The 66,033-nt window shown below is 46.4% G+C and overlaps 2 protein-coding genes and 1 pseudogene across 3 annotated transcripts; 1 reads left to right on the forward strand and 2 right to left on the reverse strand.

Moving 5' to 3' along the window:
* Positions 1-13,060: 13,060 nt before the first annotated feature.
* Positions 13,061-34,337, reverse strand: HIF1AN (hypoxia inducible factor 1 subunit alpha inhibitor). The gene is given in 10 exon segments (XM_082223638.1): positions 13,061-15,267; positions 17,500-17,610; positions 19,370-19,433; positions 20,793-20,899; positions 22,939-23,084; positions 24,149-24,297; positions 28,656-28,906; positions 33,828-34,171; positions 34,174-34,258; positions 34,260-34,337. Coding segments are annotated over 10 exon segments (1,365 nt in total). The 5' UTR covers positions 34,323-34,337; the 3' UTR covers positions 13,061-15,222.
* Positions 34,338-38,451: 4,114 nt separating this feature from the next.
* LOC309532954 (small ribosomal subunit protein uS7 pseudogene) lies at positions 38,452-41,953 on the reverse strand (annotated as a pseudogene). The gene is made up of 2 exons: positions 41,882-41,953; positions 38,452-39,156 (listed from the first exon to the last, which is right to left on the reverse strand). The product of its transcript is annotated as a small ribosomal subunit protein uS7 pseudogene (transcript).
* A 1,401-nt stretch (positions 41,954-43,354) lies between these two features.
* Positions 43,355-53,777, forward strand: NDUFB8 (NADH:ubiquinone oxidoreductase subunit B8). Its single transcript, XM_082223663.1, has 5 exons — positions 43,355-43,516; positions 48,134-48,260; positions 50,588-50,687; positions 52,209-52,364; positions 53,607-53,777. The coding sequence occupies exons 1-5, from the start codon at positions 43,420-43,422 to the stop codon at positions 53,694-53,696; spliced, it is 570 nt and encodes a 189-aa protein (XP_082079789.1). The 5' UTR covers positions 43,355-43,419; the 3' UTR covers positions 53,697-53,777.
* The last annotated feature ends 12,256 nt before the right edge of the window (positions 53,778-66,033 follow it).

Raw genomic sequence — 66,033 nt, forward strand, 5'->3', positions numbered from 1 at the left:
GTTTATTGCGCAACAGGTTCAAGGCGAGATTGAACAGCGAGAAAGGGGTGGCATGAACTTTTGAGATTTCCCTCCATGTCCCAGAATACAGTGCATGAAACGTCACGAATACATTATGGGAAGGTTGGGTTTCACAAGTTACATCATGAATATACTTTACACGTCATGAATACATTATGAAAAGGTGGGATTACATTAATTAGCATTTTCGGATGAGGGAGGGGGGATATGCGGAGCGGGAAATATACATAGATACACATTTATTGAGTACCGGTGGTGGCAAGACAATGGGCCAGGAATATACATCGTCTGTCACCTAGTATTGCCCGAAGGAAGGATTTGCAAAACTATCTGACAGGATTAAGAAGTTCCTGCATACGTGACCTGCCGCTTTGGGGATTATGGAAGTAGGGACAGCATCATGGAGTCCAAGGGGAACTGAGTCGAATGGCACCGAGAACGAGCAGATCAGAACCACGGCTGATTTTATATCAATTTTTGAAGATTTCAGTGATTTCTAAGCCACTCTGTACTAGAGAGCAAAAGCAGAAACAGAGTGGATACATTGTAACAGGATTTTGACAGTATTACTTGAGAGATTATGGAGGACAGGGGAGGGGTGATGGAGTCCTAGAGAAATTGAGCAAATATATTGTAGTGAAGAAGACATTGCCCCCCCCCGTTCCGTATCAAACATTATCAAATCTTTATTAACTTTCTGTACTGAATTTCCTCTTAATCTCCCTGTCATCCTTGCGAGTTGTAAATATTCTAACATTTTTGCTTGCCAGCCGGTTTGTGTGAGGATGTTATCACTTTTCCAATTCTTTGCTATTTAAATACTAGCCGCTGTGGTTGCGTACATGAAAAGAGGTCCACGATTTCTCGTGATTTCCATGGACATAATTCCTAATAGGAAGGCTTCAGGTTTCGGGGGCAAAAGAGCATTTAAATATCTTTTTAATTTCATTATATATGCTGTCCCAAGATGTAAAACAGTACAATGAGAAGAATCAGAAGTTAGTGTCCAAGGTGTGTTGGTGCTGTTATGTGGGTAGTGTGTATTGTCTGTATTATAAGTACCGTATTTTTCACTCCATAAGACACACTTTTTCCCTCCTAAAAAGTAAGGGGAAATGTGTGTGCGTCTTATGGAGCGAAAGCAGGTGGGAGGCTCTGTTCAGCGCTCCCTTTAAAGAGCCGCGCCTAGCGTGTGTGCGGCTCTTGGGGGCTTTCCCGTGAGGTGGGAGAAGCGACTGACAGGCTGCCCTCTGTCCCTTTCCACACCTCCCAGAAAAGCCAGCAAGAGCTGCTGCCAGGCTCTGCTCAACGCTCCCTTGTAAGGGCTCCCTTTCGTCGCTCCTCCCGCTTAGCTGCGAAGCCAGCAGAACAAGAGGCGCTGTGCAGGTATCGCTCTTGCTCTGCTGGCTTCAGCGAGAGCTGCGCTGTTTGCTCTGCTGGCTTCTCAGTGAAGCGGGAGGAGTGACGGAAGGGTTTAAAGCAAGAAAAGTAAGAGCCACTTACATGCTCTGCGCAGAATTTTTTTTTCTTGCTTTTCCCCTCTAAAAACTATGGTCTTATGGTCAGGTGCATCTTATGGAGCAAAAAATATGGTATATTGCCTAAGTTAAAATTATGAGTTATGTGTAAACTGATGTTGATTGATGTTTAATAAAGATTAAAATGTTAAACAAAACAAAAAACATAGGGCCAAACTATACAAAATGCTGAATGTGCTCTGAAAGTACATTTTTCTCAGTACCATTGCTGTAAGGTAAAGGGACCCCTGACCATTAGGTCCAGTTGTGACTGACTCTGGGGTTGCGGTGCTCATCTCGCTTTATTGGCCGAGGGAGCTGGCTTTTGTCTGCAGACAACTTCTGGGTCATGTGGCCAGCATGACTAAGCCGCTTCTGGCGAACCAGACCAGCGCACGGAAACGCCGTTTACCTTCCTGCCAGAGTGGTACCTATTTATCAACTTGCACTTTGAGGTGCTTTCGAACTGCTAGGTTGACAGGAGCTGGGACCAAGCAACGGGAGCTCACCCCATCACAGGGATTCGAACCGCCGATCTTCTGATCGGCAAGTCCTAGGCTCTGTGGTTTAACCCACATTGCCACCCACATGCATTTCCCCAAATTCATTAGACACTACATTGTGTGTAGAGGTTTAACCCTTTTCTTCCCAGCTGCAATCACTGCGACCCCCACTACTGCTCTTGGCTATGAACCTAAGTTGGGGGTACCTTCCATTGGCGCCATAGTTGCCAATAGTTGCAAGCTATTTAAGGAAGCTATAAGGTAGTGAAGCCTAATGTTTGCTGTAAAGAACACGTCTAAAAGTTGAGGTTTTATTAATAATGGAAATACTATGAATTCTAAGTAATTCAGAGTATTTTATCCACCATTTAAAACGCAAGCACTAAAAATACAGCGATTCAAAGGGTGCTCAAAGCAGGCTTAGTGCTTTCTCACTAAATTTCAAGAATTGTCTTTCTGCTACAACTGTGTGTAACAAGGACCATTTATCAGCTGCTTCCTTCAGTTATCAGATGCAGGAACAGGGGGATTCGCCCAAAATCGTTTCCCTCCCCATCCAACTAACAGAATTCTTACCATCTACCGAATAACACTTATTTTAAAAAAATATTCATGTGGACACCACACAGAGTCTATCTGTTTCCCAAACATCTCTCTCACTAGCAATGTGTCTGAAGAACTCCCAAGAGGAAATTTCCACTTTTTTAAAAAATAGCTATACAAAATGTCTATATTTCTCTCACACACGCCTCCCCCCACCCACTTTCTTCACTGTTCTCCTTCAGCTGAGTGCGTTTAAATACAAAAGCATGGGCACTGCCAGTTATTGCACTCATCTCAACTCTGTACTATCCAAGTAGCAAATACCGTATTTTTCGCTCCATGAGACGCACCTGACCATAAGGCGCACCTAGTATTTAGAGGGGGAATGCAAGGAAAAAAATATTATTTAAAGGGAGTGCTGAGCAGAGCCTGTTTGCATCCCAGGCTCTGCTCAGCGCTCCCTTTCACAAGCAGCGTGGAGCGTGTGTGCGGCGCTTGCAGGCTTTTCCCCAAGGAGGAAGAAGGGATGCTCCCTGTGCCCTGAGGAGGCTTCACGCGAAGCTAGAACAGCTAGAGGGAGCGCTGCGCAGTGCTCCCTCTAGCTGTTCTGGCTTTGGGATACCCCCGTGAAGCCTCCACAGGGCCGCAGGATGAAGGCTCCCCGTGCCCCGCCGAGGCTTCCCGTGGCTATCCCAGAAGCTAGAACAGCAAGAAGGAGCGCTGTGCAGCACTCCCTCTAGCTGTTCTGGCTTCTGGGATAGCCGTGCAGCCTGCATTCACTCCATAATACACAAACACATTTCCCCTTACTTTTTAGGAGGGGGAAAGTGCGTCTTATAGAGCGAAAAATACGGTGTGTTCTTCAACCTCACATATTGTGCCTACAACTTAGCTGTCATCCTGTTTCCAAGGTTACCAGGTTCAAAGCTTGCTGCTCTTTTAAGTGTCCCTCTAAGCACCTTGACTTGTTCCCCCCTGGAATAAAATTGCTTTGGAAGGGCTAAGCACAAAGCTTAAAAACTGAGGGCAGGAAAGTTTTTGTTTGTATTTGCTGGACTTGATTTATGTTGCTTAATGTGATGTTCTCCCTGGGTACGACATGCAAATGCCTCTTATTTCCTCACCGTGATGAAATCTGTAAGTTAAATAAAAACATCCGAGAGCACGCACTGAATTTGATCCTCTTACGATCCGGGTTACGATCCCTTAAGACACCACCCCTGTCAGTCAACCCATATTACAGCTATTAACCTGTCTTAACAACAGCAAGGATGTCAACACCAGGGACATGTGCAGGAACAAAATTTTGTCATTCATGCTGCACCTGTGGCAAATCCTAGCCACACCCTTTCCTTTCCCTTCTCTGTTATGTAGAGAAAAACTCCTCCAGGTTTAATTTGACCAATAAGAGGGATTTCCAGTTAGGTTTTGGTGAGCTCTTACTGGGTCCCTGCTCAGGCTGTTTACAAGGCACTTGTGCTGATCCCAGTGGCATAGCCTGTTGGGGGCACAGTGGTAGTTGCCCTGGGGCACAAAATTGTTAGGGGCACAAAATTTCAGCACCCGGTACTGCCTCAATACAGCCTCCATCACTGGACTCCATTGAAAGCAGCTTCTCTGTGCAAACCAGGAAGTGACCACTCCAGACAACGGAACGACTTTTCTTTTCTTATCTCTGTGCCTGCGATCTCCTAGGAGACACATATGCTGTTAGGTAGTTGAATGGGCAAGTGTACTGCATCTGTTTCGCTCCCTCCCATCCGCTCCTTGTTGCCCCGGGTACTAGCAACCCACACTATGCCACTGGCGCTGCAGACACAATTTCCGGCGCCGTGGATTTAGCGCAGCGCAAGAGCAGGCAGCTCGGTTCGGGGGTGGCTCATGGGCTGGTCAAACGACCTCCGTGGGCCACTTCTGGCTCATGGACCTTAGGTTGCTGACCCCTGTCCTAGAGGCTGCATTGGCACACATTTCCCTTACTCCCCCAATTCAAGGAAACTTCAGGATGATCCAGGTTCCAGGGACCTACAAACTCAGGGAGCTCCAGCTCTCCACTCCCAGGGACCCTCAACAATCTGGTGCTAAGAGCTCAGCCCTCTTTCCATCAGGCCCAGGAGAAATAAAGTTGGTGCTTCTCTCTTCTAATTCATCTTGTCTCTTCCTCCCCCCCCCTCCTTCAGACTTTCTGAATTTAGCCGCTCTACTGCTAGCTCCTTTCCTTCTACCAGTCATAGCTGTCAACTTACAGATTTGAAAATAAGGGACCAGCAGCCAAAATAAGGGATTTTCCAAGCACAGGTATGCTCAGCTTCTGAGCCCCTCCAAGCCAAAGGCAGAAAGCCCAGCCAGCAGCCAAATGAAGCCTCAAGCAGTGGTTCCCACAGCGCAGCAATCCGGCAAAGGGGATGCAGCAAGGAAAACCACCATCACCTCTCCGCTGGGAAGCGCTGACCAAAGGCGAGTCCCCAGGCAACACGTCTGATTTGATCAGCACAAGACATGCAAGCGCCACCCCCCCGGTCGTTCTTAGACTCCTTATTGGGTGAGCAACGCAGCCAAGCAACACAGTTGGAGCCTCCCTCCTCCCTGGCCGGTAGGGAGGGAGGGAGAGGGGCTGCTTCCTTTGAAACCCGGGAAATTTAAGGGACATCATCAATAAGGGACAGCAGTGGGACATGGCGCTGGGATAAGGGACTTTCCCACCAAATAAGGGACGGTTGACAGCTATGCTACCAGTGGGGCTCTGTTTGTGTGGCCTGGCACCTTTGGCCATCCCATTTTCTCCAGGTTTGGCAGGTGGTTCTTGTACCCAAACTGTCCCAGCCGTAGCCTAGTTGGTGGCCTGATCTGAAAGTTGTTTGCTTAACCAATAATCTTTTCTTCTTCTGTAAACAAGCTGTCCTACTCGTCAGATGTTCTGTGGCCTAATAAAAGAGCACATTCTCTGCAATAAAGCCCTATGTTACTTGATTCTTAGTGCTGAGGAAACGGATCAGAGCTAATTCCCTCACACTAGTGTCAACAGTAATCTGGTGCATTGTGACACTGAAAGAAAAATCTTGTTCCAAGTACAGGTGCAATGCAAGAAGGACACGTGAAGTCAAGAAGGCAAGTTCAAATGTCACCCTGGGAACTATGTCTGTGCGAGAAGAATATGTTTTTGTTAGGCAAAGGGAAAGATAGGGCTGGAAGCTACAACTGGATTCCTTCCATCCTCATGTGCGCCTGGAAGTTATCCCTGGCAAAAGGCCTGCTACTATGAAGCCCTTCTTAGGCTTCAAGGTTTTGAGAAACTCTTATCTGCGGGTGTGGATGAATTTTCCCTTAACCTGCTGAGCTGTACCATTTTTTGTCTGGGCAGGCCCGGCCCAATATATTTTGGCACCTGAGGCAAACCACAAAACAAAGCTCTCCCTGCCAGGGAAGAAGTGAGGGGAGTGAAGGTGTGCATTGGAAACTAGGGTTGGTGGGTAAAGATCTACATGCAACACATTCCTTACAAGGCTGGATCTTCTGCCCCTATAGATCCTGCCACCTGAGGAAGTTGCCTCACTTTGCCTCATGGATGGCCCGGCCGTGGGTGAACTATTTTTGAACAGCAGAGTTAGTGTGAAATGGGTTGAGCGATGGTTATCAGGGTAGTGATAAAGTGGGATATCAAATCCAAACTACTCTTCTTCTTCTTCTTCTTCTTCTTCTTCTTCTTCTTCTTCTTCTTCTTCTTCATCTGCCATCAGCACCTGCCAACAGTGGGTGCTTTTCCATGCATGGGCAATGCATGTCCTCCAATATTTCTCCGATGAAAACAGGGACAAATTATTTTCTTGGAACACAGTGGGTCCAAGTGGATGTCAAAGAAGCTCTCCTCCCAATGGCAAATGCAAAATGTGACAACTTTGCCTTGATTGGTGGAATTGGCACTGCTACAGGTGCCAGGATGCAGATGGCACTGTGGTCTAAACCACTGAGCCTCTTGGGCTTGCCGATCGGAAGGTCAGCAGTTCAAATCCCCGCAACGGAGTGAGCTCCCGTTGATCTGTCCCAGCTCCTGCCAAACTAGCAATTGGAAAGCACACCAGTGCAAGTAAATAAATACGTACTGCTGTGGCGGGAAGGTAAATGGCATTTCCGTGCACTCTGGTTTCCGTCACAGTGTCCTGTTGCACCAGAAGCGGTTTAGTCATGCTGGCCACATGACCTGGAAAAGCTGTCTGTGGACAAACGATGGCTCCCTTGGCCTGAAAGCGAGATGAGCGCCACAACCCCATAGTCTCCTTTGACTGGACTTAACTGTCCAGGGGTCCTTTACCTTTACCTACTACAGGTGCCACACAATTTCCATTCTGCATTTATTTATTCAATTGTTTAGTGTGGCAGCACCTGCACTTGGGAACTCCTTGCTTATTGAGATCAAGCAGGCGTCTTCACTGCACTCTTCTTGGTAAATATTCTTGTTTAGGCAAGTCTAGCCAGATGCTTAGAAAGTTGATGAGATTTTAATGTTTTTGTATTTTAACCTTTGCATGTTTTAAAGTACAATTGTGAATTTTCCTTGACTTTTATCTTTCGTAAGCTGCTTTGAGGGTTGTTGTTTGGGGGTTTTTTACAATCAAGCGATATATAGATTTTTATGAAATAAATGACAAAATAAGAAAGGAAGGGGACAAACTCTGGCTGCTTGGATATCTGAACCAGCCATTCATGTAGCAAGGTTTGAGTACAATTCTTTGTGTTTTCCATAACTGAGATTTCAGATACCAAGTGTTCCGACAGCGAGATCTGCATGTAGTTTGACTTGTGTGGATAACATTGTTGTATCGTTAAATAACCACAGCAAAACGAACACATTGCTTGCTTTTTAACAATTGAAATCTTTGAGTCTGTCCAAGCGTGAGCATCTGAACATGATTGCTATGGATCTTGAATTTCTGAAATACCATGATTTTTACACTGAACTGCAAACCTAAGATCAGCTGATGAAAGACCTCCAGAGATGCAACTGGTTTACAACTCAAAGCTAGAGTTTTTTGCATAGCTGCCAAGCGTCCCTTATTTGGAGGGACAGTCCCTTATTCCAGCCACATGTCCCGCTGCTGTCCCTTATTGATGGATGTCCCTTAAATGATGTCCCTTAAATTTCAAAGAAAGCAGCTCCTCTCCCTCCCTCCCTGCCGGCCAGGGAGGAGGGAGGCTCCAACTGTGTTGCTTGGCTGGGGGAGGGAGGGGAGAGGCTGTGTGTGTGTGGCTAGTTAATGCAAGCTGAGGGGGTTTTTGAATGCTGGACACCATTCTGTTGCACGTGCTGCTGCAAACTTTGCAGTACAAAGCCAGGCCGGGGAGCCATCTTAAGTTGAGGCTGCATAGGCCTTGTGGTGCATGTGATTCAGATTCTATTCAGTTGCACCTCTGGTTACAAGGTTGGTTGGACAGTGTTCTCGAAGCTACCAGCATGAGTTTGACCAGACTGCAGGAGGACAGGAAGACTGGAGTGCCTGGAGGCTGCAGGTCCCTTATTTTGGCTGCTGATCCCTTATTTTCAAGGCTGCTGGTCCCTTATTTTTAAATCTTGTAAGTTGACAGCTATGGTTTTTTGTATGGGGAAACATTTTCTAGTGTACAACTGCAATCAAAGGGAAAGCTTCACCTGTTGACATTCTGTCTGCCAAGCATCTTATTACTTGTGTGTGGCCGATTTATTTTGGGGCCCTCCATGCCACCTGCAAGAGAGGAAACAAATTTGCCTATGACACAGAGGGCATTCAATTGTTATGCAACTTCTTATCGCCTTTTGCAGGTTGAGCACAGGGCCCAATCCACATAGAATGTACTGGGCCCAGAAAATCCCTGATGCAAAGAGTGACAGGGTTGCAAAATGGTTTTTGCTGCTTGCACATTTTTAATGAAACACCTATCCAAGTTTTATTGGCCTGGAAGTAGTTTGGCAACCCTATGGGGAGAGCCAGTGTGGTGTAGTGGTTAAGAGCGGTAGTCTCGTAATCTGGGGAACCGGGTTCGCGTCTCCGCTCCTCCACATGCAGCTGCTGGGTGACCTTGGGCCAGTCACACTTCTCTGAAGTCTCTCAGCCCCACGCACCTCACAGGGTGTTTGTTGTGGGGGAGGAAGGGAAAGGAGAATGTTAGCCGCTTTGAGACTCCTGAAGGGGAGTGAAAGGCGGGATATCAAATCCAAACTCTTCTTATTATTATTTCGGTTTGCTTTCCCCTCAAAAAACACACCATCCTGCATGGCAGATTACTTGAGAAACTGAATTTCTCAGGAGCAGTTTATGATCTGGAGCAGTCAGCAGTCCGGGGCAGGAAGGGGGCTTTTCACTGGGTTAACATGAGCCAAAACAGTCCTTAAGATTTTAGCCCTTTGCTTTTAGGATGGAGAAGAGCAAGACATTTCCCTTGGACTTTTCAGATGCTGACAAATAACTCCTGGACATCATGTCTCCTTGCAGAATTCTTCTGAACAGGCCATCATACATTGGAGAACGAGTTTCTGCGCCCCCATCTATGGGTACAAATGTCTGCCCCCGTGGAACACAAGCGAGGTTGTTCCCTATTGTCTGTGGGATATTATTTCCCCTTCTCCTAACCAAGTTTCTGATTAATGATCATTCATTCCTAATTGTCAAATTTCTTTTCTTTCATCCTCTGTCTAATCAGCAGTGACAGAAGCCATTACGCAAATGAGAGCAGACGACTTCCCACAACTGTTGGCATCAGTAAAAGCCTTGTAATTTAAAGCTCTGATTTGTAGGAGAAAGCTGTGCTTCCCCAAGGCATTCAGGCATCTGTTCCTGTTATTCTGCAAGAGCCTCCACTGTCTCTCCCTTCCCCTGCCAATTAATCCTCTGCTTGCAACAAATATTTGACTTTGCGAGGCAGTAATTAGAGCTTACGTTTCATTGTCGTGGCGAGATGAGAGCTCCTCCGCCTCTCGCACAAGGGCTGTCCACTAAGCTGGAGCAATAAACTACACAGAGGAGACCTAACAGCTTCTCAGCAGTTAACTCTAAACTAAACGCCAAAGACTAGGTGGACGAGGCACTGGAAAAGACCAAAGCTTTTGGGTAGCGGGTGTGAATCCTTCACCCCTTCCAAGATGCGCCCACTCCTACAGACTTGGACCTTGCTTCTAAGATGGAAGCGGTGCAATTGTTGATTCTTGCATGATCCCTTCCTAAGCGCCCCACCACCACCCGCCCAAGACATAACCTTTAAAATGTGCTTAATAAAACAGGGCTTGGTATAGACCAGGGGTCAGCAAACATTTTCAGTAGGGGGGCGGTCCACTGTCCCTCAGACCTTGTAGGGGGCCGGACTATTTTTTTTTTTGGGGGGGGAGAGAACAAATTCCTATGCCCCACAAATAACCCAGAGATGCATTTTAAATAAAAGAACACATTCTACTCATGTAAAAACACACTGATTCCCAGACCGTGCACGGGCCTGATTTAGAAGGCGATTGGGCTGGATCCGGTCCCCGGGACTTAGTTTGCCTACCCATGGTATATAGACGCAACGTGTGGTGCTGTGGTGTAAACCACTGAGCCTCGGGCTTGCCGATTGGAAGGTCGGTGGTTTGAATCCCTGCGATGGGGTGAGCTCCCGTTGCTCGGTCCCAGCTCCTGCCAACCCAGCAGTTCGAAAGCACGTCAAAGTGCAAGTAGATAAATAGGTACTGCACCGGTGGGAAGGTAAACAGTGTTTCCGTGCGCTGCTCTGGTTTCGCCAGAAGAGGCTGTCATGCTGGCCACATGAACCGGAAAAACTGTCTGCGGACAAACGCCGGCTCCCTTGGCCAGTAAAGCAAGATGAGCGCCGCAACCCCAGAGTTGTTCACGACTGGACTTAACTGTCAGGGGTCCTTTACCTTTTTATGTGCACATCGGGTTATTTAGCTACACGTCAGCCTGGGGAAACATGTAGTCTCTCCAGCATTTACTGGCTTGAACTGGTGTGGCAGCAGGGAATGTTCAGTCGCTCAGGGGATCAGAGTTTGCAGCCGAGCTACAAAGCCAGCGAGGGGAGAGCGAGTTGTCAGCTGAGTTGCGATTGAAAATCTCACACAGGGGCGAGGCTGAAGGGAAGAGTGCAAGGGACTGAGAAACAGGAAACAGAAGGGTAGGTGGAAGAGAAGTGGCAGAGATGAGGAGGAGGCTAGATGCAACTTCACAGTGCTTAAGTTCCCATGGGAGGAAGAGAGGAGGATTAGAAAGGTTGGCCAAGGAACAGGGTGGCAAAACGCTGGAATCCTGCCAGCTGTGGCTTCTGTTGTGAAACAACACTGAGACCTGGCAATCATGAGAGGGGTCAACAAAGGCCAAAAAACCAGATTAGGATACGTATATTGATTTGAACATGGGACGCGGGTGGCGCTGTGGGTTAAACCGCAGAGCCTAGGACTTTCCGATCAGAAGGTCTGTGGTTCGAATCCCCGCGATGGAGTGAGCTCCCGTTGCTTGGTCCCTGCTCCTGCCAACTTAGCAGTTCGAAAGCATGTCAAAGTACAAGTAGATAAATAGGTACTGCTCCAGCGGGATGGTAAACGGTGTTTCTGTACGCTGCTCTGGTTCGCCAGAAACGGCTTAGTCATGCCAGCCACATGACCCGGAAGCTGTATGCCAGCTCCTGTGGCCAATAAAGCGAGATGAGCGCCGCAACCCCAGAGTCGGTCATGACTGGTCCTAATGGTCAGGGGTCTCTTTACCTTTATTGATTTGAACTAAAGCAGCCCATTCTTTGGCTGCAAGCTACTAATTCACATAGCCTCTTGCATGCCCCCCCCCCAAAGGCACCCTCTTGAATTGTAGCCCAATCAACCCTTTTATCATTTATTTCATTTTAAAGTTTTGCAAGTTATAATACTTGCTGGGCGGTCAGCCTTCTTACTGGCAGAGATGGATGTCAGGGAACTGACATCGGAGCTAAAGGCGGAGGGAAGGCTCTCAAATGATGCTGGAGAAGGGCCCAGCAGGGAGAGAGGCAGCTCCGCAGATGGGGAAGCAAATCAGCGCAACACCAGGCATATAGAGGGGCTGATGGGGGAATCGGCGAGAGGGCTCCAGGACTCTTCACCGGACACCAGCGGGGAGAGCACGGGTCCTCCGCTACCCACGCCCACCCTGCGCAGAAGACTTCCGCGCAGAGAGAGTAGGAGGAGACTGGGTGTCAAACAATTTTTATGTTGGAAAAGATTTAAGAAACGCCCACTGACGGATTCTGCTAGCGACTGAGGCAGCCACGAAGTGAAGGGCTGCCCAGACTGAAAGGTTTAGCAAGGCAACAAAGCCTGGAGAGGCGGCAACTTACGCACGAGCAACCCATACACATTACAGTGATGAACAGAATCTTCTGGGATGTCAGGGAAGGAAAGTCGGGCCTCTGTGCGACAAGCTCCCTCCCAACCACAACCAAATAAAGGCCCTTGTATTGCAGAGGTGGGCCAACAAGGGAGATATGAAGGAAGCCCCAAGGCAAACATACCCACCATGTGGCAAGACCTGCTGTAAAAGGGATACTGCTCCCTTCCTGTAAACTGTTGCTCTAGAGCCGATGCGCTATTGAGTTGGGCTGATAACTGTGACGTTAACATATATGCGAGTGCTGGAGGGGAAATAGTTAAATAGGTTGAACAGACAGGACCCTGGGGGTGGGTCTATAAAACCAGTTTGGGAGGAGTTCTGGGTGGAGTTCGTTGGGAGTTGTGGGTGGGTAGTTGGTTGGATTTCGTGGGTTGGCTGGTTGGGAAAGGCAGTTGGTAATAGAGAGATAGTTAGGGCCATGGGTTCTTGAGGGTGGGGAGGTAGAAGAGATAGAGGAAAATAAGACTACAAAAGTAATGAGCAACAACGTTTGGAATGCTGTAAAAGTTTTGTTTGTCTGACATAAAATACACTCTTCTTTATTAGCTGAAAAGCTGACTGAGACTGAAGTGATTTTACCAGGGAGGACCTGGTTGGTGGCAGATTAGTGGTGTACGGGTCAATAGTCCGTGAGACGACCGGGGCCCCCGTACGAACGCCACAATAAGCAGCAAAGATTTCTCAATGTCTAGATTGGGGTTTCCCAAACTTGGGTCTCCTGCTGTTTTTGGACTGCAACTCCCATCATCCCTGACCACTGGTCCTGCTGGCTGGGGATTCTGGGAGTTGCAGTCCCAAAACAGCTGGAGACCCAAGTTTGAGAAACCCTGGTCTAGAGACATTGCCAAGACAGGGGTGGGTGGGTTTGTACGTACACTCCAGGAGGCCACAGGCAATGAACCTCCTTTGGAAGGGCTGTGTAGGTGAAAATTGTAGTTCCAGAGATCTACAAACACAAGGTTCTAGCAACAGCATCAAGGGTCTGAGCACTACACAGCGAGCCCATGCCACAGCCCTCAAAGGGATATCCATTCCCACAGTCCTGATCGAGTTCTCTGATAGAGAGGGCCGTTTGTTGGGCAGAACAAAGGAAACACCATACTTCTCTTTTTGGACAGTTTTATTTTAAGAACTACGCTTCAGGATGCATTACGCCTTTCCCACATGTCCTCACACATCATCACAGAAAACACACACACACACAGCTTTCCCCAATACCACAGCAGGGCATCAAAAGCATAGGATTAAAAAAACACAAAAAAACACAAGAGAAGACAGTAACTTAATCAGTCCATCAGTGCATTGTAAACGGAGTTCTTGCACCGGTCAGGCGCAATGATTTTTTTTTCTTCTTTATTAAAAAAACCAACCGTTAAAAAACTTTCAAAAGTTACCTTTGGCAAAAAGAAATGAGAGATCCGAAGGTTGTGTTTAAGTCCCATCCTCTTCATTCCAAGCGAGGCGTGTGGCCCCTTTCCGCATGGGCTCTATGCAACAGCAAAATTCCACAAATTGCTCCAGTCTCTGTTGGCACCCTGGCCAATACTGCTGCACATCCAGGGCACTTTCCGTGAAACACAAGAATTGCTTTTGCCCTCAGGCAAAGGCAGAATGCATTTATTAGTACTACCATTTGTCAAGTCCAATCTTGCTCTTCAGAAGCCATTCCATCCCCTTTCCCGATCTATTATCTATGGCAAGAACTCTGGCATTCCACTGATTCTATGTGGCTGGCAGAGCTAAATCAAACAGTAGGTTTGGCTTATGACAAAGCTCCATTGCTCCCTCATTAAAGAGTCTGACCTGCCCAATGGAATCCGAACCACTACCCAGCTTTCTCCAGAATGTCTTCAGCTACTGCATTCTGAATTCACAGTAAAAGATTAGGAGTGTGATCCGTACAATAAAAGGATAAGAGTGTGATCTGTCCCAGAAAAGGTGAAGTCATGCTCAGGTGTTGTCCCACAGCAAGCTGGTCATGACCTCTCTCCTGCTGGGACAAGCAAAGCTTTTGCAGCGAGGTCTTCTCAAAACTCTCCATTTCACGGAAAAGCACCTCTGTGGCAAAGGAACAAAGCTGGGATCTCAACTCAGCACTCTCATCTTGGTGAAACACAGCCAGAAACACCCACATTTCCTGCCAGGCAGGGAAAAGTGGAACAGAATGGAAAATAGAGGCCTCACCCTACATAGAAGTCTGTCGAAAAAGTCACTGCAATAAAGTGTTACTGTAACTTTGCTGTTCCCCTTCTCCACCTATTTATCCATTATAATCCAGTATGCAGAAGGCCGAGGATGGAGTGAAATTAACATTTCCATGTATGGAAAGAGAAACACAACACAAAGGTGTTTTTTTACTGACAAAGGGCACTGGTGCTCATTGTGGAAAAGCCGTCCGGAGTGTAGCAAAGGAAATCTGTGTGTATGGGGATTTCAGCCCGGACTCCCAACAGAATTAAGAGGTCAGGCCCCCCAAAACGCTGTTTTCGATGTTAATTTGGCACAGCGGACTTGGAAGACTTTATTGTCTCCATCCCTACCTGCTCCCTCTGTGTACTTGTAACCATAATTTTGCTTTACATTAGAAAATTGTGCCATCAGAGAGAAGGCGACCTTTGACAAACACGGAAGCTAAACCTCAGAGAAAGGGTGGCGGGGAGATTTCTAATGCCAAGGTGCAGAGGGAAGATCTAAATGGCTTGTCTAGTTGCTTCTCACACACAGGCAACTATGCAGATGCCAGCATGCAATTGCTTTCACTTCCCAGGCAAAATAAACAGACAGTGGAGTCTTACATGGCCAAAGGTTCTCTCCCGCTTCGGGAGACTCTCAAGACTTTGAGACTTACTGCGTCCACCCCTCATTCAACATCATACAATTCAGCTGATGGGATGAACCAAAAGACTGGCAGGGCCAGTCTAAACTCTGCTCCCTCCCAAAAAAAAGTATTTTGCAATGTGACAGGTGACAGGCAAGTACCAGGCGCCAATCTCTGTATACTGGCAGGTCGCAGACACACGAGTCTTTGGCAGCTAGGTTCCTACTTTGTAAAGCATGGGATCTTCTGGAAGGTTAAGTGAAGTTGAAAGAGAGGTGGACGGGAGTGTTTGATGGTACCAGTCGCTCCCTACGTTGGTGCAAAACAGGGCAGAGCTGTGCCGGGAGCACCTCAGTCTTTCAATTTCTGCGTGTGATACTAGCGCCTAGTATCTTCCACTTGTCTGTGAAGCAGCTCACAACATCCACCACTGCAGAGGTCGCGGATTAGTCATACCGCCCCTTAATCATCATATTCAACAAGGGGCCCACCTGTTGAGACAACAACAAAGGAGTAAAACCACAAAAACTGTTGGCTATAGACATATGCCGAATGGAGTGATGTTTGCACAGCCAAAAATCTTCCCAAGATGAAAAACTGTAAACACAGCTGGAAAGAGCAGAACACCGTTGAAGTCAACACTAGAGGTTAATTCTGTGTCCAGGGCAGCTGTCTACCAGCTCCACCTGGTATGCAGGCTGAGACCCTACCTGCCTGCGGACTGTTTTGCCAGAGTGGTGCATGCTCTAGTTATCTCCCGCTTAGACTACTGCAATGCGCTCTATGTGGGGCTACCTTTGAAGGTGACCCGGAAACTGCAATTAATACAGAATGTGGCAGCTAGACTGGTGACTGGGAGTGGCCGCCGGGACCACATAACACCAGTCCTGAGAGATCTGCATTGGCTCCCAGTACGTTTCCGAGCACAATTCAAAGTGTTGGTGCTGACCTTTAAAGCCCTAAACGGCCTCGGTCCTGTATACCTGAAGGAGCGTCTCCACCCCCATCATTCAGCCTGGACACTGAGATCCAGCACCGAGGGCCTTCTGGCGGTTCCCTCATTGCGGGAAGTGAGATTACAGGGAACCAGACAGAGGGCCTTCTTGGTAGTGGCGCCTGCCCTGTGGAACGCCCTCCCTTCAGATGTGAAGGAAATAAGCAGCTATCTTCTCTTTAAAAGACATCTGAAGGCAGCCCTGTTTAGGGAAGTTTTTAATATTTAATGCTGTACTGTTTTTAACACCTGATTGGAAGCCGCCCAGAGAGGCTGGGTAAACTCAGCCAGATGGGTGGGGTATAAATAATAAATTATTTATTATTATTATTATTATTATTATTATTATTATTATTATTATTACGGTGCATCTTCCAACCCATTCTCTCTTTTTTAAAAAAAATAATTTTTATTAAGTTTTACAATTTTATAATCACCACAATCAACACTGTCTCAAAAGTAAACAGGAATAGAAATCCCCAGGCGCTGCCCCCCCGACTTCCCTCAACTTCCCATTATGGTTCTTTTATCTTTTTACTTCCCCTTCCTGTTTTATTCTACCTTAATATTGCAATCTTTAACTTAAATGTTGTTATATTCTTCACTTTTTTATACCATACTTATTTTCGCATTTCCACTTACACTTTGTTATTCTCCAATTTTTACATCTTAACGACTATATTTATTTTGTTAATTGTAAATGTTTACTCAAACCCTGCTAGTGAGTCCACTTCTTTACAATGTTTCTGTACATACAACATAAATGGTTCCCAGTCTTTTTAAAAGTCTCTATTGCCCTTGTCTATCTTCCAATCCATTCTCAGTAAAGGATAATAGGCTTGGAACTCAAGATTAATGTTTGGAGCCCTCACCCCAGTAGAACAAGCAGCCTTAAAATCACTGTCAATTGTCACTTGTTTGCAACACCAGTGTGCAATTGTTTACAGAGGTTTTCCTTAACAGTAACATCTATTGAACTCCGAGAACCTTTGAAACCCTGGGCGAATCAGCCTGCTTTTGAAATCCGCCACATTTCCTGATGCATATAGAAGATCTTATCGTATCTTAAGTTTTGAGAGATGTCAATTTGCCAACGACATAGTGCTGAACCTCAAAAGTTAAACCGGGATGTCACTTGGCTTTGGGCAAATAGTACCAGAGATACCTCAAATTTGTATGACTCTATTAAAATCCACATTTTGTAGTGGATTTGCTTGTATTCCTTTTCATTTTAATACCACCCTAGCATCTTCGTAGATGATGTCCGGAGGTATTTTATAATAAATACCATATTTTTTGCTCTATAAGACTCACTTTTCCCCTCCTAAAAAGTAAGGGGAAATGTGTGTGCGTCTTATGGAGCGAATGCTGGCTGCGCAGCTATCCCAGAAGCCAGAACAGCAAGAGGGATTGCTGCTTTCGCTGCGCAGCGATCCCTCTTGCTGTTCTGGCTTCTGAGATCAGAATATTTTTTTTCTTGTTTTCCTCCTCCAAAAACTAGGTGCGTCTTATGGTCTGGTGCATATTATAGAGCGAAAAATACGGTACATAAATATATGGCATAATTTATCGCCCTTCTTTTCTCCCAGGGTTAACCCTTCCTGCATATCTAAGGAACTGCAAACGACGGACAGAATTAGGCTGTTTTGGTGCTCTTAGGGCCCAATTAGAACTCGTGGGTTTCTGTGCAACTTAGCCCCCTAAAACAGTTTCCAGGTTTGTCCTGTACCTCTTGTGGGTTTCCAAGCGCTTCGCCCAGCATTTTCTCTATGTTCCTCATTATTGCCACCTTCTGATGAGCCTTTAGGGGATATTCAATCCTTTTGGGAGTTGGGGCACCCTGGGAAGAACACAAACACATATTTACATTACAGGCAGGTAGCCGTGTTGGGTCTGCCGTAGTCGACACACACACAAACACACACAAAATTCCTTCCAGTAGCACCTTAGAGACCAACTAAGTTAGTTATTGGTATGAGCTTTCGTGTGCATTCAGCGTATCTGAAGAAGTGTGCATGCACACGAAAGCTCATACCAATAACTAACTTAGTTGGTCTCTAAGGTGCTACTTGGGATGCGGGTGGCGCTGTGGGTTAAACCACAGAGCCTAGGACTTGCCCATCAGAAGGCCGGTGGTTCGAATCCCCGCGACGGGGTGAGCTCCCGTTGCTCAGTCCCTGCTCCTGCCAACCTAGCAGTTCGAAAGCACGTCAAAGTGCAAGTAGATAAATAGGCACTGCTCCGGCGGGAAGGTAAACGCCGTTTCCGTGTGCTGCTCTGGTTCGCCATAAGCGGCTTAGTCATGCTGGCCACATGACCCGGAAGCTGTACGCCAGCTCCCTCGGCCAGTAAAGCAAGATGAGCGCCGCAACCCCAGAGTCGGTCACGACTGGACCTAATGGTCAGGGGTCCCTTTACCTTTAGGTGCTACTGGAAGGATTTTTTTAAAATTTTGTGTCGACATATTTACATGTGCTCATACTCTCAAAGAGGATTCCTACACACACACACTTAGGAAGCTTCCAAATCAAAAGAAACCCAGCCAGATGGGCGGGGTATATATAATAAATTATATTATTTATTATTATTATTATTATTATTATTATTATTATTATTATTATTATTATTATTATTATTATATAGACAAAGAGACTAGCATCAAACTTGCAGCGTTCACCCCGGTTTCTGGTTTGGGAGGTAGCAGAAAAACCAAAAGGAAACAGCAGGATCATAAGTTTGTAGCACTTCATGTTACTTGAAAAAACTAACACACAAGCACAATAAAACAGTGGCCAATAAAACAGTGGGGGACAGGAGGATGGTTGGTATTCTATTAGCAGCCAAATGGTACACAGTCATACTAGAGGTCATTGCACAAATGCTGGTCTAGGAAAGGGCTCCCTAAAAGAACCATCACCATTAAACAGTTAGGCATTATTTCAACCCAAGGAACTACATACTTCACAGAGGGAATATCTATGGACCGCCTCTCCCAATGTGAACCAGCTCTGACCCTGTAATCATCATTGGAGACCCAAGGTAGCTCCAGAGGGTGACAACATGAGAAGGGGGTCTTTTCTGCAGCGGCTCCCTTTTGTGGAATGGGCTCCCCAGGAGTCCTCATTACATATCTTTAGGTGTCAGGTGAAAAAGTTTCTCTTTAACTAGACCTTTGGCTGATTAGCATTCTATGTCCTTTTAAATGTGTTTGCCGGGGGGGGGGGGAGGTATTGGTTTGTTTTGCTTTTGTTCTGTTATGTACTTTGTGTTCTCGTTTTGTATTTTTATGTTGTGATCCGCCCTGTGATCCTTGGATGAAGGGTGGTATGCAAATTTACTGAACACCGATGCAGCCATACAAATTCTTTAAGAGATGGAATTAAGAGCACAGGCCAGGTTTGGAAGAGTTAATGTAACTCTAGGGAACCTTAAGCAGCCCTTAGAGGTGTGTAGGATGAAGAGGACAGATTTTATAATGTAGCAACATCAATACTGCATTACACCACACAACAAATATTTCAAGTAGCAGCTCTATGTTTCTGTTCTGTCCATGCACAAAGTTCTCTTCTGCCAGCAACAAAAGCTAGAGGCATGTTTACCTTGTACCAAAAGTTTACAGTGATGGTAATTCCTCCGTTCAGCAGAGACTCGATGTGATGCCACCTGAATAGAATAACAGAAAGGCCAGGGAAATTGTATATGTTTCCAATTCTAGCCACAGAGAATTTAAGAATTAACAACATCAGTACTACAGCATCAATGCAGACAGCTCAGCTTAAGCCTTCATTATTCTTTTATCCCCCCTGCTTCCATCCTATTTGTACTTCATGCCAGGGAAACATGCTGTGACTATCTGTGACCTCTTCCTGTTTGTATCTGTCCTTATTTTAAGTTGCTCAATAGATCACACTCCCATGAATGGGTGCTCTCTTGCATGTGCATACTTTATCTCAGAATACAAACAAAGCATGTTTCCCACCTTCAGTACCAACCTGACAAAGGTAGTCAAAATAAAAAATTCCTTCCAGTAGCACTTTAAAGACCAACTAAGTTAGTTCTTGGTATGAGCTTTCGTGTGCATGCACACTTCTTCAGATACACTGAAACAGAAGTTGCCAGACCCTTCTATATAGTGAGAAGGTGGGTCTGGCAACTTCTGTTTCAGAAGTTATATAGAAGGGTCTGGCAACTTCTGTTTCAGTGTATCTGAAGAAGTGTGCATGCACACGAAAGCTCATATCAAGAACTAACTTAGTTGGTCTTTAAGGTGCTACTGGAAGGAATTTTTTATTTTGACTATGGCAGACCAACACGGCTACCTATCTGTAACTGACAAAGGTAGGTTCACTTTCATTCTAAGTTGAAAGGGCTACGGGAACTGAAGGCAGGCACTTTCTCCCCCTTTCCCCTATACTTTTACTTCCTGTGGGATGTGCGCCATTTCCCATTTAAGTCCCATAGAGATTGGTACATGGACAGATCCACACCCGACTTGGGTCAGACTTACTCTACCCTTACAGTAAAGGAGAACTCACCCCATGAGATTAGCCTCAGCTACTTGGGTTTTTTTTTTAAGAAACCCAATGGAGATGGACTAAAATATTACACAGTTGTGTATGAAATTTTCAGTGGATGGAACAGTTCGATCCTGTGTCGAACTGCCATGGTGAGAGTGCAAAGGGATAAGCCTCACCTTGCCTAAACCCACCCACCCAAATCCAAGCTACTAGCAAATGTCAAGGATGTTTTTATTTTTCCTCTCTCTTCTGGCATGAGAACACCTTAAAACACAAAAGCCTATTTATCCTCCGTATCTTGAGGATAAAGGAAGCGCTCTCTCCCTTTTGAATATACAGAGAAGGTAAAAAGTGTAGGCCTTACAATACATCTGAGTCAAAAGAGAAAGAGCCATGGGCCTCTTGTGAGCCCAAGGTTCCTGTACCTTAATCTGGGGCCCTGGTTTCTGCTGCAGTTGTCCCATTCCTACCCCACCCTGTCCCATCCTCCATCTATGCTCCTTACCAATACATGGGGATATAAAGCACATCGCCTGGGCCCACCACTGTCTCATAGCCAACTACGTTCTGGAAATTGGGAAAGCGCTCATAGTCAGGATTGTCGAAGTCAACCTAGCAAAACAGGAGAAAAGAACATGTCACTGCAGAGGCTGAAGTCACAAAGGTGATCTAGAGAGTTCCCCAGAGTATGGTCCTTCCCATGCCCCAATTCCCCTCAGGTAAACCTGCACGAGCTCAGGTAGAGGCAACAACCTGTTGCATACTAGTCACAAAAGTTAACCTGGAAAGTCAAGTGCTAGACTAAATTCTAGATTTACAGTGGTGCCTCGCAAGACGAAATTAATCCGTTCCGCGAGTCTCTTCGTCTTGTGTTTTTTTCGTCTTGCGAAGCACGGCTATTAGCGGCTTAGCGGCTATTAACGGCTTAGCGGCTTTAAGAAAAAGGAAACAAACTCGCAAGAACTCGCAAGACGTTTCGTCTTGCGAAGCAAGCCCATAGGGAAATTCGTCTTGCGGAACGACTCAAAAAACGGAAAACTCTTTCGTCTAGCGAGTTTTTCGTCTTGCGAGGCATTCGTCTTGCGGGGCACCACTGTAACCCAATTTGTTTTCTTCAAAGGAAAAAAATGGTTAACACAGTATTAAGTAAGACAGTAACAGACTGTTTGTCTCCTAAGTGCACATCAGTAAATGGTAGAAAAGAGGTCTGTGTTGCATGTCTGTACTATAGGTAGACAGTAAGCAAAAGAAACGGGGAATGGGTTCAGGCTGAATTCCAGTTATGAGCTAGAATCTTGCTTTTACATTTTTTTAAAAAAAAGATAGGCTACCTAGAAATTTGGTAGGTTGTTTAGATACCTTGGTGGAAGGCGAATTCCATCCCATTAATTTGTTGTCCCTGTACAAGACTACACATATGGCTGTAAAAACTGGTTACTCATGCCAATGTGGAGTGCACACGTTCAGAGGACAATGCACTACTCACATTGCATCCAACAGTATAGTGTTTTCTTAGTATAGTAGAAGAAGAGTTTGGATTTGATATCCCGCTTTATGACTACCCGAAGGAGTCTCAAAGCGGCTAATATTCTCCTTTCCCTTCCTCCCCCACAACAAACACTCTGTGAGGTGAGTGAGGCTGAGAGACTTCAGAGAAGTGTGACTGGCCCAAGGTCACCCAGCAGCTGCATGTGGAGGAGCAGGGAATCGAACCCGGTTCACCAGATTACGAGTCCACTGCTCTTAACCACTACACCACACTGGCTCTCAGTGTATAGTGTATAGTATGGATGCTGCATACTGGAGAGCCAGTGTGATATAGGGATTAGTGTGTTGGGAGTCAAAGCTCCGATCAGCCACAAAGTTCTGTGTATGACCTTGGGCCAGCCACTCTCTCGCTCAGAAAACCTGCCTCAGAGAGTTGTTGAGAGAGTAAAATGGGGAAGAACCATCTTGAGTTCCTCAGAGAAGAGGCAGGATGCAAACGCAATAATGTGGGACGTTGCTGCGTTTAATCTGGAGCACAGCCACACTTTTCCCCATGGCACTGAATCACATGCAATCGTTTGAAAAGAAAGCAGGGTGTGTTTGTGTGCAGAAACCCCACATATAAGCACCTGCTTGCACACTGGGGTTTCTTTGCAGCACAGTTGTTGCTTTTCATGTCTCTTTCCTTCAACATCAAGGGGTTAGGCTAAATTATCAGACTAAACACCAGCAAGTAAGGCCCTGAACGGGACAAAGAGACGTTGACCACAAATAACAGGAGGAAAATACAGATCACGTTTTGCTTGTGACCTCTTTCAGGCTGGTCATTGTTAGACAGGACATAGAAGCCTGTGTGAATCTTCCATCTGATCAGAACAAAGGATAGTATTCAACTCAGTTTTACTCAGACCCACTGAAATTAAAGAATGTGAATAAGTTAGGTCCATTCATTTCCATCAGTCGACTCTGTGTAAAAATATTTGATTGATTATTTGATTGTTGTTTGATTATTTGATTGTTGTTAGCTGCCCTGAGCCCGGCTTTGGCTGGGGAGGGTGGGATATAAATAAAATTTTTATTATTATTATTATGAATGCCACCCAAATATTTAATATCACATACTCCTACAAAGTAGGGGCCATTTGGCACAGACGTCGCCTTACCTGGCTCTGCCGATCACATGGGTGGTGCACAGGATAAGGATAGAGGCACTCAAACTGGTCAGGGGAAAACAGGATGCAACGCTTGTATCCCTTAATCTGAGCAAAGAAGTTCTGCTGCTCGTCATAGTGTGCTGGAGTCACATTCCCTTCATTAAAAAGAAACAGAGACACTGTAAACCTGACAGCCCTCTAAACACAAGTATTAATAATGAGGGTGTGCCTACATTACAAGTAAACCGTTAGAAAATAAAGTTTTAAGAGCATGTTGGGCAAATTTAACAATACTCTCAGGACCCACTGAAGGCAACAGCTCTCATCATTGCGTAAGGAAAGCCACTGACAAACCAATTCAAAACCAGTTTAACGGCTGTGGTTTAGAGGTTTTCTGAATAATAGTTATCCATACAGAGAGCTATCCAAAGCAAGGGAGGTAGTGTAATGGTTTCACTGTAGGCTGTCTTGTGTGAGATTGCCCTGAAAGGCAGGATAGAATCATTACCTTACAATGGGTGATTTGCATCGGTCATGCACCAAAATAAATCAAGTTCTACGTAGGGGGGGGGATCTAAACAGTGTATTCAGTTATACAGAGGACACTTATGAATGTATGTCATCGGTTTATAGCACTTGCATCATCTGGGTCCTCGCAACAAGACAGTAGTACATGTTACAGGACAAGGAAGAATTAGTTATGTGAAGAAAGTCCTTCTCACTAGAGCAGTCAGATAACTGCCATGCGGCCTATTTGTGCAGCCAGAGGGAATGGATGCATGTGAAAGAAGAACCAAATAAGAAAAGTGTGGTTCATCTTTTCAGATGTAACCTGTGAACAAGAGGCCCTGTTCTCAAAGATTATGTATGTCTCGGGTAGCCAAAGTTAAGCCCTCGAGACGTTTGGACTGCAACTCCCATCATCCCTGCTCGCTGGCCATGTTGCCTGGAGTCCAACAAGATCGGGGAGGCATGATGTTGGCTATTATGGCATCTATGGACCCCATCCCTGACACCGCTTCTTTGAATCAGGCCTCTGAATCACCTACATCAGATTTTTCATATATGAGATAACAGGGGCTAGATGTTGGATGTTTGTGCGCAAAAGGAATCCCTAAGAAGTTGTCTATCCTAAAAAATACCAAAAACAATAAAAGCAAAATGCAATGAGTTGTCCAAAGACCTTTAGGCACATTTAAGTCTAAGAAAGATCTGCTACCTTCCATGCCGATCAGTAACAAGTTGGATGTCAGCTGACCCCAGCCTCGCTTTGCCTGCTGCCTGTTAATCCAATTCCAATTGAAGCCCAGGAAATCCACCACGATTTTCCTCCCAACTGTGTCGTTCAGAGTCTGCTGCAGATAAAGCCTGCACATGGCAGAAAACAAGGGGAAAAGGAGGATTTTACATGTACGTCTGCAAAAAGGAAGATCTTGCTTGCCATCTTTCATTCATTTTTAGCCAATGCCTCAAAAATACATTCACTTACAGTGGTGCCTCGCAAGACGAAATTAATTCGTTCCGCAAGTTTTTTCTTCTTGCGAGTTTTTCGTCTTGCGAAGCACGGTTTTCCATAGGAATGCATTGAAAATCAATTAATGCGTTCCTATGGAAACCGCTTGCCAGGCTGGCGGTGCGGAGAAGGGCTTTTCTCCCCACCGCAAGCCTTCAGGACAGGTACGGGAACAGAGGGGAAGGGGTGCAGCGCTTCTCCTCTGTTCCTGGGGCTTGCGGTGGGAGGAGGGTTTTTCCTCCCCACCGCCAACATTCAGAACAGCATTCTGAATGTTGGCGGCGGGAAGGAAAACCCTCCTCCCACCGCAAGTCTTCAGGACAGCCATCCGAAGGCTGGCGCGGGGAGAAGCTCTCTCCGCCCCACCGCCAGCCTTCGGAAGGCTCCTCCGAAGGCTGGCGCGGGGAGAAGGGCTTTTCTCCCCACCGCCAGCCTTCGGAGGAGCCTTCCGAAGGCTGGCGCGGGGAGAAGGTCTTTCCGCCCCACCGCCAGCCTTCGGAGGAGGTCCGAGGACAGTGGGGAAGACGCGCTGCGCTTCCCCGCTGTCCTGGAGATTTCCCTATGGGCTTTCGTCTTGCGAAGGAAGCCCATAGGGAAATTCGTTTTGCGAAGCGCCTCCAAAACGGAAAACCCTTTCGTCTAGCGGGTTTTCCGTCTTGCGAGGCATTCGTCTTGCGGGGTACCACTGTATATAGAAACCTGATAAGCAAAGGCTAACTTCACCCAGAGGACTGCAGATTTAAGGAAAGGATTCACTTGAGCACCACCAAGTCAACAGAAATTGGGCAGGTATACACATGCAGGATGACCCACCTGTTCCCTGATGCACAAAACATATGGTTTCAGGCACTCTCATTCTCAGAGATCAGTCTAGAAGCTGTCTTATCTTTGTATCCTTTCAGACAGGATGCAAAACCTATCTTCCAAAAGACCTACAGCAGTGGATTAGGGACTGTGACCTAGTGTTAATACCGCTGTTGATTATACTGATTGTGATAATAGCTTCCTAGCCTGCCTTTTAGGGTGTATGTCCTCCAGATGGGTTGCAACAAAGTAAGATACACCATTAAAATAGCAGTAAAAATAGCTAGCATTAAAATAGCAGTAGCAGAGTAAACAGTTCTCATATATAACCAACCATAAAACAACCCATAAAAAACCCTTGTTTATGATGCTCTTATTTTCAAAACTGCATCTTTTTATTATTTTTATTCTATTATTTTTATAGGAAGCTGCTTTGAGCATTGGGGAGGATGGACAAAAATGCTAAACCATTTTTCAAAAAGAAAAAAACCACACACATCCAGTTGTACAACTGGCGAATGAGCGACTCCTTGATTCTGCTCACTGCAATCAACAAAGGAAGCAAAGGGTCTCTTCTCCCGAGCTGTGCAGCACTTTCTTCGTTGTAGCCTTTTTCTTGGCTTTAATTACACAGCCACTTTCCAATGAATTTAATAGGAAGGGGAGCACCAGAACCAGCCCCCCACTAAGTCCAGAATCCTATTTCTTTTCCCCATCACCTCGAGTGCTGCCCGAAGGAACACACTTATTGGATGCCTTCAGCAGCAATACTAGCACAATAACTACTAGATATGATCCTGTTGCTTCAGGAAGATGCTTGTGCATGGTAAAAGGGGGATGAACAGGAAAGTGGAGGAATTCCCTACAAGGTAGGAAGTACAGGATTTGACCGTGTGAAGAGAGAAATATATTCTGTTTTGGATCAATCTGCACTGTGACAGAATTTCTGTATGATGTAGAATGTCTCACCGTTTCCTTCAGTTTAAAACCCTGCAAGCAGCTAGCCAGGGATATCTCAGACTAGCCTCTTAGAACAGAGGTAGAGAACCGCAGGCCTGGGGGCCAAATGAAGCCCTCTCTATCTGGCCCTCTTCCTGCCCTCAGGACTCAAGGGGCTGCCCTTGAGACTGACCCAGAAACTCCAGCGGGTGCAGAATGCCGCAGCGAGACTCCTTACGGGGTCCTCACTGCGAGATCACATTCACCCAGTGCTATACCAGCTGCTCTGGCTCCTGGTGTAGTACAGGATCAGGTTTAAGGTGCTGGTTTTAACCTTTAAAGCCCTATACGGCCTAGGACCCTCGTACCTACGGGACCGCCTCTCCTGGTATGTCCCACAAGGAACTTACGGTCTTCAAACAAAAACATCTTGAAGGTCCCAGGCCACAGAGAGGTTAGGCTTGCCTCAACTAGAGCCAGGGCTTTTTCGGCTGTGGCTCCGATCTGGTGGAACGCTCTGTCACAAGAGACTAGGGCCCTGCGGGACTTGACATCTTTCCGCAGGGCCTGCAAGACAGAGCTGTTCCACCAAGCCTTTGGTCAGGGCACAGCCTGACTCCCTCCTTTGGCAATCTTCACAGAACTCTAGCCCAATGGTTGCCATCAATTTGATTTGAATTAATTTTATAATGAAATGATTTTAGAATGTTGTACTATTTTACTGTTGTTAGCTCCCCTGAGCCCGGCTTCGGCTGGGGAGGGCGGGATATAAATAAAATTTATTTTTATTTTTATTATTATTATTATTATTATTATTATTATTATTATTATTATTATTATTTTCCTATGTCACACCCTTCACCAGTCCTGCTTCACAACTTGAGATACAACTTACACCAGTTGCTCCATCCACTCTGGCCCCACCCGCCACTGAAATGTGTCCCCTAAATGAGAATGCAGCCTTTAGACTGAAAAAGGTTCCCACTCGTCCTTGGAACCTTCCTCCTGGGCATAGTGGACCAATCGGTTCCCTTCCTCCTGGGCATAGTGGACCAATCGGTGCAAAAGAAGGATAGAACTTTCTTTATGTATGCTACAGCAGCAGCAAGAATCCTCATCGCAAAGCATTGGAAGACGCAAGACCTACCCACCTTGGAAGACTGGCAGATGCAACTGATAGACTACATGGAGATGGCGGAAATGACTGGCAGAATCCGAGACCAGGGAGAAGAGTCAGTGGAAGAAGATTGGGGGAAATTTAAAATGTATTTGCAGAAACATTGTAAAATTTTTGAATGCTGATGACATTGAAATGAATTGCTGGGGCTCTAGCAACAAGGTAAAATGTAAGATTAGACCAACAATCGACAAATTAAGGGAATATGAATTTGCTGAATTAATTTTTTAAAGGGATACAAGAACGGGAGATGTGAGGAAGTCAAGAAAATATGTGATTTTAAGATATAAAATTAAGAAAGAGGGATTTTTTGTGTCTTTCCTATATGTGCTTTTTCTTTTTTATCCTTAGCTTGTAACGTATGTATTTTTGTATTTTGTGTGTTTAATGTTGGTATTTTTGTATGTATTTTATGTGTTTTTGTTTTTGGATTTTCCTTTCCCACATTTTCTCATTGTTAAAATCTAATAAAAATTTTAAAAGGTAAAGGTAAAGGTACCCCTGCCCAAACGGGCCAGTCTTGACAGACTCTGGGGTTTGTGCGCCCATCTCACATCTATAGGCCGGGGGCGAGCGCTGTCCGGAGACACTTCCGGGTCACGTGGCCAGCGTGACAAAGCTGCATCTGGCGAGCCAGCGCAGCACACGGAACGCCGTTTACCTTCCCGCTGGTAAGCGGTACCTATTTATCTACTTGCACCCGGGGGTGCTTTCGAACTGCTAGGTTGGCAGGCGCTGGGACCGAGCAGCGGGAGCGCACCCCTCCGCGGGGATTTGAACCGCCGACCTTTCGATCGGCAAGCCCTAGGCGCTGAGGCTTTTACCCACAGCGCCACCCGCGTCCAATAAAATTTTATATATATATATATATATATATATAAAATTTTATATGCAGGTTTTGGTGTCTTCGGGTGTCTTCCCGTGTAAGAGTCGGGGTGTCCGTGCGACGTTTCGACGAGGTCTCACTCGTCATCTTCAGGCTGGTGCTTTCGGCTTCTTGTTACTAGAACAGAGTAACAAGAAGCCGAAAGCACCAGCCTGAAGATGACGAGTGAGACCTCGTCGAAACGTCGCACAGACACCCCGACTCTTACACGGGAAGACACCCGAAGACACCAAAACCTGCATTCCTGTACCCGTGAAAATCTACGAAAGCAAATATATATATATATATATATATATATATATATATAATTTTATATATATATAAAAAAGGTTCCCACTCCTGCCTTAGAAGAACTCAGTCCATGTCTCACGACAGAACCAAACCGCCAAGCCACCAACCGATTTTACCTTTCTCCACTGTCCTGCTGTTCTATTTCTTGGAGCTGCTCAACGAAGTCGCTGAATTTCATCTCTTCCCTGCTTGACTTCGGCTTGAAGTTCTTAACATTTGCCATTTTCTTCTCATCGTAATACAGGAACTTGTGTGTGCTTGCTCTATATACCGAAAAGTCCCCACTCCCAATGTTCTCCTGAAGATAGTCCAGATCCCATTTTAGAGCAGGGAACACCAGATTTGTATCTGTCAACACCACTGGCTCCTAGGAAAGACAAGAAAAAAGCACAAGGCATAGCAATGCAAAATCCCAAGGTAAGGTAAGAGGTATCAGCCACAAATATTCAGGTTGATTTTGCAACTAGGAATAAGCAATGGAAGGAAATAGAGAACCACACACACAAAGTAGCTGCAACTATTCATTGTCGTCACTCATAAAGCACAGCCTTACACACTGATGACAGCCCAATATAGCGGAACACCAGAAGTCAAAAAGCAGAATGGTGATGGGTTTACCTTTCTGCTTAATGCTCAAGCCATGAAACAAAATGCTTAACTCTTCCATAAGGATACTTAAATAGTGTTCAAAACTGAGATATACAGGCATACCTTGGGTTGAATATGCTTCATGTTGAGCGCGTTCGAGCGGCACTCCGCGGAAACCCGGAAGAAACGGAGCGTGTTACTTCTGGGTTTCGCTGCTCGCGCATGCACAGACGCTCAAAATGACGTGACATGCATGTGCAGAAGCGGCGAAAAGCGACGTGTGAGTGTGCAGACGTGCCGTCGCTAGTTCCGTTTGATTCTGGATGCAAACGGGGCTCCGGAACGGATCTCGTTCGCATCTCAAGGTACCACTGTATAAGCTAGGCACCAAATGGCAGCTTAAACCTAAGTTATGGTCACAACACAATGCTTATTTGCCAGGGGGTTGGACTAAATGACCCTCAGTGTCCCTTCCAATGCTACAATTCTACAATCTCAACTACATTGCTTGACTGTAGCTTGCCCTTACAATTCATTTCCCCAGTATGCAAGAGGGAGAACACACAGTGGAAATGGAAATGGTATTAACTATGGTCTAAGGCAGAGTTTTTTTCACTGGCTCAATGGAGATGCTGGCTGCCAACCTGGTGCCCAGAAATCTCCATATAGTCGCATCTGGGCCCGAACCAGAAACAAAATATGCCTGGCGCCCAGGAAATTTCTAACACTGTACTCAAATATTAGAAGCAAACACAGATTTGCCTCCAAATACCTCTATTGAGAGGTCTTTGAAGAACTTAAAGAGTTGTTTGAAAGGGTATAAGGCAACAAAGTATGAAAGGCATTCATAAGAGGCCAGCTGGGTAAAATCGAGCAAAGGCCCATCTCATCCATCATTCTATTCTCACCGTGGCTAACCAAGGACCTAAAGCAGGCTTCCTCAACCTCGGCCTTCCACATGTTTTGAGACTACAATTCTCATCATCCCTGACCACTGGTCCTACTAGCTAGGGATCATGCGAGTTGTAGGCCAAAAACATCTGGAGGGCCGATGTTGAGGAAGCCTGGCCTAAAGGGACACCTATACAGTGGTGCCCCGCAAGACGAATGCCTCGCAAGACGGAAAACTCGCTAGACGAAAGAGTTTTCCATTTTGGAGGTGCTTCGCAAAACGAATTTCCTATGGGCTTGCTTCGCAAGACGACAATGTCTTGCGAGTTCCTGCTGGTCCCCCCTTTTTTCTAAGCCGCTAAGCCGCTTATCAGCTGATCCGATCAGCAGATAAGCCGCTAAAAGCCGCTAATAGCGCTAATCCGTCAATGGGCTTCCTTCGCAAGACGAAAAAACCGCTAGACGAAGAGAATCACAGAACGGATTCTTTTCGTCTTGCGAGGCACCACTGTAATGGCACTCTCCCTTGTGAACCCCAGCAGCTGATGCTCAGAAGCACACTGCTAATTATTAGTAGCCTTATTCTCCAAGAATGTGTCTAATCCCCTCTTAAAGTCACCCAAGTTGGTGGCTATCACTCCAATGATGAGAATACATCAGCCTTGGAAATAAATAATTGGGGAGCAGAAGGCGGGCAGCAGAAGGACCTACTTTTTCTGCCTATCCTAAAGCTGCTCACCTTCCATTCCGCAATCAAACCACTATGGTGCCGCTTCTAGTCTTGCAGACACCCAAAACCTTGCCTTCAGCCCAATGCCCCAGTTTACCACAGCAGCGCCACTTGCTATTTCAAAGCCCTTTTTTAGTTGTAAATGCACAGGAACTGTAATGCTGAAACAGGAACAACATCAGCAGGTTTTTCATATAGCAACTGCAGAATAAAGTATAATGAGTAAAAAGGGGATCCAGGTGACTAAGAAACATTTTGCAACAAAAATAATATAAAAACCACCCTCTTCTTTCCTCAGCCTATGTGCCACAAATCACTAACCTGTGCGTGCGTGGGCCAGCTTGCCTTTATTTGAAGGTTGCTTGTCAAAAGTGAATATTCCTACCATGGGGATGTTTAAAAGAGGTGGGAAAACTTCCCTCTATGCCCCCCTTTCCCCCCTATTTTTTCAAGGTTGAAGCCTCCTGATCCAGCAACCCTACTCCATCATCTGAACCTTCCCAGGATCTGAGATCTTTGAGGAAGGCCCTCTTCTTGGTCCCGCCACCCTCATAGATACAGAGAGGGCCTTCTCTGTGGTGGCTGCTCCCAGGCAACTTTGGAACACCCTCTCTGGCTCCCTCCTTCCTATCCTTCTGCCAGCAGGTGAAGACCTTCTGGAAACTGACCGCTTTTAATTAAAGGGCTGGAGCCATGCTGTTTTGATTATAATTCTGTGTGTGGCTTTAAACATATGTGTAATTAGTTTTAATTCTATCAATGTTTAATGGTTTTTATAATGAAAGCTTCTTTCTCTGTTTTTAGCTGATTTGTTTTTAGCTGTAAGATGCCTTGAGTCTCTGTTTGGGGAAAAGGCAAGCTGTATATTTAAGAATGTACAGTGGTGCCCCACAAGACGAATGCCTCGCAAGACAAAAAACCCGCTAGACGAAAGGGTTTTCCGTTTTTTGATGCGCTTCGCAAGACGAATTTCCCTATGGGCTTGCTTTGCAAGACGAAAACGTCTTGTGAATTTTTTCGCTCCCCCCCCTTTTTCTAAGCCGCTAATAGCCTTTTAGCCGCTAAGCCTTTAATAGCCGCTAAACCGCTAATCCACTAATAGGGTTGCTTTGCAAGACGAAAAAACCGCTAGATGAAGAGACTCGCGGAACGGATTATTTTCGTCTTGCGAGGCACCACTGTATATGTATAATAATACTGGAGGCACACTAACGAAGGCTGGTGGCAAAGCGGGGGGAAGCAGACAGGTGGGCATGGGTGGGTTGCTCTCAGCAGAGGGGACCCCCCCCACACTTCCTCCAGGAAGGAAACTCAGACCTCCATCCCTCTCAATGTAAGCTGCCTTAAGTCACTGTCAGGGGAAAAGGCAGGGTATAGAGTATTACAGAACTGTAGAGTTGGAAGGGACCCCAAGGATCATCTAATATAACCCCTGCAATTCATGTGTGTGTGTATGGTAGGAATAGACAAGAATGTATAAATGCAGGTTTTGGTGTCTTCGGGTGTCTTCCCGTGTAAGAGTCGGGGTGTCTGTGCGACGTTTCGACGAGGTCTCACTCGTCATCTTCAGGCTGGTGCTTTCGGCTTCTTGTTACTGGAACAGAGCAGAGTCTGGTGTTTGAGTTCCTATAAATACTGTTGAGGGGTGTGGTGTATAGCCTCCAACGTTCTGGGCAACGTTGGAGGCTATACACCACACCCCTCAACAGTATTTATAGGAACTCAAACACCAGACTCTGCTCTGTTCCAGTAACAAGAAGCCGAAAGCACCAGCCTGAAGATGACGAGTGAGACCTCGTCGAAACGTCGCACAGACACCCCGACTCTTACACGGGAAGACACCCGAAGACACCAAAACCTGCATTCCTGTACCCGTGAAAATCTACGAAAGCGAATGTATAAATGCATATACATACATGTGTATGTGTAATAATAATAATACTGGAGGCACCCTAACGTAGGCTGGTGGCAAAGCGGGGGGAAGCAGTTGGGTGGGCCTGGGTGGGTTGCTCTCAGCAGAGGGGACGCCCCATTTCCTCCAGGAAGGAAAACTCAGGCCTCCATCCCTCTCACTGTAAGTTGCCTTAAGTTACTGTCAGGGGAAAAGCCAGGGTATAGAGTTAACACAGAATTGTAGAGTTGGAAGGGACCCTGAGGATCATCTAGTTAGTATAACCCCTGCAATGCATATACAGTGGTGCCTCGCAAGACGAAAATAATCCGTTCTGTGATTCTCTTCGTCTAGCGGTTTTTTCGTCTTGCGAAGCAAACCCATTGACGGATTAGCGGATTAGCGCTATTAGCGGCTTATCTGCTGATCGGATCAGCTGATAAGCGGCTTAGCGGCTTAGAAAGGGGGGGGGGGAAAACCAGCAGGAACTCGCAAGACATTGTCGTCTTGCGAAGCAAGCCCATAGGAAATTTGTTTTGCGAAGCACCTCCAGAACGGAAAACCCTTTCGTCTAGTGGGTTTTCCGTCTTGTGAGGCATTCGTCTTGCGGGGCACCACTGTATATAAAAATATATGTGTGTGTGTGTGTGTGTGTGTGTGTGTATACACCCCCCACCCCCTTGGGGGTATGGATATACAGATAGGAATGAATGTATAAATGCATATACATATTTGTGTGTGTGTAATAATAATAATAGTGCTGGAGGCACCCTAACCAAGGCTGGTGGCAGATCGTAGGAGAGGAGGCCAGGGCGTCTGCAAAACCCCCACACCCTACCCCTCCCAACCACCACAACCCCGGGTCTGAGCACAGGGGACCCCTCCCCCCTGTCCGCCGTGTGTGTATATATATATATATCCCCGACCCCACACATTTGAGGGTATGGATAGACAGACAGGGATGTATAAATGCATATACGTATTATTGTGTGTGTAATAGTAGTAGTAGTAGTAGTAGTGCTGGAGGAAAATTGTAGAAGAGGGGGCCAGGGCGTTTGCAAAACCCCCACACCCTACCCCTCCCAACCTCCCCCCCCCCCGGTCTGAGCACAGGGTACCCCTCCCCCCTTCCGCCGAGGGGGTGTTGGTGCGTGTTTTTCGTGCTTGGTAAGGAGCCCGCCCCCTCACCTCGTTCTCGATGAGCTCCTCGGCCCGGGGGTCCCCGTGGCGGAGCCTGGGGATGGGCCGCGTGGCGAAGCCGTAGCGCCGGAACTGGGCTTCGCTCCAGCCTCGGTGGGGGCGGCCCCCGACCTCCCGCTCCTCCTCCTCCTCTTCCTCGCCGCCGCCGCCTTCGGGGCCCCTGGGAGGAAGAGGGGGCGGAGAAGGGCCCCCGTTCTCCTCAGCAGCCGGGGAGGGGGAGGAGCAGGACGCGGAGGCCTCCGCCATCGCCCACCTCGCGACGCTGGGCGGCCCGGGGACTCTCGGCGGCGGCAGCGGCGCCTCGCTCGCTCCCTCAGGCGGAAACGGCGGCGAGGAACATCCGGGTACGCCAGGACGTGCCTGTTGTTGTTGTTGTTGCCGGCGTCGTCGTCCGCGGGGAGAGGGGAAGACTTCCGGTCCGGCCCGAACGCAGCGGCGACCCCTGGCGGGCGGTCGAGGAAACGCGCCCGAAGCCATCAGCATCTCAGCTTAGAGCACCTTTGGTAAGCAGCAGGGCCGGCGCAGGCATTTTGGTGCCTGAGGCAAGAGGGGGGCGCATGCACGCATCCTGCCAGGGCGGACGGTGAATATCTGCCCCGGGAGCACGAGGGCAGGGAGGCAGCTAAAGATCTGGCTTTTCGATCTGGCTTGATTTGCATCCCAAATCGGATAACAACAAGTAATGAAATGGAACGTCACAAATGCAGTGCAAATCAAGTAAAATAATTAAGGTGGGGTATAAGAGACGCGGGTGGCGCTGTGGGTTAAACCAGAGAGCCTAGGACTTGCTGATCAGAAGGTTGGCGGTTCGAATCCCCGCGACAGGGTGAGCTCCCGTTGCTCGGTCCCTGCTCCTGCCAACCTAGCAGTTTGAAAGCACATCAAAGTGCAAGTAGATAAATAGGTACCGCTCCAGCAGGAAGGTAAACGGCGTTTCCGTGCGCTGCTCTGGTTCGCCAGAAGCGGCTTAGTCATGCTGGCCACATGACCCAGAAGCTGTACGCCGGCTCCCTTGGCCAGTAAAGTGAGATGAGCGTCGCAACCCCAGAGTCGGCCACAAATGGACCTAATAATGGTCAGGGGTCCCTTTACCTTTATAATCTGCTCTTGGCATGTATAGGAAATTATTTGCAACTAAAATGGCTGTCTATTCTATTTTTCTTTCTTTTCTTTATTTCATAAAAAAAGATACACCACTTGGTCGTTGTTTTTTTAAAGAAAACCTTTAAAAAGAGAATAAAACCATAACGTTAACTAGCAATCCTACGCTGTACACTCGTGAGTTTTAGTCAGTTAAGTTCTACTCAAAATAAACACGTTGACATTAACTAACCTAAGTTAGCCAGGTCTGTTAACTTCAGCGGGTCTGCTCAGAGTAGGACTGGTATTGTGTAAACGTGTGTTGATAATGAGATTTTCTGTGGCATTCCCCTCTCAAAAACTTTCTGGCTGCTTTCAGGCTTGTGGAGGTGGCTGGGAATCACTCTGTATTTGGATGGTTAGGGAATGTGATATACAGTGGTACCTCGGTTTAAGAACGATTTGGTTTACAAATTCTGCAAAACCAGAAATAGTGTCTTGGTTTGAGAACTTTACCTTGGTCTAAGAACAGTGGACGGTTGGAGGCTTCATTAGGGAAAGAGCGCCTCGGTTTAAGAATGGATTCGGTTTAGGAATGGACTTCCAGAACGGTTTAAGTTCTGAGGTACCACTGTAGAGGGTGTTCGAAAAGTAACACCTACTGTGATACATTGTCCATAAGTGTAAGGGTTCATATTGGGAGAGACCTTCCAGAAGCTATTGTGATCTTCAGCTGCAAAGAGCTGTATAGGTCAAAAGGAGCACTTTTAACTGGGCTTGGAAGCATACGGGCAACTGGTGTTGCTGCAACAGCATTGGAGCTGTATGCTATTGTTACATAAGTTGGGATCCTCCCCCTCTGTCTGCCCTCCAGATGTTTTGGGACAACAACTCCCATCATCCCTGACCACTGGTCCTGTTAGCTGGGGATGATGGGAGTTGTAGTCCCAAAACTTCTGGAGGGCCGAGTTTGCCTAGGCCTGGTCTATGGGGTTCCAGGCACTCATGCAGGGTCTGTGTTTCTTCGGAGAATTGAGATGTGGCAGGGACTGTCGTGAGTTTAATAAATAAAAAGACCTTCAGTCTGCATGGAGGGAGTCCAGATCTTACAGCATGGTCATTGTGGGGCTTGTACAAAGTGTAGCCATGGAATGTAAGGCATCTCTCCCAGCCAGCCTTCAGCCAACCTGTCCAAGATACATCCCAGTCTTCCTTCCTTCCTTCCTTCCTTCCTTCCTTCCTTCCTCCTTCTTTTCCCCAGAACACCTTGCTAAAAATTCTCTTTTCCTTTTTTATAATAATTTTTATTAATTTTGACATATAAATTATAATACGTACCACAAAACTTAACAACTTATGCAATCTTTTTTGCACCTCTGATGATCCACCATTCTTATCACTTCTTATGCATTTCTTTTGCATAGTCAATGATGCAGAAGTAGATGTCTTTTTGGAATTCTCTAGCTTTCTCCATAATCCAGTGCATGTTTGCAATTTGGTCTCTGGTTCCTCTGCCTCTAACATATGCTCCACAGTATTCCACTCTTAAGGTTACCAGAGGACACTTTACTGCAGCCAAGGTGTAACTCCATCCACTAGTCTTAAGGTCATCGTTGAGACACCAGCCTAAGCTTAATTCTTCCTGGGGTCTGCCCACTCAGAACCACCTAAGCTGCTTTTCTCTCACACCTTATTTAGTTTGGCCAAAGGTGAGTCTCTCCACAGCAGGAAGATTGCCAGGTTGGTGCAGCAGCTACATCTTCTCCTCCCACTGGGTTTCAAAGTAGATGGTGCAATACTTTGAAACATTCCCTGAGGCAGTTCCATGGAGCCTGCTTCCAGGTCAGCGGACATGAGATTGCAGCTTTGAAAAAGTGGAGAAACTTGCACCTGAGTGGGGATTCATCGGAGATTATGGTGTTACGGAAATTACGGGGGTGGGGGGACATCTTTAAAGTTAAATATTATAAATATTATGCCTGAATGTATCCTTTCAAGATAAAATCATCTCCTTTGCCAGTTCACTCCATTCCAAAGCTATTTTCCCCTTGAAAAAGGACTCCAGGAAGTTCCCAGAGGTGACAATTGCTGGGCTCATTGTTAGCCAAAGGAAGCCAAATCTCATCACCTGACTCTCCTCAGGCTCCAGACATGCAAAGGAACTTCTATTGTACTTTTGGGTGGTGGGTACTTAAGACATATTTGTCTATGCTAATCTTATACCTGAGTCTTGCCCTGCCATGTCCGCTTATGCTAATCTTGTACCAAGGACTTGTCTGGACATGTTTGCCAAGGTTAACCCCTCCCCTTTTGTGACATGTCAGTGATGTAGCAATGATGCTGTACGAACTTTATTCTGGGATATGGTGGGAAAATTTTAAAAGTCTTTGTCACCCCATCCTCAGGGTTCAAATTTGCTCTTTGAACCTATTGCGCAATAAACTTTGGTCTACAGCTATTTGCTCCGGTGGGCTGGACTCCTTCCTTTATTCCGCAAGGACCCGCGGGCTCTGCCTGATGAGCTGGGTGACTGAGCAGCCTCACACCTAGATTTTTCCATAACAATGGTCTGCAAATGGCTGGCATAGTCCACCACAGCTCACAGTCTGGCTTGGCTGGAGAGTGAGTCTTTCTCTCTGAAGAGGGAACTTCCTCTCCCAAAAAGGTTCCATGCAATATCTGGAGAGACATTTCTTCTGCACGAAGCTTTGCTAAGCCTGTCAACTTGAGGCAGCAAAGTATACTGAAAGCCCTTCTTGCAGTGGGTTGGTCCACATTTCAACAAACATTGGCTGCACCTCATGGTTCGTGAAGAGAGCTCTTAGCCACAAGTCCCAGTTTAGACGACACCTTGAGTTAAACCAGGGGTCAGCAACCTAAGGCCCATGGGCCCGAAGCGGCCCCTGAGCGAACCACTCGGCAAGTCCCCATGCGCTGCGCTAAACCGGCGCAGCACGGCATAGGGACTCTCTTCCACTGCTCCAGAAATCGCTTCTGCGCATGCCCAGATGACGGAAATCGCGTCTGTGCATGTTCGCAGCGCTGGAAATTGCTTCTGCGCATGCCCAGATGCCGAAAATTGCGCCTGCGCAGAAGTGATTTCCGTCTGGACATGCGCAGAAGCAGTTTCCGGCACCGCGGACATGCGCAGACATGATTTCCTGCATCGCGCTTCACCGGTCTGGCCCACGGAGGATCTCGGTGGGAGTGATCTGGCCCATGCCAACCCCTGAGTTTTGTTTTGTTTTGTTTTTAAATGAGAATTTATTTGCTTTGGATATCCAGCAGCAGCAGCTCTTAACGGTTGGAGTTGGCCACAACTCGTCCTTCTTCTTGATGGCATAATAATAATAATAATAATAATAATAATAATAATAATAATAATAATTTTTATTTATACCCCGCCTTCCCCAGCCAAGACCGGGCTCAGGGCAGCTAACAACCAATAATAATAATAAGTTGATTAAAATACAATTTAAAAGAATTAAGATACAACATTAAAACAATTAGGGAGCAATCTCTTCTTAGGAGGAGAAAGGAAAAAGAAAGGGGGGGAGGGAATCAAACTGATTCTGAGCCAAAGGCCAGGTGGAACAACTCTGTCTTACAGGCCCTGCAGAAAGAGATCAGATCCCGCAGGGCCCTGGTCTCAAGAGACAGAGCATTCCACCAGGCCGGAGCCAGTGTTGAGAAGGCCCTGGCTCTGGTTGAAGCTAATCTAACTTCCTTAGGGCCTGGGACCTCTTGAGAGTTGGAGGAACTCTTAGCTGCATTGATCAGCTCATCTGCTAGGCACTCAGCTATGGTCTTTATGTTGCGGAAGGAAGCTTCACGAGCCCCAGTGCAGAGCCACCAGATAGCCTGATTGACACGACGCAAAGGTGTCACATCAACAGCTTGTCTCCTCACTGTGCCAGCTCCACCAATACGGGTAGAGTCTTCACGAGGGAGAGTCTTCACTGTTGATGATGGCATTCACCAGGACTGGAAGGGGGTTCTTTCCTGTGAGCAGATGGGTGATCTCAAAGGCATGCTTGACGATGCACCCAGTCATGAGCTTCTTGCCATTGTTGCGTCCATGCATCATCATTGAGTTAGTGAGGCGCTCAACGATAGGACACTGGGCTTTCTGGAAGCGCTTGGCAGCATAGCGCCCAGCGTATTTCTCCTTCACTGCAATGTAATCCTGCAAGGAGATGTCACTGATCTGCACATCATCTGTACTCCATTTCCCAAACTGAAGGAATGGGTTTCTGTGCAGTTAGTTTAAAACTGACTCAAGCCCCCCCCCCCCTTTTCTTGTTTCTCCAAGAGAGCACTCTAAAATTCATAAAACTTGAGCTGTTGAGCAAATGCATAACAAGGACACAGCTGCATAAACAAACTCTCTCCTTTATCAGTCACGGCAAGGGATGACCCTGACTGTACCAGTAGAACAGAGAAGACACGTCTGTGCCTTATCTTACGTTCTGACCACAAAAGACGCACAGACCCAAGTCCGGGAACAGCGCCAGAGCGTGTTCTCGGAGATGACGATCTCTTCCTCCAAGATAAGAGTAGGAAGAGAAAGATCCTTTTATGGTCAGAAGTACAGGAAGGAATACCAGAGCAAGAACATATGTGATGTCAACCTGCGTACATAGGCTGACGTGGTTGGATTCCTGGGGAAGGAGGGAGAGGGTGCCTGGAGGATATATATACTGCATGTAATCTCTGATTTCTTTGGACTTGCTGTGGACTCACCACGCAAGTGCCTTCTGCTATCAGTGTCATTTGACTTCCTTCCTCCTGTCCCGGAGCAATGCAGACCCAATCGGTAAACTCTAATAAGGCTACAAAACAGCTTGATATCAGGGGTCTCAGCCACAGCAGGGGCTGTCTCCCAGTCAGTCATTATGGAGGAGCTTCACTCTCCTCCCCGCATCCCGCTCGCTCGCAGAGGCAGAAAAGGGCTACGCGCGGGGTTACCCAGAGTCTTATGCCGACCCCTTGGCAGGGCAGTAAGAAGGATCTGGGGGGGAGCAAGGTGGCTGTGAAGTCCACTCTGGGAGCTCCCTCCGTCACACAGCCTTGTCAAGCCAGGTCAAGGTATCTTATGAGAACATGAAGCTCAACATTTGCGTTGCGTATTTTATGTGCTTGCCCTTCCTGCGGCAAGGGACAGGCCTCCCTTTCTGGCTTGTGCCATCTCTTTATTTCTGCCCACCCCTTGCTAAAATATATTTCATTTACTCAGCCATGGTTAGAATAATATTGACTTTAAAAGTTGAAATGGCCATTGATGTAATCTTTCTCTCCATGTGGCAAATTCTAATAAAAGTTAATGAGAATTTACGGGGCAGAGTTTTATGGGATGGAGGGATCAATTCCAAATAAGATCAATTTTGCATCTCACCTCATTATGCAAATTGCCTTTTTTGGAATGGTATCAATATTATTAAAGTTAATATCCAAATCTAATTGTCTTGTCCTGGCAGAGCTGGGAAAATATAAACAGCTGAAACAGCATGCTTACTTTCAGATATATATATAATATTAGCATGACTGATGCATTATCTTGCATAAGATCAATATTAACATTAATGAAGCCTACATTTTACTTCATTACATAAACTCTGGCGTACTAGTTCTCATTTTTTCTCCCGTTATTCACATCAGACATAATGGGGAATGTCTCTGTAACGATCTCTATTATAAACCTCTGCAGATCAAAACCCATTCCAGATTATTTATCATTAAACCCATTTGCTCTAATGACAACATTAGTTATAAACATACTAATTTAATGAAGACAGTGATAAACCAGGTATACCTACATCTAACTGCTGTTTATTCTCAACACGAATGTGTTGCTTGCTTGCTCTTTCTGTTTCTTCTGCCTTTTTTCTTATTTACAGAACCCTCCCCTGTGCAAGCAGACCTGGAAGACATGCTGCTGCTGGGAACTTTACATTGGCATATTACAGTATCAGGAGGAATATTATGGCTTAACTTTGCATCAGTGTAACCCCACTACCAGAGCAACCTCAACCGTGTGTAGTGATAGTTGGAATCAGAGATGCGTCATGGGAGGAGTACAACCTAGTCAGCAAAACAGTGTAATTTTACCCCGGGCAGAAGAGGTGGTGTATTTGTTAACTGTTATGTACTAAAGTTCTCACCCTAGGCCAGCAGGGGATACTGTAGATAGTTTTCACTCAGGTCCACATATGCAAATAAGGGATTGAAAGTGACGTTCAGTGATTGGATAATTACAGAAAATGGTTACTGTTGCATTGTAGTGGAGCTCTATATAAGCAGGCTGGCTGAACCCTTCAGTTCAGTTCTGATCTGGCCTGTGAATAAACAAGAGCTGTCTGAAGAATCACTGTGTCGTCTGATATGTTCACCCACAACTTAACATTAACACTCATGTTGAACTCAGCAGACCACCATGAAATACTTCCCCCATCTCCTTCCACCCTGCCTGCGCAACCCCCATGGATTCTGACTATGTAGCCAGTTACTGCATATCATCATCATCATCATCATCAAGGGGACGCGGGTGGCACTGTGGGTTAAACCACAGAGCCTAGGGCTTGCCGATAAGAAGGTTGGTGGTTTGAATCCCCACGACGGGGTGAGCTCCCGTTGTTCGGTCCCTGCTCCTGCCAACCTAGCAGTTCGAAAGCACGTCAAAGTGCAAGTAGATAAATAGGTACCACTCTGGAGGGAAGGTAAACGGTGTTTCCGTGTGCTGCTCTGGTTCACCAGAAGCGGCTTAGTCATGCTGGGCACATGACTTGGAAAAACTGTTTGTGGACAAACGCCAGGTCCCTCAGGCTATAGAGCAAGATGAGCGCTGCAACCCCAGAGTCGTCCACGACTGGACCTAACTGTCAGGGGTCCCTTAACCTATTATCATCATCATTATTATTTCAATTTGTATACCCACCCTTTATCAAAAGGGGCCATGAGCTTACCGGGGAGTAAGCCGCGTGGAATTCAATAGGACTTACTATCGAGTAGACAAGCTCAGGCTCCGCAGGAGCCATGCTATAAAATAAACAGCAACGAAACAGCCATGAGGTTTGTTTAAACAAGAAAATAACAGGTTTGGAATTGGAATAACAGGTTTGGAATTGCCCAAGAAAGATGTTAAATTATTTTTGTATGCCACAATTGCTGCTCGTATTTTGTTAGCTAAAAAGTGGAAAACCCAAGAATTACCAACGATGGAAGAATGGCAGAAGAAGATGATGGGTTTTTTGGAGCTAGCTAACCTAACCGGAAGAGTCCATGACCAGGAGGAGGAGGAGTATCAGGAAGATTGGATTAAATTGGATTGGAGAAGAGTCGGTGGAAGAAGATTGGAGGAAATTTAAAACTTATTTACAGAAACATTGTAAAATTTTTGAATGTTGATGACGTTGAAATGAATTGAAGGGGTTCTAGCAACAAGGTAATATGTAAGATGGGATTGATAATAGATAAACTAAATTGGATATGAATTTGCTGAACTAACTTTAAAAAAGGGATACAAAAAAGGGAGGCGTGAGGAAGTCAGGAAATTAAGTTAACTAAAGGTGAGTTAAAAAAGAGGGAGTTTTGCTTTTTCTTTATGTGTTTTTCTTTTTTCTGTGCTTAATGTTTGTATTTTTGTATTTTGACTTTGTATTTTTCTGTTTTTGTATTCTTTCTGAATTTTCTTATTGATAAAACTTAATAAAATATTAATTAGAAAAAATAAATAAATTTAACGATTACTTAGTTAAATATGTTAAATTAACTGAAAACAGCTTGCAGATACTCAATTGGCTTAGGATTTTATTTAAGTTAAGTGATGAATTAATATGTTTAATTTCATAATGTGAAGATCTAGGGATGTTAATGTTTAAGTTAAATTTTATAAGGACTGTGATTTGGAAAACCGTTAAAAGGATATGCAATGAAATTCAAGTGAGTTAACAATGTTAATAAGTGTAATTTTTAATAAGGCTATGATTTATGTTTGTTTGTTTTATGTGTTTGTTTATAATGTTGTGAAAACCAGTAAATTTTTTTTTGAAAAATAAATAAATAAAACGCGACAATTAAACGTTTCACTTTCAGCTGAGGGAGAGCACGAAGACCCCGTCGCCCTGTCTCTTGCTTGGGGGGGAAAGAGGCCACAGAAGCAACCAGCCCTTAGCCGCGCGTGCGCTGTAAATCGACCCACTGTTCCCCGTGAGGGAAGAGGCCGCTTCCGCCCGGCGGGAGGCGGCGACGGTGCGTGCTTGCGCGCGTGCGCACGCACGGGGAGGAATAGCGTCCAAAGGAAGCGCGGGGCTTAGGTCCTGCGACGCAAAGGCTGGGGGGTGATGGGAGCTGTAGTCCAAACGACATCCGGGGAACCAAGGCCGGCATTTAATGCGTCTATAATGTGCGTGCCGGAGCGCGCCGCGCGCCTCCCCCCCCACCTTAGCTCCGCCCCTTTCCGCCGTCAAAGGTCAGAGTTCCCTTCGGCGCTTGAAGGGCCGCCATGGCGTTCGGCGGCGCCGCTGCTGTCCGGCTGCGGCCTCTCCAGCTGCTGCGGCCGCTGGCGTGGAAAGCGGCGGCTCCGAGCGGCGCCCGTGCCGGTCCGTGAGTTGCTGCTGCCGCCGCCGTCTCCGCCGCTTCCCATGGGGTGGTGCAGAGAGGGGAGGTGGGGAGGTCACCTTCCCCTCAGGCAGGCGGGTTGTGGGGGTCAACATCCCTTGGGGGGGGTCACTGCCCCACAGGTGGGGGTCACCTTTCCCTCAGGTGCGGGGGCCACTTTCTCAAGTGGAGGGGTCACCTTCCTTCAAAGTTCAATGACTGTCAGATGGGGGGGGGTCGCTTCTCCACAGGTAAGGGGGGTTACTACCCCAGGTGGGGAGATTACATTCCCCTGAAGTAGGGGGAGTCACCTTCCCCTCAGGTTTGGGGGCCACTTTCTCAAATGGAGGGGTCACCTTCCTTCAAGGTTCAGTGACTATCAGATTGGGGGGGGCTCAGCATCCCTTCAGATGGGGGGGTCGCTTCTCCACAGGTGAGGGGGGTCACTACCCCAGGTGGGGAGATTACATTCCCCTGATGTAGGGGGAGTCACCTTCCCCTCAGGTTTGGGGGCCACTTTCTCAAATGGACGGGTCACCTTCCTTCAAGGTTCAGTGGCTATCAGATTGGGGGGGGTCGCTTCTTCACAGGTGAGGGGGGTCACTACCTCAGGTGGGGGGGTCACTACCTCAGGTGGGGGGATTACATTCCCCTAAAGTAGGGGGAGTCTCCTTCCCCTCAGGTTTGGGGGCCACTTTCTCAAATGGAGGGGTCACCTTCCTTCAAGGTTCAATGACTATCAGATGGGGGGGGTCACCTCAGGTGAGGAGTCACATTCCCCTCAGGTGGGGGTTACCATGCTCTAAGGTGGGCAGGTCAGTGACTACCAGGTGGGGGGTCAGCATCCCCTCAAACAGGGGGTTCACTTCTCCACAGGTGGGGGGGTCACATTCCCCTGAAGTAGGGGGAGTCACCTTCCCTTCAGGTGGAGGTCACCATGCTCTAAGGTGGGAGGTCAACATCCCCTCACTTCTCCACAGGTGGGGGCCATCTCAAGTTGGGGGGGTCACTTTTCCCTCAGGTGTGGAGGTCCCCTTCCTCTTCACTTGGGGGTCCATTGAGCTGGGAGGAAGTTGAGGCCGCGCTGGACCTACGGGTGCCACCGAACACCTGTTTTCTGTGTTTGCAAGAACTTGGTTGCTTAGTGAGGTAGCGCCTACCACTTGGAACTCCCTGCCTATTGATCCCAAGTAGACATCTTCACTGCGCTCTTTTGGCACCTGCTTAAAAAGACATTCCTGTTTAGGGGAAGCCTACCTAGGTGATTAGAGGATTGAGATCGTTTCTAACCTGTTTCAGTGTTTTAAATTTTTGTACACTTCAAAGGTTCTCGGTTTTAGCGTCTCTCTTTCCAGTATACTGCTTTGAGGGTTGTTGTTGTTTTACCATCAAGTGGTATATGAAATAGAAGAAATGGTAAGAGCAGCCTGCTGGATCAGGCCATTGGTCCTTCTTGTCCAGCATCCTGTTCTCTCTCTTTTTTAATACATTTTTATTAATTTTAACATACAAATTATAAAACGTACCACACAAATGATTACGAATACACTTTTTTTTTGGACTTCCATCAGCACCTCCAATGATCTTCCGTCTTAACTTCTTTTTATGCATTACTTAATTTTATATTGTCTTTACCTCTCTTAACTTATCATCTCCCCTTTTCCATTTTTACAATATTTCCAACAATACTCCTCACAGAACTTCTTGAAAACCTACAAATGGTAGGGTGCGTGTTATAGAGCGAAAAATACGGTACATCCCAGTCTTCCTTCCTTCCTTCCTTCCTTCCTTCCTTCCTTCCTTCCTTCCTTCCTCCTTCTTTTCCCCAGAACACCTTGCTAAAAATTCTCTTTTCCTTTTTTTTATAATAATTGTTATTAATTTTGACATATAAATTATAATACGTACCACAAAACTTCACAACTTATGCAATCTTTTTTGGACTTTCATCAGCACCTCTGATGATCCACCGTTCTTATCACTTCTTATGCGTTTCTTAAATTCATATTGCCTTTAATTATTTAACTAACCATCCTCCCCTTTATCCATTTTTGCAATAGTTCCAATAATTCACCTCACAAAACTTCTTGCAAACCTACAAACGTTGTCTGATCATCACAAATACTTTTCATATAGTTCGTAAATTTACTCCAGTCTTCGGTAAATTTCTGGTTCCGCCAATTTCGGATCCTTCCTGTTAATTTGTCTAATTCTGCATAGTCCATCAACTTCATCCTCCATTCTTCAATTGTTGGCAATTCTTCTTTGTCCAGCATCCTGTTCTCCCAGGGGCTGACCAGGTACCTGTGGGGAACCAGCAAGCAGGAACTGAGCACCAGAGCAAAATCCCACACTCATGGTTTCCAGCAACTGGAATTTGGAAACATTCACTGCCTCCATGTGCTGGGGGCAAAGCCATTAATAGCCCTCTCCTCCTCCATTAATTTGTGGTTGATGTCCACCTCTTGCCTCCTGTGGGAGCGAGTTCCGCAGTTTGACTATATGCTGCATGAAGAAGAGCTTCCTTTTACCTGTCACTCCATAGCTCAGTTGATATGGGACAGCTGCATGGTGCTGATGACACCAAGATTGCAGGTTCGATCCCCATATGGGATAACTGCATATTCCTGCCATTACAGGGGGTTGAACTTGATACAGTGGTACCTCGCAAGACGAATGCCTCTCAAGACGAAAAACTCGCAAGACGAAAGAGTTTTTCGTTTTTTGAGTTGCTTCGCGAGACGAATTTCCCTATGGGCTTGCTTCGCAAGACGGAAACGTCTTGCAAGTTTGTTTCCCTTTTCTTAAAACCGTTACAGTAATACAGGGTGCATTGCTTGAAGAGGTGCAGTTGCGACTTGACTTCGGGGAGCAACTCATAGCATGCAGTGTGGTAGCCTTTTTTGAGGTTTTTGAAGATTTTTTTGAAAAAATTGAAACCGTGCTTCACAAGACGAAAAAACTCGCAGAACGAATTAATTTCGTCTTGCGAGGCACCACTGTAATCCTCAGGATCCCTTCCAACTCTACAATTCTATGAATCTTCCAACGGTGGCTGCAGCCCTTTTGCATGCTGGCTTTGGGAGACAGCTCCATGAACACACTGTGCCTTTATCACTGAGTAAAAGAGAGTGGGATAGGGCTGTGGCTTGGTTTTTCATTGTTTTCTAGATTTCTTTTTGTGCTGTGAATTTAGTGGGGCTTCATTCCTGAATGCCTGTGACCAGAGGGTCCCGGGTCCCAGGTTAGAATTCCCTGTTCAGTGGCACCGAGGATGATGGTGGCTTTAAAAAGAGAGAGAGAAAAAAAACCAAAGCCAGCTCCTGCCAGCACAATATCTGGGCTATTCACGTCTTCTCAATTTTCTCTGTGGCTTCTGTCATCTTCATCACCATCGTCACTTTTAATTTGCATACTGCCGTTCTGTGTTGCTATACACAAGGCAGCTTACAAGCTGAAGAGGCAACAAAATATGCAAGGAAGGTCACACACCTTACAACGATCCAATACAAATAAGTCATAATTTAAAAATGACTTAAAATAAACATGTAAAATAAAGAATATTCAGTAATCCATCAGCCTGTAATACACAATAAAATTAAACTCTCAAAATATCAGCCAATAATGATTAAAGAGAAATTTACTCTCAACAGTTACAATAAAGCATTACTAAATTATAATCAATAAAAATAACAAGTCATAAAATACCATGATACATTAAACTATGTAAAAAAGATTGACTTGAACAACAAGGTCACATAACTTTTGAAATTATTAAAGGAATCCCCCCCGACTCCCTTCCTTCCTTCCTTCCTTCCTTCCTTCCTTCCTTCCTTCCTTCCTTCCTTCCTCTCTTCCTCTCTCTCTCTCTCTCTCTCTCTCTCTCTCTCTCTCTCTCTCACACACACACACACACACACACAGCCTTCACAGTCACTTCTGCTATTCTTAAAGCTGTGGCCTGGGAGAGGCTTTTCTAGGGTTCCTTCATGCCAAACCTCCACATCCCCACCCTTCTTGATTAGACTCTTCTGGTCATTCCACCCCTCGCCCCCTAGCTGCCACTGCGCTTTATGCAGAATGTTGTGCTCTTTCTGCATAAAGGGCAGGGATTTGTGCTTCTGGATCTCTTTGCTTTAGCTCTCATTTTGAATGGCAGGTGGTGACTGAGGATGGAACCGCCTGTGATTCTAGACTACATGCAGGGCTGCTGGAAACACACCCATGTTGGGGTTGTTTCTGCAGATTTTCCCGTGTTATGTGAGCTCGCTGTGTGTTCCCCTACACTTGCTCCACATCATTGATTGTCACAGAGGTCAGAAAAAATGCAGGGAAGTGACACTACTAGATCTGGCAAACGTATTAGATTGTGAAGGGGGAGAACATTGACATTTTCAGTGGCAACCCCACCAGTTTTGCCGTGAGGTGAGTGTGCTGCCGAACACAGCTGTACGCTTATTTCCTTAACTGCGAATTCAAAGCTTCCTTCAATGCAGGCCTAAATGAATTCAGCTTTTTGTTCTACAGCACTGTAATGTTCCTGCTCTGAACAATCTATTCTTTGTAAGCTGCTATTTCCCCCCTGTAGCCTTGGGCTTAACTTGCATTTCTTCCTCTAGCTTCGGACACGCCAAAAGACTTGCTGCCTGGGCCTTACCCCAAAACTCCGGAGCAACGGGCAGCTGCGGCAAAAAAGTACAACATGAGACTGGAGGACTATGAACCTTATCCAGATGATGGCATGGGGTGAGGTATACTTGACTCAAAGATTTGGTGATGTGGGGAGCTGGGATTGTGAAAAGCATATGCCTCTCCTGGTGTTGTTTGCAGACACTTGGGTAAAATAAACATAATATTCATGCTTCTTGGCTCTTCTCTGCCTACCCCACCCCCAGCAATAATAGATTGTTTTCATGAAGTTCAGACAATGGGGATCCAACCACACAATCCTGGGAACCCCTTGGACTTTGCAAGGCCAGCCAAAAAGGAAGGGACAATTTTAAGCACATATTCAGGTCAATACTGTCTCTCTTAGCATGAGCCACATTAAGATATTTGTTCATCTTCACATCAACTCAGTGACTTGGGTTATTAGTCCGGTTTTTACCAAGGAGTAATGAAAACTAGGGAAATGAACCTGCATTAGCAACATGAGGTCAGGGCAGCGCCTGAGGATTTTAAAATAGGGAAAATTCCTACCCTATCCAAACCCACTTGAGAATGTTAAAAGGTAAAGGGACCCCTGACAATTAAGTCCAGTCGCAAACAACTCTGGGGTTGTGGCCCTCGTCTCACTTTAAAGGCTGAGGGAGCCGGCGTTTGTCTGCTTCCGCAGACAGTGTTTCCAGGTCATGTGGCCAGCATGACTAAGCCGCTTCTGGCGAAACCAGAGCAGCACATGGAAACGCCGTTTACCTTCCCGCCGGAGAGGTACCTATTTATCTACTTGCACTGTGTGCTTTTGAACTGTTAGGTTGGCAGGAGCTGGGACCGAGCAACGGGACCTCACCCCGTCGCAGGGATTCGAACCACCAACCTTTCGATCGGCAAGCCCAAGCGGCACAGTGGTTTAACCCACAGCGCCACCCACGTCCCTGTGTTGAAAATGTTAGTAGTGTGGGTGGTGCAGTGGGTTAAACGACAGAGCCTAAGACTTGCCGATCAGAAGGTCGGCGGTTCGAATTCCCGCCACGGGGTGAGCTCCCGTTGCTCGGTCCCTCTTCTGCCAACCTAGCAGTTCGAAAGCATATCAAAGTGCAAGTAGATAAATAGGTACTGCTCCGGCGGGAAAATAAATGGCATTTCCGTGCGCTGCTCTGGTTCGCCAGACGCAGCTTAGTCATGCTGGCTACGTGACCCGGAAGCTGTACGCCGTCTCCCTTGGCCAATAAAGCGAGATGGGCGCTGCAACCCCAGAGTCGGTCACAACTGGACCTAATAGTCAGGGGTCCCTTTACCTTAAACTGCTCCTTTAGAATTACAGTCTACACTGTGGGGAATCCATAACTGATAGGGGAGCTTAGATTTGAAGTGAAGGCAGGAATCCAAATGCAACAGGGGTTCTCAACTGGTTTGGGTCAATGAATATGTTGGGTAATTCTGAGCAAATCCTGGGGTGCCAGTTGCAAAATGGTTGCTCTGGGGGTGCGGGTGACAGAACACCAAATGTTTACCATATCTAGAAAGAGACAGGAATGCAAAATGACGTGGGCATCCCCTTTCCATCAACAGAAAAAAGGTACCTACGTCAACCACTTCTGCATTCACTCACAGAGAGCAGTTCTTTGCACGCCTTCTGTGTTCAGAACGGAAGGGAGGGTTGATGTCCAATCATGGCATCCAATGAAATGTGGGCATGTTTAAGGGGACCTGTTCAGTGTAAGAGATGCTGAGCCAATACACACAAGCACTGAGCAGGAAGAGCAAATAGGCCCTCACGAATTCCTGATTTGGAAGGCAATATTTACAGAGACCTTTTTAACAGACTCCATAGGTACCCAGGGGGTCAGGTTGGTTACTGCTGAAATACAACAACGTTAAATCTAAATTTTTAAATGTAAGCAAATAATTCCATATTAAAGTTGTCCTTCTGTAGTATGAAGCTCTTAAAGACTCATAATTGAGAAACATTGACCTAATTCATGGAGGATCCTCTCCCTTAGCTCACATTTGTAATAATATTAAAGTGGCAGTAGCTGCCACTGTGACATAAACTCCCTCTCTCTCCCCTCCTTCCTGATTGGAATTTGGATCTTTTCTAACCCTGTGTTACATATTTTTAATTAAATACACAACTCTGAATGGGTTTTGTTTCCATGACTTAGTGGTATATCACACTATATCCCGCAGAACCTGTAAACTAGGAAAACTGGGAAATAGTAAAACGCAGGCAAATTGCTTTTTACAGGATGAAATGGTTGAGTATTTTTTAATGAATAAACATAGAGTACTCAGATCTTCATAGGATGCTTTACTTGCTTTCTCTTCTGCTCTTGTATTATTGTTCTTGTAAGCATTTTTCTGTTTATCTAGTGCAATGGATTTATGGTGACTTCCTTATATACTTTTCATAGTTACGGTGACTATCCCAAGCTTCCTGACCGATCCCAGCATGAGAGAGATCCTTATTATCAGTGGGACCATCCTGAGTTAAGGCGTAACTACGGCGAGACCGTAAGGATGATAGTTTTTTGTGTTCCATTTCTGTGATTTCAGTTTGCAGTCCATATTTATCTGGGTTAGGGAGAGTATCACCGAGTTGAGACTTTTTACTGAATCACATTCTGATGCTTCCAAGCTCAAAAGATCTTCCTGTTTTTGAATTTACTTAGTGTACACACATTGACACTTTAGAATCCAAGTTTTGAGTATGAAAATGATAATTGTATGTGTTTTAAAAATAGATTCTGACCTTGCAGGTATTTTGCTTTCTGATTGCAGTGTATGAAGTCACTCAGTGTCATCAATACTTGTGGTGCTTTGCAATGTAACACAAACTGAGCAGGTCCTTTTCCTAAGAACTTAGTCTAAACATGGATAGGGAGGGAGGGGACGGGAAGGTTCTGGTATTAAGGGCTAAGCAGAAGCAACTGAAGTTATAGGCACATAGGATGTGTTTTCTCCTGGAAACACAGATTTAAAAAGGGAGGGCAAATATTAGAGAGAGATCTTTATCAGTGGCTTGAAGACTAATAACAGAAGGTGCATGCATTCAGGGGGATGATGTTACCTAGACATCATCCAGACTTCCTGCAACCCTAGATGATCCTTGGTTCCCTTCCAGCTCTATGATTCTATGACGTAAACAGCATCAAGGCTGAATGGATGGCTCTGTTTCAGGGAGCAGGAGGTCTCTAAGCAGATCAGGGCAACAGAGTTGGAGGAGTGAAGATCACAGGCGAGAGTACCGTATTTTCCGGCGTATAAGACGACTGGGCGTATAAGATGACCCCCCCAACTTTTCCAGTTAAAATATAGAGTTTGGGATATACTCGCCATATAAGACTACTCCTCTTCCAACGCACACCAAATAAAAATTTAAAAAACCAGTCTTCAGTCCGGCTCGGTAATCCACTCCACTTCCCAGTGGCCGGGGCTTCTGGGGCTAATTTTCAAGCGTATTTCTGCTTCATCTAGAGAGCTTGGTGTCCTCTGATTTAATTTGTTGTCTTTTTATCCTTTGGTGGGGAGTTGCTGCCGGAGCCGCTGCTGTAGCCAGCGTATAAAACGGCCCCCGAATTTTGAGAAGATTTTCTTGGGTTAAAAAGTAGTTTTATACGCCAGAAAATACAGTATATTAAGATACAAAATAGGAAATTTCATCATAGGATGATGTCTCATCACAGCAGAGTCCCTTATTTGCAGAAGAAATCAGTTTTTTGTTGTTGTTTTTTGTGGGGGAAGCAAAACAAGTCTAGAAGGGGACCATGCAAGGAAACTGGGTGATCCCCCCCCCTCCTGGTTTTTTACTGGGTCTTCACAACTAACTTTGTTTGCTTGTCACATCAGTTCAAGGGGAAGATTTATTCCTGCGATGTGAACTAGTTCATGTCTAAGCTCCCCCATAGACAACCCCTGGTTCATAGTATTAGCAGTAAACTCTGTGAAGCCCTCTCTCATCTCCATAATAACCCCAAGATAACTCGCAGGTGGTGTTGGCCATATATAACCACACCTCCCCTTTGTTTTGACCAGCTGCATTGGCATTTTGATATGTTCATCCGGAACCGGGTTGACACATCTCCCACTCTCGTGCCCCGGAACACAATGTTTAAGTACCTCTTCGGCTTCATTGGCTTCATGGTCTCCATGTTTTTTCTTGGCGAGATATTTCCATCCTACCAGCCTGTGGTGAGTTACAAGTCAGCCTTTTTGAATATCTGGCTGTGAGAGCCCTCTAAAGTTCATACCTAGACTCCAGTGCCCCATATCATCTGGGGGGGGGGACCACTTTCTGTCTTTTGTTAAAATATTTGGGGAACCTCAGCCTAGGGAGTCATCTGTGCTCCTCAGGACTCTCCCTAAGCCATGCCCCTCTCTCCAAGCCACACTTTCTGTTGCCCAGCTGGAATGTGTCATTGAACTGTGATCGTGCCTCTGGTTTGCCTACATAGAAGAGGGGTGGGGTGAAACCTTGTGAGTTATTATTATTATTGTTTATTAAGTTTGTATATCGGCCTATACCCACAGGTGTATTCCAGCATGTGGCTGGAATGTAATCTGCTGTAGCAAAGTCAGAGTTGCAGCCCTGGATGGATCCCTAATAATAATAATAATAATTTATTATTTGTACCCTGCCCATCTGGCTGGGTTTCCCCAGCCACTCTGGGAGGCTTCCACAGAGACCAAAAATACACTAAAATATCACACATTAAAAACTTCTCTGAAAAGGGCTGCCTTAAGATGTCTTCTGAATGTCAGGTAGTTGTTTATCACTTTGACATCTGATGGGAGGGCGTTCCACAGGGCGGGCGCCACTACTGAGAAGGCCCTCTGCCTGGTTCCCTGTAGCTTTGCTTCTCGCAGTGAGGGAACCGCCAGAAGGCTCTCGGTGCTGGACCTCAGCGTCCGGGCAGAATGATGGGGGTGGAGACGCTCCTTCAGGTATACTGGGCCGAGGCCATTTAGGGCTTTAAAGGTCGAAACCAACACTTTGAATTGTGCTCGGAAACGTGCTGGGAGCCAATGTAGGTCTTTCAAGACCGGTGTTACGTGGTCTCGGCGGCCGCCCCCGGTCACCAGTCTAGCTGCCACATTCTGGATTAGTTGTAGTTTCCGGGTCACCTTCAAAGGTAGGCCCATAAAGAAATGGTGGCCCTGAAAACAAACTATCCTTGAACTTGGTCTACAAGGATGGGGTTCTTACTGCTCACAATAGATTGTTTGGCAGGTGATAATCACCTGTCTTAAGTGAGAAATGCCACATGCAGGTGGCCTTGTGAGCAAACGAAAAGTGGGGGACATGGTCAGATTCAGCGTGTGGGTTGGCAGGTATTTTGTTGCTTTGAAAGGGCTCACTTGGGCCTCTTGGTTCTGTACTCTATAAATATGTAGTGTGATGAGTTAATTCTCGCTGTCTCCTGTTCTCTGCAGGGCCCAAAGCAATTTCCCTACGGCGACCTGCATGTGGCACGAGGTGGGGATCCCAGCGAAACACCTGTGGTGAAGCACTATGAGATATAAGGATGGCTGGAACTGCAACTCCTCTTTTATCCTCTCTGATCAGGATTATCTATAAAACAAACTGTACACCACTCTTCTCAAGATCCTGGTGTGGTTGTGTTTTTTTTTGGGGGGGGGGAGAGAACAGAATGGGAGGGCACAACCATGAAAGCCTCTACTTAGTTATTTCTGATTTGTATGAGTATGTTGTACAGTGGGCCATGTGGACTTAGCATAAAGGTAAAGGGACCCCTGACCATTATGTCCAGTCGTGACCGACTCTGGGGTTGCGGCGCTCATCTCGCTTTATTGGCCGAGGGAGCCAGCATGTGGTCATGTGGCCAGCATGACTAAGCCGCTTCTGTCGAACCAGAGCAGCGCACGGAAACGCCGCTGACCTTACCGCCTGAGCGGTACCTATTTATCTACTTGCACTTTGACGTCCTTTCGAACTGCTAGGTTGGCAGCAGCAGGAACTGAGCAATGGGAGCTCACCCCCGTCATGGGGATTTGAACCACCGACCTTCTGATCGGCAAGTCCTAGGCTCTGTGGTTTAACCCACAGCGCCACCCGCGTCGCTCTAAAACCTAAAGAGAGTTCTTTTATGCATAACCTTGTTTCCTTCAGAACCTTTTGCGTCATGTGAGAATCGGCACACAAAGTAAGATCAATACAGCATGACTCAGAAATATTGTAAAGTAAAAACAAATGAGCACCAATATTGTGACAAACATCCAGGTTATTCAGTAAGTAGCATGGGAGCAGCTTATTTTTGAATGAGGGGCAAACAGTCAGCAAAAGAAAATAAGACAACCTCACCTACTATGTGGTTGGCTTGTCAGGCTAAGGCCTGGGTTCAAGTGCCCATTCCGACATAAAATTAACTCTTGCCAGTCACAGCCTGAGCTATGTGTTTGGGGTGTCTGGGCTTTTGTGAAAGATGAGGAGGAGGACAGTTATATATGCAGCTTTGAGCAGTGAGATATAAATGTGATAATAGATAAAATTGTCTTCTATTTAAAAATCCATTGATCCACAGTAAAGAAGCATTTATCATTATTATTTATTAAATTTGTATATTGCCCTATAACTTTGGGCCTCAGGGCAGTTCACAAGATAAAATCAGAATATAAAACCACTAAATACATAATCAAAAACAACCCAGTAACCTCCCCTCCACCACCACTTGTACAGCGCCAAACTGCAATGACGGAAAATCAAAAAAGGTGACCACAAAAAGAAAGCTTTTCCTTGCCCTTCATCAAAACCTAGCTACCAACTCACAAGGAATTGTCACAGAAATCTATAGATCACAAGTTGCTACCAAAAAATATCCCCTCAGGCCTGAAACAAGCAGAACCAAATGAGAACTCTCACCATGTGTAAGAAATAAAAAAAGCCAGCACCAGTAATAAAACAAACAGAGTATTGAAGAATAAATGAAGGAGTAGAGGAGGTACACACAAGCCTGCAGCAAAGTTAAGTGGATAAACCCTTGGAATGAGTGTGAGAATAGGGGCATTGCATAAATAGACTACCTCTATTTTTTTATCACGGAGGCTATACAATGCAATACAATTGGGTGAAGGGAAATTCTAATTTTGTTTCTCTGGGTTACTTGACACCAAGCCAAAGAAAATGATCCTTTGCATAGTGGTATGTGTTCAGTCCGAGTGCATTTTAAAGATCCCTTTATAAAGATGTCTCGCCCCAGCGGCATGAGCAGATCAGTTCAACAACAAAACTTGCTATAATAACGAAGCAGCATCCCACCAACATTGCTGCAATGCTGCTTAACAACAACCCGGCGATGTAGTCCGCTCCTTGATGCGAATGAGAACTTGGAGAAAATTTAGCCCCTGGCACATGGAGGGGAGTGGGAGCAGCTGCAAAGCCATGTGAGGGTCAGAGAGAATGCTCCCAGAATGCAGGACCTTGCCAGAAAAGGCAGTGACTGTTAAGACTACAGGGGATCAGGCTGCTCAGATACCGATAGCGCTGGGATCTTAACGCCTTCCTGAGAGTAAGCCCCAGTGGATACAATGGGACATACAAAGCATTTGTAGGCTGAGATGCACCGGGAGAGGCGCAGAGGGAATCCGGGTGCAAGAAAGTGACAGGAGGAGCAGAGTGGGAAGGTTGATGGGTGCAACTCTCTTTTGCTTCCTCCCCAGACAAATAGTCGGTTTACGAAGCCTCTTGCTCCGTTGGCTTGCATGCAGACTGGTTGCACTTTTAAACGTTCACAAACACAAAACCCAGTGTTCCAATGCTAATTTATTTTTCAACCTGGGAATCGCCACGCAGGAGCAACCTGCAACATTTAGCAGCTGGCCCTGCTTGCCTCGTGCTCTGTTTCTGCTCTTCAGAGACGAGAGCTGCCTCTTACGTAGCCAAGGCTGCAACAGTCAGACGCAAGAGAGAGGTAACCAGGGTAACCCCGATGTTTCCAGAAGTGCAAAAAATGGGAGGTGGGAAGGGAAACTGTAAGAAGTACCCACAACAGACTGATGAATATGCTAGGGGGGCAGGGGGTATGAAAGCCAGTTGGTGCAAATGGAATAGAGTAGCTGGGGAAGAAAAATAAATGAAGAGACGCATAGATATAAAGTTGTTGTGGTTTAGTCGTGTCCAACTCTTCCCCTGGACCAGAGCGCGCCAGGCACTGCTGTCTTCCACTGCCTCCCGCAGTTTGGTCAAACTCATGCTGGTAGCTTCGAGAACACTGTCCAACCATCTCGTCCTCTGTCGTCCCCTTCTCCTTGTGCCCTCCATCTTTCCCAGCATCAGCATCAGGATTTTTTCCAGGGAGTCTTCTCTTCTCATGAGGTGGCCAAAGTACTGGAGCCTCAGCTTCAGGATCTGTCCTTCCAGTGAGCACTCAGGGCTGATTTCCTTCAGGATGGATAAGTGTGATCTTGCAGTCCATGGGACTCTCAAGAGTCTCCAGATATAAAGTAAGGTAAAGGTAAAGGGAGCCCTGACCATTAGGCACAATCATGGCCGACTCTTGGGTTGCGGCGCTCATCTCGCTTTATTGGCCGAGGGAGCTGGTCATATGGCCAGCATGACTAAGCCGCTTCTGGCGAACCAGGGCAGCGCATGGAAACACCGTTTATCTTCCCACCGGAGCGGTGCCTATTTATCTACTTGCACTTTGACGTGCTTTTGAGCAGGAGCAGGGACCGAGCAACAGGAGCTCACCCCGTCGCGGGGATTCGAACCACCGACCTTCTGATCGGCAAGCCCTAGGCTCTGTGGTTTAACCCACAGCGCCACCCACGTCCCAGATATAAAGTACAGGCAACCTATTCGTCACCACCTGGCAGGGCAGTAGGAAAAAATATTGCAGTTCCTGCACTGCTAATAGCAATCTGAGGACAGCTGTCTTTGGGATATTGGGAGTGTATGCTTTTCACATACACACACACAAGCCACTCCCTTCTCCTGTCAGGTGTCGCTCCCTGGAAATATGCTCTTTTGAGCTGGGATCCACTCTTCTGTCAAGGGGCAGGGCAGTTTCCATCAAACTCTGCCCTTGTGCACTGTGGCTAAGGCACCAGGAGCTGCGCTACTGTTAGGAAAAGAAGCAGCAGCGAAGCCCTGATGCCCCAACTTTCTCCAGCTCAGTAGTGCTGGAATTTGGAGAAACAACACAGCTACACCTTCCCAGTCTTGGTGGTGCTGCCTGGAAAAGAAAATGGGGATGGGAAATGCAACCACAAAGCTTGTTTAGGACCAGCAAAGCTGCTGATAACTTAAAACCGAGGGCTGCTGTGATGTGAGTGAAACAACAATTGCACTATCTCAATTTAGGTGAGTGCCGCAGCTCTGCAATAGTTTTATCCTGTTCCCAGACCCTCCAAGTGTCCCTGTTTTCCAGGGACAGTCCCAGATTTACAGAAGCCATCCCTGTTTCTGATTTGATCCCAGAATGTCCTGTTTTTCCTTAAAGGTAACAGTAAAGGTGACCGACTGGGGTTGCGGCGCTCATCTTGCTTTACTGGCCGAGGTAGCTGGCGTACAGCTTTTGTGGCCAGCATGACTAAGCCGCTTCTGGCGAACCAGAGCAGCACACGGAAACGCCGTTTACCTTCCCTCCGGAGCAGTATCTATTTATCTACTTGCACTTTGACGTGCTTTCAGACTGCTAGGTTGACAGGAGCAGGGACCGAGCAACGGGAGCTCACCCCGTCACGGGGATTTGAACTGCCGACCTTCTGATCTGCAAGCCCTAGGCTCTGTGGTTTAACCCGCAGCACCACCCGTGTCCCAATTTTCATTGGAGAAACGTTGGAGGGCATGGAGTTATGCGACCCCACCGAACCAAGGAGATAAGTAGCTATACAATCTTTAGAAGACATCTGAAGGTAGCCCTGTATAGGGAAGTTTTAAAACGTTTAATGGTGTATTATGTTTTTATAGATGTCAGGAGCTGCCCAGAGTGGCTGCAACAACCCAATCAGATGGGTAGGGAATAATAATAATAAGAATGGAATAGAATGTCTCTATTTTCATTGGAGAAATGTTGGAGGGTATCTTAGAATCGTAGAGCTGTAAGGGACCATGATAGTCATCGAGTCCAACCCCCAGCAGTGCAGGAATCTTTCACCCAACAGTGGGTTTCAAACCCACAACCCTGAGATTAAGAGTCTCATGCGCTACCAACTGAGCTATTGCAGCTTATGACAAGAGAAGGTGCCAACTAGCACAAGGGGTTGACTCTGCGCCAGCTACTTTGGGTAGTCCCAGCATGCCTTGCTTGCAAAGCCTTCTATCCTAAGAGCGCTCAGCCTTGCTCCTATATCCAAGTGGGGGCAACTTTGAGCGTGCCCTGTTTGCTGCGCTGGGCCATTCCCATGCAGCCAAACACCCACACCCACACATCTCCACACAGAGCCAGCTGTGTGTGAGAGCATGTCACTTCCCTTCTAGAGGGCAAAATGCCTCAAGGAGAACATGGCGCCCGAAGCCTCGATTGCTGTGGGTACATTTGATGGAGGCAGAGGGGGCTCGATTGTTTAGCGGGATGGGGTTTGTAAAGGCACTTGCTTTGAGTATAATACTTGCACTAACTTCTATTGAGGGAACAGTGTGAGTCCCCGCAAAGTCCTTTCTCCAAGTGTCTTTGAAGCCAAGAACCCATTGAAAGGAAGAAAGCCCTGAAGAGCGGATTAGTTTGTTCAGCAGCTGTGAATTTCAGTGGGAGGTTGATGAACTCCAAAGTCTTTGTTTAATTTCTTCCCTCTTGTAAATGGCCCTGCTGGAGGGAAGAGACCCACAGGACTAAAACAAGGAAGAATCCGAGCAGCGGGGCGCTGTGTACCCGCCACAAGGACTTTTCCCAAACACTTTCGGGAAAAGGTGTTGTTGAAGAGAGCCAGTGGGGATTAGCATGTGAAATGGACTTTCCATTGACTCCGCTGTGGGGAGGGAGAAAGGCAGTTGGGTGTCTTGCTTATTGGACTTTTGTTCCCTCGCGTCACCCTCCTCTCGAGGCCCGCTAAAGAGGTTTTGATTGGGAGGCAGCTGGGTCTGTGTTGTCTCGCTCGAGATGTGGCCACCTGGGAAGCCCAATGTAAATATTTCTCCTCTCAGGAATGCACCTTCATTAAGGAGAAATGAATATGGGGAAGCATCCAATATGCGAGAACAATGGCCCGCTGCCTCGGCCGCTGGGAAGCCTGTTGCTCCGGCCGACCCCGGGCTGGCCCTGCACTGCTGTGAGGGGTCAACGCTCTCTGCAGCTGTGTTGCACCGGCATATGTGGCGCAGAAAGGAGCCTTCGGCCGAGTTCCCAGAGCCCCGTCTGCTTGGTCACCCGCCTGGAGGGAAACCGTCCTGCGCTTCGCCAACAGGTGTCACTCTGCTGAATGGCACGGCTTGGAAGGCCGCAGCCCCCGAGCGCCAATTGTGTGAGGAAGAATGCCGGCCGTGAAAGAGGGGGCCCCCGTGGACCAGACCGGGCTGGGCCTTTCTGCTTCCCAACACGGGTGGAAGAGCAGCGTCGCAGAGCTGCTCTCCCAGGTCCCCCCCATCCTTGTGCCGCCCCCTCCCTGCTTTTGCCTGTCGACTAATTGGCACCGAGACAAGGAAAGGGAAAGAAAATGAGCTTTGCAAGAAGGGGAGGGCGGTGCAGAAAAACGATCTTTATTTCTCTGGCTCCGCACTCAACGTGCAGCCCCTTTGAGCTTCTCAGGCGTGCTCTTTCTGAGGTGCAAAACGGGGTGGAGAAGGCCATTCTTGGAGAGGAAGCACGCAAGTCTACAAAAAAAAAAAGCCCAGCATTGCTTCTTCAGATAATTTGTGAACATTCTTCACAAAAATGAAAGGGCCTGTGCACTTCAAGTTCACCTGTCCTCCCCCTGGAGTTGCTGCTTTACTCCCGCCGCAGTAAATCTAACAGGGGCAAGGGGTGATTCATGGCTTATCTGGGTCTCTCGACTCTCCCAGGCTAAACTCTTCAGTGGCCACAGGTAAAGGTAAAGGGACCCCTGACCATTAGGTCCAGTTGTGGCTGACTCTGGGGTTGTGGCGCTCATCTCGCCTTATTGGCCGAGGGAGCCGGCGTACAGCTTCCGGGTCATGTGTCCAGCATGACTAAGCCGCTTCTGGCGAACCAGAGCAGTACACGGAAACGCCATTTACCTTCCCGCTGGAGTGGTATCTATTTATCTACTTGCACTTTGACGTGCTTTCAAACTGCTGGGTTGGCAGGAGCAGGGACCGAGCAATGGGAGCTCACCCCGTCGCGGGGATTCGAACCGCCGACCTTCTGATCGGCAAGTCCTAGGCTCTGTGGTTTAATCCACAGCGCCACCCGCGTCCCTCAGTGGCCATAAGCCACTCCTAAACCTGGTTTGGTTTTTTTTTATAGCAGAACTCGTAATGCTAATTGCGCAAGATATCGCTCTTAAAATATTGCAGGGCGGGCTCACCCGCAGGAGTAGATCTTGTCAGTTTGCAATTTCCCAGCAGTTCTTTTCTGCTGACCTGCACCTAGCAGATGGATATCTCAGTCTGCAGCAAACACTTAAAATAAAATAAAATGAAAATCTTTGTTTAAAAAGGGCCCTCCTTTGTGTCCAAATGGGAAAGCTGGTTTGCATGGTTCTTGCACTCTGGTTTGCCTGGGGTTTGCATGCCTTTTGTTTCTCCGATGAAAATAGGAGCATGAAAATAGGGACAGAACTACATAAATGGAATAGAAACTTATATAGGTATGCTGCTACTACAGCAAGAATGTTGCTTGCCCCAAAGTGGAAAGAAGCAGAAGTCCCAGTAAAGGGAAGAATGGATACAAAATGGATATGCAGAAATGGCGAAACTTACCGGAAGAATAAGAAATCAAGATAACAAACTTTTTATTAAAATGGTTTATTGAATATTTGCAGATAAATTGCAAACAGATAAAAACATTGGCAGGATTAATGTAATAACCTTCAGTTTTATAAGAGTATATATATTTCCAGTAGATAAATAAGCGAGCAAGTTAAATGAACTTGGATATGCAGGAGGTGTGAAAAAATGAATTTAAGGAACCGCAGAAAGAGGGGGAAGGGAGTCAAATTTTGAAATGTTAAATTGACTGCAGAACTAATGAAATGTATAAAATCGAAAAGTATAAATAAAAACTAAAAAAAGACAACAGGAGCATCCTATGGACGCATATTCGCAGCTACATTGGTCATAGAATCATAGAATCATAGAGTTGGAAGAGACCACAAGGGCCATCAAGTCCAACCCCCTGCCAGGCAGGAAACACCATCAGAGCACTCCTGACATATGGTTGTCAAGCCTCTGCTTAAAGACCTCCAAAGTAGGAGACTCCACCACACTCCTTGGCAGCAAATTCCACTGTCAAACAGCTCTTACTGTCAGGAAGTTCTTCCTAATGTTTAGGTGGAATCGTCTTTCTTATAGTTTGGATCCATTGCTCCGTGTCCGCTTCTCTGGAGCAGCAGAAAACAACCTTTCTCCCTCCTCTATGTGACATCCTTTTACATATGTGAACATGGCTATCATATCACCCCTTAACCTCCTCTTCTCCAGGCTAAACATGCCCAGCTCCCTTAGCCGTTCCTCATAAGGCATCCTTTCCAGGCCTTTGACCATTTTGGTTGCCCTCCTCTGGACACGTTCCAGTTTGTCAGTGTCCTCCTTGAACTGTGGTGCCCAGAACTGGACACAGTACTCCAGGTGTGGTCTGACCAGAACAGAATACAGTGGCACTATTACTTCCCTTGATCTAGATGCTAGACTCCTATTGATGAGGCCCAGAATTGCATTGGCTTTTTTAGCTGCCGCGTCACACTGTTTGATCCATCTTTTAGATTTACGGGAGCTAGTCTCAAACGTTTGTTGGGGGAGTTATTGTCACTGTGTGCCAATTGCAACCTCTCCGCCTAACCTAGCCCCAGAGCCAAAATAAAGGCATTTGGCACTTGGCTTCAACAGCTCAGTTGGTTAGAGTGTGGTGCTGATAATGCCAAGGTTGTGGCTTTGATACCCATACGGACCACCTGCATATTCCTGCCTTGAAGGGAGTAGAATCCTCATGGTCCCTTCCAACTCTTCAATTCTATGATTCTGTGATAGATCTGCTGGTCCTCAGGGCTAGATTTAGGTTCGATGAGGCCTTAAGCCAGGGGTCAGCAACCTTTTTCAGCCGTGGGCCGGTCCACCGTCCCTCAGACCATGTGGTGGGCCAGACTATATTTTGTGTGGGGTGTGTGTGTGTGTGAACGAATTCCTATGCCCCACAAATAACCCAGAGATGCATTTTAAATAAAAGGACTCATTCTACTCATGTTCAAACACACTGACTCCTGGACCGTCCGTGGGCTGAATTGAGAAGGTGATTGGGTCGCATCCGGCCCACGGGCCTTAGGTTGCCTACGCCTGCCTTAAGCTACTGAAGGTAATAGGGCCCTTTATATGTTGCTGGTTTTTTTTTTTTGTGTGTGTGTGTGTGTTGAATATATGCTATATGGTAATTTATGGACCTACCGTAATAGGTACCTGAAGCCATTTGCACATGTTGCCATGAAACCAGTCCATGCAGAATGTAGGCACCCTATACAGTGGTACCTCGGGTTACATACACTTCAGGTTACATACGCTTCAGGTTACAGACTCCACTAACCCAGAAATAGTGCTTCAGGTTAAGAACTTTGCTTCAGGATGAGAACAGAAATTGTGCTCCGGTGGCGCGGCAGCAACAAGAGGCCCCATTAGCTACAGTGGTGCTTCAGGTTAAGAACAGTTTCAGGTTAAGAACGGACCTCCGGAATGAATTAAGTACTTAGAAATGAGCAAACCAGTGATATTTTAGGGACCAGGCTGGCAGGCGGGGCCCATTACTTACATCAGGCACGTCCAACAGGTAGATCTTGATCTACCGGTAGATCACTCATGTCAGCGGTAGATTACTGGTAGATCACTGGCTCCCCCCAAGGAAGCTCAACTAAAAAAAGCTCAACAACTTTGATCACTGTCAGTCTTTAACTGTGTGAGTAGATCGCAGTCTCTTGGGAGTTGGCCACCCCGACTTACATCATAGGAGCCTACACAGCACAAAACACTGTTGCTGTTTGTAGGTTTTATTTTATTTGTTTTCTACCTTATATTTTGGAAATGTACATCCAGGTTTTTTTTCCTTTAATTTTTTTGGGGCTCCCAAGAGAGTGGGGCCCTAAGCTATAGCTTGTTTAGCTTATACGTAAATCCGGCACTGGTGGTCCTAAAGGAAACCAGGTACTATGGAGAGAACCAGTAAGATATGGTTACAGAAGGAGAAAGAACGAGAAAACATTCAGACACTTGTCTTTGTTAAATGCTGGCGTACCAGCCTGTCTGTATGCAGAACAGTGGGTTCGTGCACTCAGTTCCACCCAGGGAGAGAAATTCCAGACCGCTTGAAATATTAGGTTGCGGGAGATGCAAAGAGGTTGAGGGAACGTTTTTTCATACGTGGTGGACGTGTAAAAGAGTAAAAGAGTATTGGGGAATGATACGTAATGAATTGGGGGGGGGATATTCAAAAGTACTTTCCCCCAAAAAACCCAGAGTCCTTTCTGTTGGGGATAATTCAGACTGAATTTCCCAAGTGTCAGAAAAGCTTATTTATGTATGGCACTACTGCGGCTCATGTTTTGTTAACACAAAAATGGAAAACGAGTAAGGTCCCAACCAAAGAAGAGTGGCGACTTCAGTTGACAGAATATGCGCAGCTTGCAGACTTAACATATAGAACAAGATAACAAGAAGATCATACGTTTAGAGAAGCTTGGAAAATGTTTATTGAATATATGGGAAATATACAGCTGAAAACGCTGGCAGCATTAAGAGAAATTCAACAGTGTAAATAAGCTTTGATGGATGCAATAATGGAATACTGAATGGTATCGTTTTTGTAAAATATGCAGGGATTTATGATATGCAAAATGAACCATGGAAAGAGAAGAAGGGAAGTCACTGACAGTTTCAGGTTGTTTAAATGAATATTCTAAATTGTAAAACAGAAAAAATTGTGTGTGTGTGTGTGTGTGTGAGAGAGAGAGAGAGAGAGAGAGAGAGAGAGAGAGAGAGAGAGGTTGTGGGATCAATCACAAGGAGGAGAAATTTTGACTTCCTGCCTAATCTCCTCCCTCAGTACTTATGAAAGACTTTAGTTTTCTTGTAATTCACAGCCAACTGTTCTCTTTGTCAGTATCCTGAGAATGCCCTCATCAATCTTTTTAGGATCACGTTTGTTTGAGATAGAAGTACCCATGTTGGGTTGCTCAACCATTCCTACTGTGTCCTTTTCTTTTAGCAGGTCAAGACAATCAGGTGATAGCAAAAACTGCAAGATTTTTCGCAGGGGGGGCAATTAGAATAAGATCTATTATTTGATTATTGATGTAAACCTCCAAAATGTATTTTGTATAGTTAAGTTTTCACCTCTACCTTCAGTACATTTTTATTATTATTTTTATTGCTATGGCCAGTGGCTGATGCAAATACAGTGGTACCTCAGGTTACATACGCTTCAGGTTACATACGCTTCAGATTACGGACTCCGCTAACCCAGAAATAGTACCTTGGGTTAAGAACTTTGATTCAGGATGAGAACAGAAATCGGGTTCTGGTGGCACGGCGGCAGCAGGAGGCCCCATTAGCTAAAGTGGTGCTTCAGGTTAAGAACAGTTTCAGGTTAAGAACGGACCTCCGGAACGAATTCAGTACTTAATCTGAGGTACCACTGTAAATATGATTCTTCTACTACTTATGAAAGACTTGTACTAGCCAACTGCCACCGCCAGAGGGAGCCTAGGAGATTTCCTGTGAAACCTTCCTTTCTAAGGATGATTCCAGATGTTGGCTTAATCGTACAAAGGCTGCTGCAGAAACTTGGCAGATTTTCTGCAGAAAGGACAAATTCAGATTACGTGGGGAGGGAATACCAGGCTTGTTTATTCCAGAACAAAATGAGGATTTATACCTGCTTTACTTCCCATTAGTGGCATCCACATCACTTCCTCTCCTTCCCAGTGTCATTCCTGGATGTTCCCCCTATTTTAAGGCAGGGGTTTTCCCTCCAATCCTGGCCATCTTGGACTTTCCAAGGATTGCAAAACACCACTATATAGTGGTACCTCGGGTTACATACGCTTCAGGTTACAGACTCCGCTAACCCAGAAATAGTGCTTCAGGTTAAGAACTTTGCTTCAGGATGAGAACAGAAATCGGGCTCCGGCGGCACGGCAGCAGCAGGAGGCCCCATTAGCTGCTGGTGCTTCAGGTTAAGAACAGTTTCAGGTTAAGTACGGAGTTCCGGAACGTATTAAGTACTTAACCCGAGGTACCACTGTAGTAATGTGGAGTCAGGCCGCATTTTGCCCCACTACGGCAATCCCGCCGGCGGGCATTTTGATACCCACAAAATGTGTTGATGCTGTGAAAAACTCGCACGTGTGAGGAGCACCCAGACTGCAAGGAGCACCCATCTGAAAGCACCCTAAGACTACAGAGTCTTCCACTGGATCTTCCAGTGTTTCTTCCCCGTTTTATTACAGACAAAGACCTGGTTCCTGGGAGTCCCGTGGCACTAACAACAGCTAAGAACACGGGGAAAAACAAAGAGCTCCTTTTCTATCCTTTCCTCTTTCTCTTGTAATCATGAAATCCCAAGCGGGGAGCGTGCAGGTTCGAATTATATTTCAAAAGGATGACTAAGGTAAAGGTAAAGGGACCCCTGACCATTAGGTCCAGTTGTGACTGACTCTGGGGTTGCAGCGCTCATCTTGCTTTATTGGCCGAGGGAGCCGGCGTACAGCTTCCGGGTCATGTGGCCAGCATGACTAAGCCGCTTCT

The sequence above is a fragment of the Podarcis vaucheri genome, assembly GCF_965113315.1.
Source record: "Podarcis vaucheri genome assembly, chromosome: 5".
In the NCBI taxonomy this organism is placed as follows: Eukaryota; Metazoa; Chordata; class Lepidosauria; order Squamata; family Lacertidae; genus Podarcis; species Podarcis vaucheri.

Excerpts from the sequence above, each read along its gene's own strand:
- NDUFB8 (XM_082223663.1), top strand. The coding sequence starts at position 43,420 with ATGGCGTTCGGCGGCGCCGCTGCTGTCCGGCTGCGGCCTCTCCAGCTG. Across the intron at positions 48,261-50,587 it reads TATCCAGATGATGGCATGGG|TTACGGTGACTATCCCAAGC; the intron begins GTGAGGTATACT and ends TACTTTTCATAG. Across the intron at positions 52,365-53,606 it reads TTCCATCCTACCAGCCTGTG|GGCCCAAAGCAATTTCCCTA; the intron begins GTGAGTTACAAG and ends TGTTCTCTGCAG.